This window comes from Gambusia affinis, linkage group LG12, assembly GCF_019740435.1.
Source record: "Gambusia affinis linkage group LG12, SWU_Gaff_1.0, whole genome shotgun sequence".
Classification (NCBI taxonomy): Eukaryota; Metazoa; Chordata; class Actinopteri; order Cyprinodontiformes; family Poeciliidae; genus Gambusia; species Gambusia affinis.
Window position 1 is genome coordinate 1,840,049 of NC_057879.1, and position 70,552 is coordinate 1,910,600.

Consider the following 70,552-nt stretch of genomic DNA (forward strand, 5'->3'; position numbering starts at 1 on the left):
AACTTACACTATTAAACAACTCTATACCCAAGCACAACTCATGCTGAAAAGAACTAATCAATATAAATCAGAAAGAAAATGTGATCCCAGATTTTTTTGTAGGACTGTAAATAGTCTAAGGATTAGTTTTTAAATCAAAATAGTTTCTTTAGAAAAAACAGTGGAATGCACCCTAACTGTTTATTGTAATATGTCATCAGGATTAGAAAAAAATATATACTAATTTTAGAACCAACCCTAATAAGCTAGTTGGGAAAGATTTTTGGTGATGTTTTCCCCTGCTTGGATTTGATTAAGCTCCCATTAAATAATAGACATTTATCACAGTATTTTTAATGTACATAAAATAGAACAAAAAAAATCCTCTAAAACTTACTGGTAATCTAAACCTATATAAGTTTTCATAACACACAGGACACAGAATTTAGTGCAGTTACAAATGAAAAGCAGTGCTCTCCTTCAGCAACAGATTGAAATTTAAAAACTCCAGGTCTCCATCTGCTGGTAGAAAGCTGTCAAGCATCGAGCTTTCATAGATAATTATTCCTTTGATGCCATAAGATGTTTATTTTATTCGTCACCAGAGTATATGAACTGGTCAAATGAAACCAGACCATTTGAAAGACTGATAAGAGGGTCTTTAAGACTGCAAAACCCTTGATTTGCTCCTCTTTTGTGTATTTTGCTTCCAAGACTTTTCTGGTATCACTAAAGAGTGTTTGAACATTTCTTCATATTTTCTGAAGTTATGAATGTACGGCAATAGTTCGCATTGGGCATCGGTTGCTTTGTCACTCAACTATTGTTCAGTTGTTGAACCTGGCTATCTTGAATAGATAGCCATAATGCATTAACATGCATTATGCTCAAATAAAAAGCATAATTGAAGATTTTACTGATTTTACATCCAAGACTCCCATACTGGATGCTGAGATCATGACTGGTAAGAACTGTTTGTCTTTCCCAACTGGAGCTTCTAAATGAAGGAACCATTTGATATTATTTCAGCTTAAATCTTGGAAACCTCTGAGAAAGAAATCGAAAGCAAGATTTAATCTTTCAAATAATGCTGTACAAGTTGATATGATGTTTTCTATTATCTTTTCTTTGATTTACAGCATACACCATCAAAACGCAGTCTTTTTATTTTTAATTTTTTATTTTATTTTATTTTTTAGTGTGTTGAGTATGGTGGTGCTGGAAAACAGTACTATTGGCATGCAGCCAATATGTGGGTCACATATGAATTTTGCTCAATTTGTCTTGGACTCACATTGGGTTTCTTGTATGGGATATGATAAGGTTGGCTAAATAAAAACCATATCAGTAATGTCATTTGGCTGCAGGTCTTAGACAGATTGATTATGTATATATATAAAATCTCTTAATATTATCTAATACATCTAAAACTCATAAATGTTTAAATTCCACTAAAAGGTTTTTACTTCAGACCGATACAACAAACGAATGTAACCCGTTTACAATTCCATCTCTTCCATCAATCACAATGGGCAGTGTTCAGATCCTCAACTCCAGCATCTTTAAACATTTGGCCAGACAGATTCTAAGAGGAGCAGCAAATCAAATGAGTTGGATAAGCAGAGTTTGCCAACAACTGTTGGTGTCATCCATGACGTGTTACTGTGAATTTTAACTTTTGCCATTTAACCTGTGCTACATGAAAAATAGTCCTCATACAACAATATACTTTGGTCAGAAGCTTCTTCAGATTTGCTGTAAGAATGACCACTACAGGGAATCCTTTCTGCTAGTGTGAACAGTGACTATTTGAAAGATACTTAGATGAGTTACGACAATATTTAATTTTCTTCTGGGATAATTAAAATATTTTTTCATTGATTTGAATTTAATTTGAGGCCCATTTTATAACTTATTTCATACCCATGTGGGCCCAAAAATAAAAGATGGATAGCAGTGGGCCTTCAGTCATAGAAATTGCTACAAATTATAACACTGTGACAGGTTAGTAATGATAATGTCTCAAAGTCAAACTTAGTTTTTGAAATCTATTTGAACTGTTAGGAAAAGGTAGACATTTATACTTTCTAATTCAGTTTAGTATCTTTACTTAAGTCCTAAAACTCGTAGCAACTACAATATATTAAAAGCTAATCTCATTTATATTATACTGAATATTATAGATTAGTTTTTAGTTTATTATTCATTTTATAGGGGCTCAATCACTGCGAATGGCTCTGTGGACGTTTACTTGACTACGTAAACACGTCACGGCGCAGACTTCGTATCCCAGCATGCAGCAGGAGGCCGTTGAGAGATCCAGCAGCTGGTAGTTGGAAGAGCGCCGAAGCAGGCAGGAGCCAACGGCCAGCAGAGCCTACACATTTCCTCCTCCATGTGAGATAAACTGAGCCGTTTACCTCGCAGGCTACAGAAAATATGCTGTTCGGGCGCCTGATGTGTTCCAGAAGCGAATTTTGAGTCTTCATAGTCAGCAGGCTTTCATTTTGGAGGATTCCTCCCTCCATCCTCCGGATCGCAGCGAACAGGCAATGACAACGGTCTCAGCAACCCCGCAGCAGATGAAGGACCGGCTGCTGCAGGCCATTGACAGTCAGAGCAATGTGAGGAAAGCTAAAGCTAACCTTAGCTTGTTTATCTAGTCTGTGGCTAACGCGACATAGCAGTTTACATCGTAGACGAATGATTTGTTTTTAAAAGAAAAGGCTCGGCAGTGTAGCCGATACCGACGTATCGAGTGTTTCAGACACAGGACGACACAGGGGCGTCTGAGTTGACAGCTAGCTTTCAAGCTAATTTAGCTGCAGCGCTCCCTTGATTAGACATCTCCAGTTACATACCGTTAGCATGCTAACTCTTAGCCTAGCCTTAATACTACAGCAGCTTTAGAACATACAGCGATATGAAGCAATACAATCGACTCATTGTATCAATATGTGCCAATTTCACCCAAACGTTAGTTAGAAGTTATGCTATATATCCGGTATATAGTTTAAGCTGTCAATTCTTCACTAAAGGAGGTCGAAACTAAAAATTAGCTCAAAATGCTAAAGCCTGGTTTTAGGAAATAGTCGGGTCCTTCCTTCTCAACTAAGTTGAACGCTAGCCATAGCCTGTTCCCCTAATACAGGTATGTCCACCAACGCTGTCTGACGTTAGTGAACACATATTAAATTATTTTAACGGTTATTAAGATGTTCCTCCTGTAATGGCTCAAATACTATACTTTATTATGGAGGTTTTGAAAAACGTCAGGATTTGAAGCTGTCACTTAGCCATACTTGCTTTGCAACGTCGTTCTGTCTCTGAAGCATACAGTTTAACTCATTTTCCCTCAGTCTAGCTGGTGCAGTTGCACACGACTCTTAAGAGATTTAAGTTTGTCCAAACATTGAGGGCTTTCTACCATTGACATTCTTACATTACTGGGCCTAGTATTGGGATTAATAATACTGTTGACTCCTTCTTTTCCAAGTGTTACAGCTCTTATTTAGCGACACAACATTTTCTTAGAGATACATTAAAAAGACATTTGTAGCTAATTATTGATATCTGACTTGATATTAATTAAAAATAAGACCATTCTTGACTACTTCTTAGCTTTCCTGCAATAAGCTGTCACTTATTTCTACTTGGAGCAGAGGTGGACAAATGATATTGGAGTTCACATTTTGATTGTCTTCATCAACTTACACTGACATGGTTAGCAATGTATTATTAATAACTGTAAAAATCTGAAATAGTGAATATGTTCAGGTTTTCCCTCAATTCTGAGATTTCTGAAAAGCTGCCAACATTTCCAAATCTGACATATTCAATAACAGATGAGGCTGAGAAGAAAAAAATAAAACAGAGCAGCCATGCAATATAATTCAGAGCTCAAGGCGCTTATTTGCTAATTTGACTAAATAGGTGTATATGAATTGGCATTTTTGCACCTGTAAATCTCATATAAAAACAAGTGGGATGACCATCGCCATGTGAAAAATCTTTTTTTCTTTTTTTTAAATTACTTTTTAAAAGCCTTTGCGCTTCCTGTGACTGAATCACTTAAAGTGTGGAAGTTGCCTGAAAGTGATAGCTAGTGCTTAATTTTGGTACGTTTACCGATCTGATAAGTATCCGATTTTTGAGTCGAAAGTTAAGTTGGGGATGATCACACTGAACGTGGATTCCTGTTACAGCCCATTTTGTGTCCCATCTTGACCTTTTATCTGTTCATTTTTATTTCCTCCTTCTTCTCTTTGTTTTAGTTAAATGCACTGTTTATATGTTCTCAATGCAGATACGCGATATGGCGGTTGTATTGGAAGTAATTGCTTGTCTTGAGAAGTATCCAATTACCAAAGAAGCTCTTGAGGTAAGACTTAATATTTTATCAACAAGCTATTCATGTAGTCACATCGCAGTTTAATGTATGTGGTTTTGTGTTTTGCAGGAAACTCGACTTGGCAAGTTAATCAATGATGTGAGGAAGAAGGCCAGTAATGAAGACCTTGCAAAACGAGCCAAGAAACTGTTAAGAAACTGGCAAAAACTGATCGAACCCGGGCCGACTGGGCCTGCCAGCGTCCCCGGATCCACCAATGGTAGTTCTCACCCCTGCCGGACAGAGTCCTCTCCGGCAGACCTTTCTGTCTCTGGGAAAGGCGTCCCTGAGGTGAAAACCAGAAACGATGTCCACAACACGTACTCGCCGAAGGCTGAGAAATCAAGCAGCCGTAAGCGGCGGGCAGAGCAGAGAGACAGTGGGGTATACTTGCCTGAGAAAATCTCCAGGATGTCATCATATGACAATTCAGTTTCACCGCCCACCAATGGAATCGCGGGCAGCCCAGAGACCCTACTTGACCAGGAGGTCGTCAAGTCTCCTGATAGATCCCGAATAGACAATCTTGAAAATGACAAAGTTAGCAGGATTCCAATAAATGCTGTCAAGCCTCGGCCCAGCTCTCCTGGAGCAGCGAAACCACTTAGCACTTCCTCTCTGATAAAAGTTGCTGTGATGCAGCAACAGGCTCGATTGGACGAAGGAGGAGGAGGAGGTTACCAAGCCAGAAGTCCCCGCAGTGTCACTTCCAGTCCGAGGAGTGCTAAGCAAGACTCTGTATCTAAGCGCTCTTCAGCATTCGCAGCTAAAGGAACGCCAATCCCAAGCCCATCTTCCAGAGACTCTCCCTTGCATTTTTCTCACTCTGTGTCCTCCCCAGGACCAATGTCTTACGCAGAGAAGGTGACACATTCTTTTCACAGGTCTTCAGTGCCACCGGCTGCTTCATCAGATATCCCTTCTCACTGCCCAACCCAAGACGTTTCTGCACCGCTGGAATCCCCGTCGGTCTCCCCCTCTCCACTTCTTCCTCAGCTGAACTCTGACCCACACAGATCAATGTTCGAGGGAACCACAGCCGTGTCTGACGACGCGGACGGGACAGCGGTACAGAACTCTGAACATAAAAGGAGAAAGTACAGACCAAGAGACTTCTCTGTGAACTTGGACGGTCAGAAAGTAGAGGACTCAACAAAGCCTGTGAGATTAAAAGAACGCAGGATAACGTTTGACCCGGTCACAGGCCAGATCAAACCCTTGGTGCATAAAGAACCTTCTCAATCAGAGGACGTCCCCACTCCAGACCCCGCAGAGTCCCGGCAGAGAGCCCAGAGCGTCCCACAACCCACTGCCACCACCTCGGCCCCTGGCCCTAGTCCGGCCCCCGGTGCCGGCCCAAACCCCTTCCACCAGACCAACTGGAAGGAACTGTCTCGGAACGAAATCATCCAGTCCTACTTGAACCTTCAGAGCAACGTGCTCACCTCATCTGGGGTCCAGGCCCCCAGCGCACACTTTTTCATGTCTGAGTATCTGAAAAGGGAAGAGCAGGAGAGCAAGGAGTTGAGGACGAGCCATGTCTTACAGACGGATCGCCTGACAGGGGACTTACCGGGCGTAAGTCGAGACATCACAGAGGATGACTTGGACAGGATACACACACAGAACTGGCCCGGTGTGAACGGTTGCTACGACACCAAGGGCGCCTGGTATGATTGGACAGAGTGCATATCACTGGACCCTCATGGGGATGAAAGCAAATTGAACATCCTGCCATACGTTTGCCTAGACTGAGAGCGTTTGGGAAGGCTGCTGTTTCTTTTCCACTCCTTTTTTTTTGTCTCGCCACAGAGACCAGATAGTTTGATGTTTTTTTTATTTTATTTTTTTTAATTTTGGTTTTGTCTACTGTGAGTTTGGTGAGAACCAGACCTACTAAATCCCCCTCCCCGAGGCTCATTTTGTGAAAATCTCTTGAGACTTTGGTATTAAAAGCATAATAATTGAAAGAAAAGTTAAGTTTGTAATATCAAGGGCTGTTTCTGTTTTGTTTTTTTAAGCTAAAAGAGACGAGGTCTGTATTGCAGAGTGCTGCTGCTATAGCAATGAAGGGAGGAAAGAGAGGGCGGCATTATTTTGCCCAACCTGAAACGTCACTTCTATTGGTGTGTGTCAATCGTCGGTAATGCCGTTTCGGGCTGAAATAATGTTCCTGTTTCAGTTTTCTCTCTCCTCTTTCCTGATGGAGGATTTGCAGGATCCGGTGTTTGAACGAAGATGGGAAGGTTTGGGTTTGGGTGTACTGTCCAGACCAATATGATGGTAGAGTTCATTTAGCACAGTCGGCGCTGAACGTGTCCAGACATCCAAATACTGGAACATATTTAGCAGTTACAAAGGCTTTATGTGAAATATAGAAAGTAAATTATAAATTTCTTATGTATACATCTATTTATTTTTGACCATTTCATTTATGGGATGTTCTAAACACCTTTTCAAAAAAAAATCTAGATTTTTATTTTTTATTTTTTCGGTTTAAATTGCAATGTTGTCATCATGAATCTCACCAACTTTTTTTTCTTACTTTCTTTCTTTGAGATTGGCTGAATATTTCTGGTTAGTGACATTCCAAATCAACTATCCACCAACTGTAACTCTTTCTGTCTTATAAGGGTCCTTTCAGAGCACACATTTCAAATGGTTCCAAAAGTGCTGATTACTCATTTAAAACAGGTCAGTGGGGAGGCAAAACCAATCTGGAAGGATGTGTTCAAATGCTCAGACCCATTTCGTTACCTCTGAAGACATTTGCCTTCTGAAGTTCTGTCTCATTATTTGAGTAACTAAGCCAGGTGAACGTGTAGGTCCCCATGTGACGTTCCCAAAGGTCACCTAGATATCTGCAGGTAGGATTCCTTTTGCGTCTTTGTCAGTGGAAAAGGCATCAGGTTCAAGCATTCTTGGAATTTCTCATCCGATGAGCAGCAGTATTTGATTTGAGTGCAGTTTAAAAGCACTACTCACTCCCACACTCACATGATTTCAATCAAGTCGACCTTTGTGTAGCCTCTCTGTTCATTCATTCTTTAGTTGTTTTTTTTTCTCTTCCCTACCAATGTGCCTTGGTAAAATGGTAAATCTGGATTTGCTTCCGCATTAAACATGCCTGTTGGTACTTTAATGCGCCAGAATTCAAAGTCCCATGATTGAAACGCCCCCCCTGGTACGTGCAGTGATTTCTGTTACTTTTGTACGCAGTGATCTGGGGAAAGGTGAAGCTTTCACCAAGCTGCAGGCGATGGTAAAAAAAAAACAAAAAAAAAACTGCACAACACAGCTGGCAATAAAGGACAAGTGCTACCACAGGTTAAGAGTCTGTTTTCTGAAGTTCTGACTGGGGTGTCTTTATTTGTTCAGTATTTAACATCTCTAAATTGTTTGAAAAATAAATGAGCTAAATCCTCAATTTCCTCACCTGGTTTGTGGCTCTTTTCCAGGGTGGGTCTGGCTTATAGAGCTTCCTATTATAGTGAAGTGTTTAAAGTTCTAGTTTTCAATTGGATTGGTGACCATAGGTTTCGAGAGTGAAAAAATGTTTCTTAAACCTTTTCAGTGCTGTTGGATCTTTTTTTTTTTTTTTTTGTCAGATATTTCTTTGGTAACGGAACTTTAATATTAAACCTTTCAAGAAGGACCAGGGTTTTACCAAGAAATCACACAAATAAAAGCTGTTTACAGGTCCTCAATGTGATTAAAGTGTGGGGAGTTTCTTAACAATGGATCCAAAATGTCAATGCCTTCAGGCCTCAGCCAGTTAGTATTTGAATTTTAAAAAGAGAAGCTTGTGTTCGTTACACATTACCTGTTTCAGGTGTTTATTCTGGTGATCTGTTGCAGCTAATAGAATTGAAAGCCTAATAAAACTATACTGGTGAGTATATGCAGTAAATATTTTAAGTTAGTATTTTTATATGAATGATTGTCAGTGCAGTGGTCAGCCTGTGGATCTGAGGCCCAGCAGGTTTCTGTCAGCTGGTGTTTGGCTCCAGCCTCTGTTCTCTGGGAACTGTGTATCACGGCTCTACTGCTTGACATTATCCCGGTTGCTTTGGAACCTTTTTCTGAGATGTTTTCCTTCCACTCAACCTTCAGTTAATATTCTTGCATGTGGTACTTTATAAGTAGATAGCTTTTTCAGTAATAGCCACAAATATTTTATTTTTGACTTGGTCTAATATAACTTTATTTTTTAAAAGATCATAAGTTAGAAGTCATAATGATATTAAAAATAAATGTGAAATATTTCACCGTGTAATGAATATGAGTCTGAATAATTGAAGTAATTTCAAGGCTGCTCAGCAGTGCACTTAGTAGCACTGGTGCCTTTTAGCAAGAAGGTCCTGGGTTCAAATCCGAAACCTGGGTTTTATTGAGTCTGCATGTTCTTGTGCTTGTGTGGATTCACTTTTGGTTCTCTCTGGGTACTCTGACTTCATTCCAAAGTCCAAGAACACGACTGCTAGGTTAATTGATCTCTCTAAATTGTCCTGTGTTGCCTTGGTGAATTGTGATATTCTAATGAACTCAGATGAACCTGTTCTCATCATTTCTTCCTTCTGGTAATTTTAGTTTTGAATATCAGTCGTAAACAGAATTAGATCTGGAGCCCGGTGGACCCAGCAGTCTTTTTATCTGCGTTCAATTAGGGACCAACAATGACTTCTCTGAAAAGATTTTTTGATGATGATGATAATGGTGAAAGCTGTAAAGACATCAGCTCAGTAAACTGGGTTGTTCATTTGGTTGTGCTTACGAGCATGTGGAAGAGGGTCAATTACTTGTTTAAATGTACTTTCAGTTACAGCATGCATGAAATGCACTTGCGTCCTGTCCAGGGTGACCCACCTCTCACCTGTTGATCGCTGGATAAGGGTGTAAGATAATGGATGGATGGATGAAATGTGAACCCAGCTGAGACACAAGAACCAGCAACTTATAAATATACTAACATGTTTATTAAATGCTTTTCAGTCATTTACAAAAATACTGGTGTAAACATAAAAATGATCTCATTCGGTTGTCTGCAAACAAGAAACGAGATGAAAACGATTCAGGAAGTGAATGTGTTTGAATTATTAAATGCTTCTGGACCCCTGCCCACCTGGCCAGGGGACACTAAGCAGCTGCTTAGTTCCTTTTTGCCTTTGGCCGGCTGTGCTTATCAGCCCAAATACCAGAGCAGATCCCTGTGTAAGATTATTAAAATGACGCATTTAGCAACCAACGAGTTGGTTGTTTTACTACTAATTCAGCAAAGCTGCATTTCTGTTAGAACCCAGAGAGCTGAGGTTGTTCTTTTGTTGTGCATTATTATGGACATGTACCCATTATGTCCAGAAGGGTGTGCAAAAAGTCCAGTTTGTGTCAAAAATCTGTTATGTAAGCGTTATTGCTCAGTGTAATATGAATTTAGTTGGAAGAACTAATCTGAAAGGTCAAACAATGTATTAAGACCCCAGATGTAATTAAAAAAAAAATCCTAAACAGCCATTGAAAATGAGCTCTGTGTGTCTGACCTTTCTATGACCACTGCTTGCCCTTTGAGATTCAGTTTGGTTGCTTAATCATGTCACACATTTAAACTCTTTACATACTATCTGACGCAGATATCTGGATGTGTAATGATCCTCCCTTCCTGTGAAAGAGTCAACTCTGAGCACACCTGGATGACATCATCAGGAACACAACTGTGGCCTGATCATGACAACACAGACACAGAGAAGCTCCACCTGCCACCTGCTGTGAGGTCAGAGACCAGACCAGATGCCATTGCAGCAGACAGACTGTGAGAAGCGCAAGTTTTTATTATTTATTTATTTATTTATTTATTTATTTATTTATTTATTATCAGAGTTCACAAGTCCTCTGAAATTAAGTTTGATATTACTCCCTGATAAAGCTATGTGCTATTATCTTTTGTTGGGGTCAGTCTAAGATCGTCCACCTTTTCCACGGAGTGAGGACGAAGCTGTGATGTGATTTATTTTTGTTGTATTTATCTAGTGTAAATGTACATATTTTTATTCCCAGATTAAGAAACTAGGAATAAAGTTTCTTATTTGGTGTGGTGTTAGTAGAAACTAACACCACACCAGCACTTTTGAGGTCAAAGTGCTGATGTTTTACGGACATCAGTATCCTGGCATGCCATCTGAAGCTAGACGTGATGAACCCTTCGGCATTACGTCATGCCAACAGCTTGCTATCTTCACTGCTTTAAAAAAACTTTTTTCCCCTGTGACTCAGAAAAGTGCGACAATCCGTCTCGTCCGCTGCACGTCTGGTATGCAGGGTGGGCCCTATGGATCACTCCCCCATTCAGGAATTTGGGAAGTTTCCTTCCATATAAGGACTTTTCGATATAAATCGCGACTTGAGGAAGAGAATGGGGAGGTGGAGCCAAGGATCGATTAACAAAGTTAAACCAAAGAGTACACAAAGCAGCAAGATAAATCCTTTCTTAATATTTGTGTGGAAACTGCCAACGACCCCTTCATAATTCCCACAGAAACATGTCTTAAGCCAAACTCGTGATTTGTCAACGAACTCTGAGCTTCGCAGTAGAAATTACGACTTTCTTGGGTTTTAAAAAAAATGTATTTTCTCTTTAGGAAGGTGGAAAATCCACGTGCACCATGACGAGTAGAGTTATGCTAAAATTTGCTAAAGTCAAACGTTGCTAGCAAACTGAACTTCTTAACCCTGAGGCACGTTGCTAATGAACAGGTATGGTTGTTAAGGAAAAGGTTTACGCCATCTTATTAAAATAGATTAAAAACCCTACTTACTATTTCATTCACATTTCTTTCCTTAAATAATGCTATTATTTATTAGTATTAATCATGCATCCTTATTATCCCACAGGTACTAGTACATGCATGCATGCATGCATTCATCCATCCATCTATACATACATACATACATACATGCATGCATGCATACATACATACATACATACATACATACATACATACATACATACATACATACATACATACATACATACATACATACATACATACATACATACATACATACATACATACATAAATAATAGCCCTTGAACTTTTCCGTATTTTGTCAAATTACAACCACAAGCATAAATATATTTTATTGGAACTTCATGTGAAAGACCAACGCAAAGTGGTATACAATTGTGCTGTAGAAAAACAAATTCTACATGATTCAAAACATTTTTTACAAATATTTCCTAACTACAAGACAGGAATATTGCTTAAACAGCCTTAACAAATTATATAATCTAGTGCTCATGACGTATTTAATGTAAATGATAGCTTTCTATAAAAGGAAGAAATAACCAACTTTGTTCAGGCTCCACCCAATAAAAATCCACCTCCATGTGGTGGTTCAAATTGCCCCGGTAAACCACACGCAGAAGCAGGCGGACTGAGAGCAGGGAACCATCTCTATATTTCTCTTTGACTGTTAAACCGTGGGAGCGCTCTAATTGGCGGCCGTAAAACGAGAGGAAGTAGTTTGTTCTCTTCAGGGTCTTATTGGCAGAGACAGTCGAAGATAATTAAGTGCAGTTTTGTGTTCAGACCTCGGTGTGCTCCTTTTAATTTATTTGAGAAAAGAAGTGACAACAGTTTAACAATGGCTTCCTTCAACAAAGGTCCTGCCTATGGGTTATCTGCAGAGGTGAAAAATAAGGTAAGTGCGTTGTGTGTAATAATTGAAAACTAACTCGTTACAAAGTTTTCTTTCCGTTATTTACACGTGTAGTTTTTATGGAAGGCGAGTTGCGAAGTCACCTGGCCTCCATTTTGCCACCCGCGGTCAGATTTAAAGGTGGAGGTGAAAAGGAGACAATAGCCTGGCATAAAAGTTAATTTTTTCTTTTTCACTTCTTTTCGTTGAGAAACTAAACTTTTTAAACAACTTGAAATAACTTGTGGCATTAAGATATTGAAGTTAAATTTCCTTGTGTCTCGTGTTTACGAAAGTAAGTCTTAAAACCCATGGGCGTTGCCCATCGTGGCAACCAAGTTTTGTCGTTGTGGCAAAAAGTATCCCGCTTCCAGCACTTTCTTCCCCGCGTGAAGCCAGCCGCCCTGCATTGTGACCAGCATTAGCAGATAATGTAATTCACCTATTTGTCCCTGTTATGAGTGTGCGTCATAACCCTTTGTAATGTCTGTCTCTTTTTTTCTGAGGTTGTTTCTCACTGCTCCCCTCCAGTTAGTGCGTTTCCGTACTGTTGGTAGTCATTTAACTTCTTTGCGGTCATATTTCTAACCCCTGACTCCCTCTGTGAAAATGTCTCCGTGTTTGTGAAACGCTTAACAAAATGAGCCCACTAATGTGTAACTTCAGCGGCCTTCATGAGGGAAGCACCTTGTTTATACAAGGCAGCCTGCATACCTCCTCATCAGGAAGTCTGGATTTGGCTTCACTTCGGTGAAGTTCTGTTTGACTGCTTTTAAGGAATCCGGACCATCAGATCCGGACTCAGGACGATCAGACTCTGGCGGGATTATTTTTTTTACACTAGAGACAAAGGCCATTATCAGTGCTTTTTTTTTTGGCATGACGGTCCTGCTTTAAAACTGTACTAGTTTCAAATCTGGGTTGAATTAATCAAGTAAGCTTGGTATCATCTGAAAACCTATCGCACTATATTTCTCTTGTTTTGGTTTAAATACCTGTACTCTTATTAAATGTCAACCATATAATCCAACCACAATAATTCTTATGGAAATCATACATTTATTAACAGTATGCCAAGCATAATATAGGCATGTATGTTAAATTGCTTCAAATAAAAGTGAGTGACGGCCAACATAGATGACACTAGCAGAAAATCCCCCCATATGCATGAGGCCAACCCAGTTTGGGGGTTATCCTAGGAATGCATTGTTGTACACTAAATATACTCCCTAGAGTAGGGAAGGGTGACATGGACATAGAATTTTATCACATTATTTAGTGGTACTTTTGTGATAATGTTAAACATTGTTAAAACAATTTTCTGGTAGATGTATGGTTGTGACTGCATGGCACAGCATATCACCACAAACTACTCTTAAAAAAAATTTCTCATTTGAAATAAATCTTCTGCATGACACTTGAAGAAGTGTTTTATAACATTGAACTGCACAAAGTTAAAATTCTTTTAAAGGTATTTTATTTTATTTTCCTCCCGCACTGCAAATGATGACCTGTAACTCTGGTTGTTGGTTCTGAGGACTGATCTGAAACAAAGTGGTTTAGATTGTGACAACAGTATTGATATTTAAGAAGATTGAAATAGTGTAAAGTAATCTATTCTCTACTTGGTGATTTTTATTAGATTTGAACTATAAATTTAAAATCTAATCCTTCTCACTCAACTTCAGTGTCACTTTCAGCTGATGCTGGAGATTTGGGCATGCTTTTCATCATGTTAGGCAGCACACCATGAGGAATTTAACACATGGTGTGTAATTATTTAACCCCTGGTTGTCCACATTTTTTGTTTTGTTTTAATGACTGAACCATAAGTTGCACTTCTTGTTGTGAAGACCTTTCAGTTTTTTGGTTTTTCCTGTCTCTTTCCGAAGACTATAACATACCTCCACCTCCCTCGGATATTTTTTTCCATCTGCATTCTTTGGCTGTGGCCTTGTTTGGGAGAAGGGGTCAAAGCCCCCGCCCCCATCCTTGCCTCTTGTCTTCAGCAGAAAGTATCTGGATTTCCCCCTGTCTCCTGCTGCCTCTCTCCTTGCTCACTGCAGTGGAATTTCCTTTCATAACTCAGAAATGTGAGGCATTTAAAAGATGAATTGCTGTTTTTCACAAGTTCACACATTAAAGGTAATTGGCAATGTGTTTGTTTTTTTTTTTGGGGGGGGGGTTAAAATAAAACTTGAAGTGTAAAACTTGACCTTGGTGGTGATGTTACCGTGGGCTACATTTAAAGGAAGACTACCTGATGGCTTATTTGGGATAAAAGGGATCGCACCAAAGTGGGAATCAAATTTTTCTTTGTTTGGTGTTGGAGGCAGAATGACTTTGTGGTTCTTAAGACAATTTTCTCCATCTCCATGGAACAGCAGATGAAAATGGGATATGAATGAGAAGTTTGGTCCCTTTCCCTGAAGAACTTCCGTAAACATACTGATAACTTGTTCTGTGAGAAGTTTAGTCTGTTAGTTACAGTACCGGTAACCTTTTTGCTTATTGGTGCAGAGCGTGTTCTCTCCCTGGATCAGCACGCCTAGTCCTTCTCCTTGTTGCCTCATTGAGCTTTTTTTTTTTTTTTTTTTGCTTTTTTTTACTCTAGCGCTGTGGGCTAAATTCCTAGTGCCCAGCTTGTCACTGTAAATTACATCTTCCAGATTCTTTGTGGGCAATCCAGCTTGCCACTGTTGTCTTTAATAGGTGGCTATCTGAAAGAAGGGAGTTTAATTAGAAAGTAGCTGTTCCTTAGAGTGCAGCCAGCTGGTAGCTCTTCTGTGGTGTTGTTGGGCCTGGAGAGTCTGCGTGTGCACACATATACACACACACACGCATACCACTCAACACCTTCACTGGGGGAGCAGAGGTGTTGATCTGTTTCACTCTGGGTATCCCCTGTTCCAAGCGCCTGTCACTGCAGACCCAACCACTGTTTATGTGACCACAGTTGTCTTCCTGCAGGCCAAACACTGGCTGCTGTTATTCTGCGTACTGTCTCAGTGACAAATTAAAATCTTAGAAATCAGAAACCACTCACACTCCCGCCCCATTTTTAGCAACTTGGCTCTCTGTGGTTCTCAGGAAAACAGAGCAGCTTAGCAAACAGGAAATTGGTGTGTGTTGGATTTTTCTTTTATTTATGTGACAAACCCCTCTATGACCACTACTGTGAGCAATGAGGCTGATGTCTTAAAGAGACAGAATTATGTAAAATTGACTTTTTGGAGCTTTACATTGTGTTGTATTGTTCTCTCATCAAAAAGCCACCTGGGGGGTTGCTTTGATTCTTTCATGCATGTTTCAGATGTGCTTTAATCTGCATGGCAGCTGGGCAGAAACGCCTGGTTGGACCTTGCCCCGCCTTCAAGGTGCAGCTCCCCCTTTGAGCAGCCGAGAACCCAGACCCTCTGGATGAAGCAAAGTGTAGAACAAGGAGCTGGTTTTACAGCTATTTACCCGTACAAAACTGGTATAAATGTTATTAAAGGGTTAACAGAGGAGCCATCCTGTGATGACTTCCTGTTTTAGAGATAAGTTTTTAAAGAGACAGTAACCCAACTGCAAGTGCTATCAATTACAATATAATTTTTTTTTATTTTATATATACAGCACTTTATAACTGAAGTTAACAGTTACTTTGCCATAAAATGATGCTGTAATTCCCTCAAAGTACATTGAGACATAAGTGGGTTCTTCCAACTGATGAATTTCTTAAAAATTCCACACATGAAAACTGAATAAAACAAATGCTATACCAATTTACTTTTGAGAAAATAATACAAATCTTGAACCCTGGTAGACTTATTAATACACATTGGCGTCTAATGAGTGAATCCATCAAGCCAGGAGGAGGTCATGGTGGAAATTAGGGGTGCACTCATAAATTTGGCCTGATTTTCTTCATTTTGAGAGATCGAACAATATTTACAAGAAAAACTGATCATATCTAGTCTGAAAATCTGCCACTGTCATCTTTTGCTCTGCAGTGAGAGAGGGCTGATTGAGGTTCCATCTGCACATTTGTGGTTATCAATCACCTCATTGTTGCCAACTTGGTGATCTTTTTGCTGTTTCAGTGACTTTTTAAAGAAAATCTATAAATCGGCAGGGTTTTTTTTAAAAAAAATTTGTTTACAAAGATTAGTAATTGGCCAGAAAACTGTAATCGGTGTTTCACTAGGACTGCGTTCATACTGCAGCCTGAACTGACCCAATTCTGATGTTTTTTTACGTAATGCGACCTGTATCCCATCTTTTCATGACAGTCTGAATAGCACAGGTTGCATTCTTTTCAAATGCGACCCATTTCCGATTCAAATGCGACCTAACGTTCTGGTCACATTCAGCCAAATTGAACGTCACTGATACTCAATAAATCTCACTATTCTGCGTCCTGATATGCGCAAGTGGGAAGAAAAACAACAAGCATGACGGACTATAGTGAGGATTAAGTTGTTTATATGCTTCTCTGTGTAACAACTTCAACAACAACTTCAAATGTGTAAACCCCAGTTCACAATACACAATTTAAAAATTTTCAAAACCTGAGACCACACACTATGTGACAAAAATCGTAGGTAGAATGGGTTCGATCCTGCAGTGTATGGTGTCCAGCCACACGGCAAGAGCACACTGATTTCTCTGACTAAAATTCAGATTCCAGACAAAGTCCCACCAATATCATATGTGATTTTAGAGTAAACAAACATGGCTGACAAAGTAGAAGCAATAGCGGTAGTTTGTGCGCTTATTTTAAGCATAAAAGATGTAACAAATAGAAAAGGCCTTTTGAAGGCAATGCTAGGGAGGCGAGTTATGTTTTTACCATCTGTGTGTTTAGATTGTTTAAGCTTCATCGGTGAATTAGTTATTGCTGTTTTAATGTTTACAGTTACTTTGAGAACAATGGGCACAAAATAATGGCTACATGTCTAATTAACTCATTTTAAAGCCAGGCATTAATCAATGTTTTACTAGTGACAATTACAATCTACCTGTAATGCACGTGGCTAGCGTTAGGTAAAGTCCTGACTGAATGAATAACCTTATCATTATAACCTATCTATCTATGTCATGTTAACGATGAACAGCTGAAAAGTTACCAGGTTTATCGACCGCGGTAGCAACTTTGCTGCAACTCCTCTCCTTGTCATTTCTGTGGATATTCTTTGCACGAAATGTTGAATGAACAATCATGTTGTTTCCATGTATCATCTCCGATGTCAGCTGTTTGGGAGGGGAATCCGTGCTTTCTGATTGGCGACCTCTCACATTCAACAGGCTGTGTTCTCGGTCCCGCACGAGACAACTACACATTACGTTGGCAAACACTGAGCACTTCTTCGTTTTATGGTGGTTGGCAGAACACTGACGCTATTGTGCCCTCTACTGCGCATACAGGACATTTTCAGGTGGTTGCCCGTTCACATTGCAGAACACATAAAGGTCGCATATGTTTGGCAGTGTGAACAGCCCCGGCAAAAAAAATCTCATTTGACAAAACATTGTAATTGGGTCACTTCAGGGTAGTGTGAACGCAGCGTAGTGGAAATGAATGCTTTTAATCTGCTTACAAATGCACCACTGGAAATTAATGTATTTACTGTTTGAAAATCTGGAACTATGTGATAGACATATTTGACCTATGACCTTTGTCTGGCCAGATTGCACAGAAGTATGACCCTCAGAAAGAAGAGGAGCTCAGGATCTGGATCGAGGACATCACTGGCTGCCCCATCGGACCAGACTTCCAAAAAGGCCTGAAAAATGGAGTCATCCTGTGCGAGTAAGTGGTGCTCCCAGGAGTCCACCATGCTGAGCCTGAGGAGTCTTCATTGTATGCGTTTTAACTTGCTTACTTGATTTTTAACTTGAAATTATCTTCTTTTCTCCAGCCTCATCAACAAACTGCAGCCAGGCTCTGTGAAAAAGATCAACCAATCAGCTCTGAACTGGCATCAGGTGAGTTAACTGGCCATTAATCTGTTTTTCTTCTGAACCACTGCAAGGAGTAGCTCATTCGCAGAACAGAAGGTTGTTTGTTACACAGCTACAGACATGACCATTAACAGCACTCCAAGTCATGCCTTGTCATGATGGCTTTCTGCTGATTAGTTGCAGAACTGGCTTTCTGTCTGAGCTTTTTATTAAAGTAAAGAACTCATGCAAACAGTGTAAATCTTGGATAAACATTGGATTTGGTGTGGTCCTAGCTGGAGAACCTGACCAACTTCATCAAAGCCATCACAAAATACGGCCTGAAGCCTCATGATATCTTTGAAGCCAACGACCTGTTTGAGAATGGCAACATGACACAGGTCCAGACGACGCTGCTCGCCCTTGCCAGCATGGTGAGTCCTCAACTAACCTTGACAGACACCTTTTACACCCATTATGTCTTGCAGCGGGTCCTGTTTAGTTTTAGTCCATGCTTTAGTTTAGTGCTGGATTTAAAGGTTAACATGTAGGCATCTAAATTTCAAGTCAATAAAAAGACTTGTGTGTCCAGATTAAAAGTTTTTGCTTCTTTTAAATTTTGAGTTTATGTTCCTTTAATTTTTCAGTTCTACCCAGGGAATTGCTGTGCCAAAAGTAAAAGGTGGTGGAGCAAACCCACCTGTTGGAGCTGCTTTATTGTCCAACATTCTGCCTTTTCCACAAACCAGTGAAAGGAAAGAAAGTCTCATAAAACTTTCTTTGGCTTGGGGAATTAAAATGAATACATTGTTACTTGAGCCGTCATCTCATTAACAAGAGCCTTTATTTAAACCGATTAAGGACAATGAAATGATTAAGGAAATGGTTGGCTTAATCGTGTTGTTAGTAACCAATATGATGCTGACTGTAGATACGCATTACAATGTGATGTCACATGGCAAAAAAGGCAACCCACAGGCTAACTGACAGATCATCAGCAGAGTGGGTGTTTAAATTAGCTAACAAGTTGCTGCTGTCTTCAGCTAATCACTTATTAATAATTGGTAAATTAACATCAAGCCTGAAAACACAATACTGCAACCGTCTGAATGTTTTGTTCTTTGTGTGGGAAGTGATTCACAACAATGCAATTAATGCATCAGGATTAATTGCAAAGAAATATGCAGTCAATTGCTATGGCAACAAGTCTGCGTGTCACAGCTGACACCGAAAGCAAGCAAAGAGTACAAATGACTTTGAGTTAATCTTAAATGCTGTTTTGTGTTATTTTTCACATCCTTGTGGTGCTATGGTAACCATGGTAGCACATAAAGTTGCAGTGGCCCACCTTCTGCACTGTATTTCAGTGCTATTCTTTTTTTTTTTTTTTTTTTAATCTTGTAAAATATGGAAATCTCTTGTTTGTTTGTTTTTTGCGTGACTTTTTGTGATTGCAGGATTCCGAAAAGCTGGACATATTGTATAGGCTAATTTGTAGAAGATTAATATTCATTACAAAAGCAATTGGCTCTCATGCTAAATAAAATAAAACACCAACACATATATTTAACATAAGTTACTAAATGAGTACATGTTGGTTTTTGTAACTCATGCAAGTCTTAAATCTATATCATAATGGTGTAAAATGAAACCTGCTGGAATCCCATTAGTGGTAATCAACTTGGTTAAACATAAGTACAGGATAAACCATTTTACAGTAATGTAGAATTATTTTCGGCTTTAAAAACGTTTTTATAATGGATGTTGTAGTTCAGATGCCAGCATTGTAGTAATCAGAGAATATGTCGGTAGTTTTGGGTTTCTGTTTTCTGGCTTTAATGTGTCTCATTTGGTGTTTTTTTTTTTTTTTTTTTTTTGTTTTTTTGTTTTTTTCCTTCTGCTTGAGTATGAGTGTAAGAACTCCTTGAACAGTTTTCTTTGTTCTCTGCCAGGCTAAGACCAAGGGCTGCCAGTCCCGGGTGGACATCGGCATTAAGTATGCAGACAAACAGGAGCGGATGTTTGACGAGGAAAAGCTGAAGGCTGGACAGTGTGTCATCGGCTTACAGGTGTGCATTAGTTAGTAGAACCTCCCCTTATTTAGAGTTGCTGTTTCCCATGACTGAATGCATATTGGTATGCAGCGACTGTTACTGTTGTTGGAAAACAACCTGCATCTGGGTCCAGATTTTCTCTTCAGATTTTTGTAGAAAATGTTTGAGCTGACATGCCCTCTTCTCTTGCTGCACAGTGTGAAACTAGAATAGCTCCTGACTTCATAAACGGCCTGTTTCAGTAGCTGCTTTGCTCATTGTTCTGGTTATGCTTTTGTTTATTGCCTCATTGCTAAGGAACTTGTCACTTGGACATAAATGCCACCTCAGTACTGCAAAAACTTGATCTACAACTTACTGTTTTTAGCATGCTTGGGTGCGGTGTTGCAACAACAGCTGACTGAAACTTGGAATCATGCATTAATGGATTAGTGGATAAACAAGCCTCACATTTCTCCACACTTCAAATACTGCCATAATCCAGCCCATCCTGTCTGCTTTAGCTCCTGTCTTTTGCCCTTCCCGTCTGCAGATGGGGACCAACAAGTGTGCCAGCCAGGCTGGGATGAATGCGTATGGCACCAGGAGGCATTTATATGACCCCAAGGTTCAGATCCAGCCCCCCATGGACAACACCACCATCAGCCTGCAGATGGGAACCAACAAGGGAGCAAGTCAGGTACTGCCTCATTATGCCACTGCTCTTAGGCCTCAGGGGAAGTCAGCATAGAGAAGAGCGGGCGGTATTACCTAAAAATATGATATATGGTTATATTCCTCATTTTTGGCTTTTTTTTTTTTTTTCGAATTGGATTTGGCCAAACAAACATGTAACTTCAAAACATTTATTTTTTACATTTTCCTTAAACAGTCACCAGAATGAAAAATATATTTGTATATAAATGTATGCAAAATTACAATACATTGTCACAGAAAACATAAAATTCCTAACAATATAAATATAAACTAATTTTGCCCAACAAAAAAAACTGTAAATAAAATACTTAAGTACTCAAATGAAACCAACTGCTTGTGTACTATATTTAACTTTAGTTTTATGAGATGTTCTTGTTGAACTCTCAAAATTAAGTCTTGTTTTCAATATTAAAGGAATTCTTCCTCTTAAAAATGCTCATCACCAATATGTCGCATAAAAACCTGCAAGAAGTAAAAGCTTATGCTCACTTCCTATTGGTCAGGCACTTGAGTCACTTTCATTTCTTTGTCTATTTTTACATCTCCATTGAAGCAGCAACTGTCAGTGTTCTGGTTTTTATATTGCTGCAGCCTGGATGGAAAATGATTGTCATGTTTTTCCTCTAGGCTGGGATGACCGCTCCTGGGACCAGGCGGGCCATCTATGACCAGAAACTGGGCACAGATAAGTGCGACAACAGCACCATGTCCCTGCAGATGGGGTACAGCCAGGGAGCCAATCAGAGCGGCCAGAACTTTGGTCTGGGACGGCAGATCTATGACTCCAAGTACTGCCCCAAAGCTGGAGAAGTCCCCAATGATCAGAACGGCGCTGGCAGCGGACGAGAATACTTCCCCGACTACCATGACGAAGGTTACCAGGGTTACCAGGAAGAGGAGCAGGTGTACCATGATGATGGAACAGATTATTAAAAAGAGGGAGGTGATGTTAGACAGCAAGGAGGCAGGCAGATGGGTTTTTTTTATATCCACAGGATGTTGAGCTACTTTTTAGGTCCCATCCTTTTTTAGCATTGTATGAATTTGCCGTTGGCTCTAATTGATACACATATCATGATGAACTGTATTTTTGTGATTCATCTTTTTTTATACTTAAAAATATATAGTGATTCCACCTGAAACCAGTGGTTTGACTTGGTTTATTGTTTAGCACCAGAACGCTTTGTGCCAAGGTTACAAAGTTGGAATTTGTTGTCCCAAAAGTTTATTTTTGTTTCGTTTTCTTTTCGTTGTTTTTGTTGCATGAAGGGAGAACCCCTGGCTTTCTACATGAAACTAACTGGGTAGTTTTTGAGAATCCTAAAATATGTAATTTGTGGGAAAAATCCCTCTTATATCTGTAGTTTCTATAATGGCTGCATCATGTTGACATCCATTCCTGTGAATACGACTGTACATTTCTGTATTATACTGTCAGTATGTTTAGTCCAGTATTGGTCATTGACTTTAGTGAAATCACTTTTTCAGATGAGGGATAAAATACAGATCTTGTTGGAACAGTTTTTTTTTTTTTTTTTTTACCTATTCTTACAAATGTCTTCCTTTCTTATCTTTAGTGCAGGAAATTGTTGCTTTGTTTGCATAACCGGTCCAACTGGACAAATGTTTGTTTTTTCTTTGGACCAGAGGCTGCATGAGTTTCCAACATTCCAAGCAAGAATACTGGATTTATTGTTTTTCAGTGACTGTTTAAGTGAATATTTCATGAACAATGGTTGACATGTGAACAATCCTAACATTATGTTTGATCATTTATTATGCTATTTATGCCGAGTCTGAACAATGTTTGCAATATTGTTGCCCACAGAGGAGAACTAAACATGTGAAAGTGGTTTAATAAAATGTATACATTAGTTGTGGTCTTGTTTTTTTTCTTAATTTCTGACCTCAGGTTTTTACCCAATAGCAGGAAAAACTGGAATGTCTTGTTGCAGCATAGCCTCCTAACCCTCTACTTGAAGATGCTTCAGTTTTTTATTTTGGCACGTCTTGTGTAGAGTATTTCTCTTGAAGCTAGTTAAACTTCTTCATACCAGAGTGATCTGCTATCGGTTCAGTTCATCTAACACTTACTGCAGGATAGCTGAACAAAAAGGTACATGATTGTGAAAAAGCATCCTCCTTAATTCCTTTGTCACTCTGGGCTGTTTCAGATTGCTACATTTTAGATAACTGGAGTAAATGCCAGGGTTGAAGCAATTGATAGTTGAAATAATTAATTTAGTGATTTGAGTATATGGACTCAATAAAAAGTTCTCTGAAAGAACACACTGAGCTGTAATTAAGCCTAAGCAAATGTTTGAGTGTCTGTGTGAGGATAGACGAAATAATTTTCTGATTTAAGAAATTCAAAATATAGCGCAGTAATTAATGTTCTGGGACATTCATTTCAGAGGCTTCGAGTCTCCATTGATCTAGAGTATGTCATAAACAAATGGAAAAAACATGGAGCAGAAGGTGAACCAGGCTACAAGGATTAGCTTAAAAGCATATAAACTCCAAGAGATCACCAAACACATCTACAACTCTGCAGGCCTCACTTGACTGCTTGACTTGCTGTTGTCCAAAATCCTTTGGACTACATCATTTTGATAAGATCCATGAATTGTGTAGGATGCCAACACTGAAACCTCCTGACGGCTTTTGATCCAAGGGACCAAGCTTCTTCACTGTTCTCTCCTATAGTTCAGCTACTAGCCAAACGCTCCTCAGCAGCAACTTCTCCCAATCATCCAATCACAACCTGCTGGTCATCTGGGTTTTTTCAGCAGGATGGAGTGCCGTGTCACAGAGTTATGTTAAGGATATTTGTATAGCACATTTCAGCAACGAGGAAGTTCAAAGTTCTTTACATCATAAATTTAATTTAATTGAATTAGTTTATTTGGTAGGGACAGACATACAGCGACATAGACAAACTGGAAGAAAACAGCAGTCCCATGTTTACCTCATAAGAAAAACATCATACAGTCACTTTTTCTCAAATGTCATCAAAATCATCAAATAAAGTTCAAATAAGTTGCTCAATGTTCCAGTTACTATGATTGAAAAGCAACTCTAAACAGGTGGGGTTTTAGCCTTGATATAATGGAACTCTGTGTTTCAGCTGTTTTGCAGTTTTTCTGGAAGTTTGTTCCAGACGTGTGCCACATAGAAGCTGAATGCTGCTTCTCTATGTCTGGTATGCTCTGCGTCCCCAGAACCAGAAGATGTAAGAGGTCTGGAAGGTTGATACAACATCAGCAGATCTTTAATGCTTTGTGTTACTAAGCTGTTCAGTGATTATTAACTACCAGCAGTATTTTAAAGACTTCAAAACTGTGTGGTCTGCTCTGTCTTCCTGGTTTTAGTCAGAACACCAGCAGCAGCGTTTTGGATCAGCTGAGGCAGGAGGATGGATTTTTTTTAGAACAGACCTGTAAAGACATTGCTAAAGTAATCAGTGCAACCAAAGATAAACTAAAGAGTGATAAAATAGCTCAAAGATCAGATTACCACATTTTGGACCCATGGACATTATACTTCTCACTGAGAATCTGTAGTCAGTTCTTATGAAGAGGGGCCACCATAAGTCAGAATTTGGCCAAAAACATAATATGTGAAGTGAATTGAAGAAGAAGTTATGAAAAAAAATTTAAATAAAAGGAAAATCTTCAAAAATCAAAATACAAACCACATATATACCAGCAAAACCTTCAGCCATAATCAGACTAATCTTTCCTGGTAATGCCAGCCTCTGAAACTGCAGAGTCATTTCAGGACTGTAACTACAGTGGACATTTGAAGTGATACAAGAGGCGGACAACTGAAAATACAGTCAGCCTTCAGTTCTGCTCTGCTGTATGCCCCACTTCCCCCTCCTGTGGTGACCTATGTCTCGCTTTTAATGGCACTTCATATCCCACCACACCACTCTCTCTGTTGCATGTCAACAAAGAGAGTAGCATTTCAAGGCCATGCCCTAAACAGTTTAGTTTAACTATCTGTCGGAATATTTGATCTGCTTAGATCAGTGACTATATATCTAAACAAACCTGTATAATGATAGAAAAAATAATGTGGTCACTCTTTGAGGACAGTGAGCTGCGGCAAAATCTTTTACAGGAATAAAGAAGTTGAATTTAAATGAAACCTAGGAAAACATCCAAGTCCATCCTCTATTTCTGGTTTCATTTAAGCAGACACCTGAAATTTCAACATGGAGTTTCCTTATTGCATTGCAATGAACGTCATAATAAATTCATTAATATCTATCTATTCAGTTCAGTTTATTTCTACAGTATCTATCTATCTATCTATCTATCTATCTATCTATCTATCTATCTATCTATCTATCTATCTATCTATCTATCTATCTATCTATCTATCTATCTATCTATCTATCTATCTATCTATCTATCTATCTATCTATCTGTCTGTCTGTCTGTCTGTCTGTCTGTCTATCTGTCTGTCTGTCTGTCTGTCTGTCTGTCTGTCTGTCTGTCTGTCTGTCTGTCTGTCTGTAGAAGTAGAATACACTTCTACTAAAATTCACTTAGTAGAAGTGAATTTTGCATTTCATTAGGAATTCCAGGGAGAGGAGAAGACAGGTACAGAATTCAGCTTGCTTGATGTGTTTCCACAGTCACTGATAATTTGTGGAGAAATGTCATCTGCTACTCTTGGTCAACTCTTTCTTATCAAATCCAAAGTCAGCACCACTGATATTAATTTTCTGTCACCTGTGCACATCATGATATTACTTTTTGTGTGCAACCACCACTGATAATTCAATCCGGGGTAGGACTCTACCAGATTTCAACATCTACAGACTAAATTTGTTGTTCAGTCTTTTTTACTAAACAACTCAGGCTCAAGCTTCAGATAGAAAACATCTTTTAGCACCAGTTTTCAAGTTTTGCCACTAGTTTTCAAATGGATTTATTTCTGGACTTTGACTTGGATGTTTCATTGCATCTCTGGCTGAATGTTTGAGCTCTTTGTCCATGGTGAACATGAAGTCCCAGCCTCGTACTTGAAGAGAAACAGTGTCTGTATTCAGAATGCTGTCAATCGGTACCAGTTTATATCAGAGAAAAGAGGGGCAAAAACTGGAAAAACCTTCACAGTGGAAATAGTTGTTTTTATGGTCGAAATGCTCCACCTGCTGGTCACAGAGGACAAAATCGCCGGAAAACACTTCTTACATTAAATCCCGCGATATCACACCAAACGAGACTTGTGGACGTTCTTTTCCCTTGGATCATCAGGCAAGATGGTAGGTATTCGTGCTAGAGCTGTGCTTGTTAAACTGAAATCCTTTTCCATCTGAGCTTTTACGTAGATGGTTGGGGAACCTGGTTGCACCGTGTAACCTGGGAAGATTTTAGTTCACGTTGTAGTTGAAATTTGATTCTTAAAATGTCAGATAAAGTTGCGTATAAGGGCTTTGTTTTAGCCTAGCCCGGCTTTGCTCGCCTAAGCCGATAGACAAGCGCACTTTGTGGATGTAATTTAAAGTAAATAGTATTGTAAATGGTCTAAGCGGATTTTGAAGTTGACCATTTAGTGTTTCATGATGAATAATTATATATTTGTAAGATATTAATGCCCGTCCAGTGGTGAATGCTAATCTGTTTAGCCACACTCACTGGAGTAATGCTCGTCTGTTTCAGGCGGACACAGAGATTAAGAAGAAGCGTACCTTCAGGAAGTTCACCTACAGAGGTGTGGACCTTGACCAACTGCTGGACATGTCTTAGTAAGTGACGCTGTGTTGACGGGCCTGTCATAATCTGTTTTAACAAACACCACATGTTAAAAGTGTTCCGTGAAGAGTTGATGTGTAAAGTGTCTTTTCCTGTAATCAAGGTGGAACCAAAGTCAAGCTCCTTGTTTGTGCTTAATCTAAATTAAAGATCAGGGATTTGGTCCAACATTTGTCAAATTGAAATGGAGAGCTGGTCATTTGGTTTGATGGACAACTATAAAATATATATCTTTTCTCCAAAATGTTTTGCACGTAATCCCACAGCAGTTTAATTTTCAGTTTGTTTTCCTTGGTTCCTGTCATGTCCTGTTATTGTCTGATGTGTTCCTGGACCTATGGAACCGACCTGCAGTCAGGCTTGTTCATGTGAATTTAAGCAGAAAGGTGTCTAGAAGTTGCAGGAGACTGCCCCCCTGAGGTCAGAAGGTTGTGACCCCAGCCCTACAAGTTCTAGATCCATACCTTAACTGTAAGACTTTAAAAAAAAGCTACCTGTTATCTCTCCATCTTCCAGGTTAAATAAACCAGACATGTAGAATCTAGTCTCCTTCTTATGGCTCTGTGCTTCATCTGATTCACTTTAAACACCAAACCGGACCAATATGTTGTCAGCATGACCTTCAGTATGTCATCAGTACTTTGAGATTCTATCAAACTCGACTCTACTTTGGACCGATTAATCGGTCGACATCAGATTTTGCTGGGATGGAAAAATAATGGTCGCTTATCACACCGATCGCTTTGACCTGTGATGTTTCAACTGGGGAAGTTGGACCTTCCTTTTGTAAAAACAATTTTCTTGATCATCCTATTGAAATATTTGAAAAAATTTGTAGCTATGGTCCAGAGTCAGGAATCGAAGGCCCGACTAAGGATGTACGATCCACTCTTTTCACTTGTGATACCAATATCTGAGGTGTAGTATTGGCTGATATTGATTCAATACAGAAAATCAGTGCTAACTGACTTAAACTTTTTTTTTTTTTGACAAAAGTGTTGAACTACAAATGTATATAATTCTGCACCAGTACAACACACTTTCATACACCAACTGCTTTACACGCTCAGTCGAATATGTAAAAACACCTTTAATTTGCTCTGTCAGTGCAATTTGGAGCGGAACAACCACTGTAAAAATAAGTCACTCAGAGCACAAAGCATAGAATTGGAATAAATAGATCTTCTCTTATGGATCAGGCACATTGTCACTGATACAGATATTGATATTGTGTGGGCTCTTCTGTGCATATGAGCGTCCTGCATTTCAGTGTGTACTTGCTGAAGCGTCTTACTCCAGCTGTGTATGTTGTTTGTACAGTGAGCAGCTGATGCAGCTGTACTGCGCCCGACAGAGGAGGAGGCTAAACCGGGGCCTGCGCCGCAAGCACCAGTCCCTCCTCAAGCGCCTGCGCAAGGCTAAGAAGGAGGCTCCTCCGATGGAGAAACCGGAGGTGGTGAAGACCCACCTGAGGGACATGGTGATACTGCCTGAGATGGTGGGCTCCATGGTGGGGGTGTACAATGGCAAGACCTTCAACCAGGTGGAGATCAAGGTGAGGGAGGCTCCATGAATCAGGCGGACACACTGGGTTCTATTGACAGTTGGATGAAAAAAGGGGCAGATTTTTTTTTCCCCCCATCACTTAGTTTGTATGATATTAGAAATATGTCTGAAAATGCAAATAGTGACTTTTTAAATAAGAAACATACAAGTTCTTGTCTGAAATGCAATAACAGCATTCCTTTAGTATCTGCAACTAATAAAATGTTTAACTTAAGTAATATGGGAAAAACTTGGCTTATTACTACGTAGGGCTGATGTAGTAATTTTAATTAATTAATTAATTAATACTTGGATAGCGAAGAAGCTTAATAGATTTCATTTTCACAGAATTTGATTGAGGTGATGTTAAAGCCAGTTTGCATATTTTCAGACATCTATATGTAAAATGCATATGTTCCTGTGCAGATATGGCCAAATTACTGCTGCTGTTCATTCAGCAAATGACTTTGTTTGAGTCTGTATATTCCAGTTAATTGATCAATTACTATATTAGTTGATGATTATTCGTTGTTTCAGCTCTAACTCAGTTAAGCACTGAGTGTTTCAATAGGTGTGATGGCTGATAGTTGAGCATATCATATTTACAATCTTCGCTTGAATATTCACTGAAAAGTGAAACTTCTCTTTCCTGTGTTTGAATCTGTTGTGTGCTTTAATGTGAAAGCCTCCAGTCTGACTGGACTTCCTGTCTCTCCACAGCCTGAGATGTGTGGTCATTACCTGGGAGAATTCTCCATCACCTACAAGCCGGTCAAGCACGGTCGCCCTGGTATTGGAGCCACACATTCTTCTCGTTTCATCCCTCTGAAGTAGAATGGCTGTATTGTTTGTATAAATAAAACCAAAACTGAGCTGGGCTTCTCCACACAACTGTAGTGTCTGGTTGTATTTTTTCATTCTTTCTGGGGTTTTGTAGGCTCTTACCAAGTGTCAGGCCTTAAATCTTAAATAAGGCCACATTTTCCTGAGTTTTTGAATGGCCTCTTATGTCATATTTCATTAATTGCTCCTTTCATTGACTATATTTAGGACAATTTTGATGCCATTCACTGTATACATTAGAAATATGGCTGACAAAACGGCTAAGCTCTGTTAAAAGGAATTTAAAGACAAAAACCAAACGGCCATTATGAAATCAATGGCTTCAAATCCCACGCAAGAATATTGGGATTTGGTAAAACACATTCCATGGAATAAGTTTACTTCATTTTGCTTTAATTCTTCACCAGGGGAAATATATATGCTGCCAGCTAAGTGTAGTTATTCTTTAGGATTGACGTCAAAGAGTTGCAGGACACCGTCCCTCGAGGACCTGGAGTGCCCACCCCTGACAGGTCTGAAATTAATTTTAGAATGGTGTTTGAAAGGGCTTCCTACTAGATTGCGCAGAGATGGAGCGGCCGAAGCTCCCAAGTCTTCCACGCAGTCGTCCAGGGTTCGATTATCAACTCTGGTACACTTGGTGCATTACTTCTCTACGTATTTCCAGTCTGATCAGCTTCAAATAAAGGCCATTACTATCAGAAAGATAATGGAACCATTCAGAGGATTCAATGCTGAATCCTGTGAGTGCGATACATTTAGAATAATAGATATGATTCTATTCTAAGAAAAAGGCCAGTTTCACTTGTAACTCATGTGTTACCGACATCCCGTAGTGTTTATGGGATAATCTGAGTAAAACGGGGTTGATGAAGATTTACGCTCAAATTTAGGAGTCAGCATTCCTCGGATTAGAACGTTAAGAGTTTCATCTAACTGAACACTCACAACGAGGTTCAATTTGAGCGGTGCGCCTGGGAAAAAGTACCGATGTGTACTCTACCGGGAGCAACGTTCCTCCTTCCCGATCTGTGAACCAGCTGCATCTTGTGTGGCTGTTTCGGCCATGGATTCAACCTTTAGCAGTCGCGAAACCTGTTTGACACTGAGCTAATAGCGTGCAATAACCGCTTTAAGGAGCTGTAGCCAAACTGGTAAGTGCTGGGGGTAAATCTGACCTTGTACCCAAAGGAAGCTTGACTGGAATGGGTTTTCTCCGAAAGCGCTACCGCTACTTTGCGGCTACCAGCTCTGGTAGCTAGCTAGTTAGCTTGAGAACGAAAGTGACAGAGGAGGAGAGTCCTGTCAAAACGGAGCGAAGGAGGAAAACTGATTAATTCCTGTTTTTCACAGCTGTGGCTGTCAGTGGTTACTGTGAAATGTAATATCGGTTTTATAAAAATAAAACCGAACAGCTAACTATGTATTGCCGGTGTTATTCAAGATTTGCAATCTGAGAACAAAGCTCCATTGTAGCTAGCTAACCAACAACAGACCCCGGTGTGGTTCTGTTCCAGCCGGGGTTTGCTGCACATTGATCCCAGATGTTAGCACATGTAAGACGGAGTGATCTCTGATATGAATAAATGTTTCGTTTTAAAAATGCATTTTTTTTAAATTATTTTTTGAAAAATCAACGTTAGAGACGCACTGCCTCTCATAAGGCTACACAATTAAGAGTTCTTAAAACTATTCATGTTCTTTCTGTCAAATCTGGAGTCAAATGTTTGAAGTCAGAGGAGTTGTAGACCAGACTGACTTTGGTGACATTGGTGCAGATTGTCTCCACTGCGAATCAGTGTTTCTTGAGGAAGGGAACACTTCATAGCAGTCAGTCAACTGTAATTACCAACAGCAAGGTAAAACAGGAGCATTAGTGGGTCGGAGCCTCAGTTTTTCCCCACAGTTTGTGCGTCAGCCTGGTCTGACTCGCATCTGAGTGAACTAGCTGATTTCAGCTTATGAACTCAGTGCTTTATCTCCGTACAACAGCTGGATTTGTCATGCATGTTCTGTTAACAGGTTACACATTTGGGATCTGAGGTGCTGATCGGTGAATGCATAGAGGAAAAAAGGTAAAGCGTTGTGACAAGAAAGAGGGCATCTGGAAAAGGTGGAATATTTGTAAATCTCCTCAGGCTTCAGTGAACATTTAGTTTGTTTTCCCAATGCTCACTGGTTTCTGCTATTGTTGCTGCAGTTGTTGGACTGTGAGCATGATGGCTGTTGACGGCCTGTGGGACAGCACAGAGGTGGTGGAAATGGGCGACGTGCCATCTCAGTTCTTTGTGGAGAAACACTCTTGGGAGGGCCTGCGTGATATCATCCACTGTAGCAGGAAATACTCGGGAATGATCGCCAACAAGGCCCCTCATGACTTCCAGTTTGTGCAGAAGACAGATGACAACGGGCCCCACTCCCACCGGCTATACTACCTTGGTAAGTCTAACAACCCGGGATCAGCTTTGAATTTGTGTTTCATAACATTTCTGTGTCTGTGTTTTTTCTCTTTATTGAATATTTTTGTTTTTCTGGTCACAATGTAATGTGGAAAAACAGTCACTGTGTATTGTTTTATATTTTTACTTCAGTAGAGGAATTGCATTGAGGCTTTTCTTCTACTTGTTTCCAGGAATGCCTTACGGAAGCAGAGAGAACTCATTACTCTACTCAGAAATCCCCAAGAAAGTCCGGAAGGAGGCACTCTTAGTGTTGTCATGGAAACAGATGCTGGATCACTTTCAGGTGACTTTTACATAAGGTTGAACAGTCTGCTCGTAAAGTCTTAATTTTGCATTATATTTGCCCTTTTTCTCCCTACATATTCATAAATAGCCAAATTTACATAAATGACCTTGCTTATCCTCAGTTCCTTCACATCCTCACATATTCAGCCAACACATTAAAAATTGGAGATATAATAATAATTCACTAACGCATACACCCCCACAAAAACGTTCTCATCTCTTAAATCTGAGAGTTAAGAATGATCATATCTTTGATTTTCCATTAGCCAAGATTTAGTAATGTGAACAAACTTTTTAAGTTCAGGTGTAGTGTTGTATGACAAAGTTTTCTGACCAAACTAGGTTCTACAGTTTTGTTCCGGCCTTCCTCTAGTGACTCTGTAACTGTTTTACCTTTGTATAAATGAACATAATGGATCATTAGCTAACTTTATTGGTAAATATAAAAAATAATTTAAGAAAACATAAATTAGAAAAGCTTTCAAAAGTTTTGAAAGACCTCAGTAAAAACCGGAAATGTTGGAATAAACCAGCAAAAATCTGGGGCATCATGCATAAAAGAGTGCGCAGTTTTCACACTAAAACTTTGCGTACAGAAAAATTTAGAAAAGAGCGGCGCACAAAAAAATTCTGATGTATAAAGCCGTGCGCACGCACGTGGCTACGCACCTTTCCTTTATACATCAAAATTTGTGGGAAATGGAGCGCAGCTGCTGGTCCACCCTGTCGCCTCCATAAATACATATGTAAATTAGCATAATACCCGACAGTCTGCCACCACGTGAAGCAATAACCATGGCAATGTCTTTGTTTGTAGCAGTATAAGTATTTATAATAATAATAATTACATATATATTATTTAAAAGGTGCTTTCAGGGAACATAAGGTAACCTCACAAAAATAAAAGTAATACATTTTAGAGAAAGAAAAAAATCCAAATAATAAAGAGATCGTACAAATGCCTGCTTGAACAGCAGAGCGTTCAGCCGGGATTTAAAGACAGACGGGGAGTCATTTGAGTGGGTAAAATAGACGTTTATTATAAATAGTGGAATCATGTGCATAAGTTGTACATTTACAGAACAGAGATGCTTTCTGTCCAGAAAGGCGCATTCACAAAGCCGGCGGCTCCACTGAAGGATGACTGCAGCTGGACCGGTACTGCATGGCTCCTTCTATAAGTTCTGCTCAGAGCTCCAGGATAATCAGTGTGGATTAATTTAAATACTAATAAACCATCATCAACATTTCCCAGCAGATCAATATGATCAATCAGTCCCTCTGAATCCTTCCATTGGCAATGTTCTCCATTAGAGCCGAAGTGCTCCACACTTAGTGACTCACCTTTACTCACCTTTATGCAGGTGATGTAGACATATGATTGTCTACGCACCTCCATCACCTTAAAAATAATCAAACCTGTTTTGAGTTAATCTGCTGATCCAACCATGTTTTAATTGAGAATGAAATTACCCCATAGATGCATTTCCCACAGAACACTGCATTACATCTTTATGAGACAAAAACTGAGGAAATGTATTTTTTACATTCTAGTGAAGTTTTCACATCCTTTTATTTTTGCTTTCTTTATTTTGTGTGTGTGTTAGGTTATTGTCTGAGGATAAATGCGGTTCAGTTTCATTGTTTAGTTTAAACAATAAAATATTAAAATCATGAAAAGAAACCTCAAAAACATCTGGTTCGATGCTTCTTGGTCTAAATAACACTAAATGTAGTCAGATTTTAGTGTATTTGGGGGGATTTTGACGCTTTGTAGTTTGATATTGTCCATAGAAAACGTTTGCGTGGCTGCCGCACATTTTGACGGTAGCGACAATGTGTACAAATTTACCTAAACTTTGACGCGAAGTTAACTTTTATACATGCCGACTTGTGCGTAAAATATGGCGCCGCACATATTTTGTGCGCACACACGCTTTATGCATGAGGCCCCTGATCTGCTCCTCTCCACTAATTAGAAAGAAACTAAAACTGACAAGCTTCCCAAAGAGGGAAAAGTTACAAGCAAGCAAGTAAGTTATCAACTAAGAATGGATTCCAAAATGTGCTGCTACTTCTAAGCTGAATATTATGGGATGTGATGCTGCAGGTCTCAGCTGTTTGCTCTACTACATAAAGCGTCTTGGTAAGAAGCAGCTAGCAGTATTTCAGAAGGATGGTTGGGTTCTGTTTCTCCTAATTATTGAAGGTGACTCATCTGGTGGTGTCATTTTGTTTATGACTCAGTGGTTGTGTGTGTAAATGTCAGTGACTGCGTAGTCTGCCTGCTGTGTGTTTTAGGGCTCAGATGATAATAGTTGTTTCTATCTCCTTTTCTTCATCCTGTGAGACAGTAGTCACACCAGACAGAATGATAGCTGTAATATAATTGGCTGGTTATATTTTGCATACGTATGAAGCAAACTTTCAAAGAAACAATTCAGTAGCGAACTGAAAAGGAGCTTACTTTTAGCTTTCTCCTGTGTCTCCTAGGCGACTCCGCACCAGGGGGCTTACTCTCGAGAGGAGGAGCTGCTGAGAGAGCGGAAGCGTCTGGGAGCGTTTGGGATCACGTCGTATGACTACCACGATAAGATGGGCCTGTTCCTGTTCCAGGCCAGCAACAGTCTCTTCTACTGTCAAGATGGAGGCAACAACAGCTTCATCGTGAGTACATTGCTTCCATTTAACTTAAAGAATTTTTTTTTTACATCTGCATCATACAGCCACAAACTTTCATGTTTTTGTATTTAAGTTTTAAGCAATGGAGCTCAGGGAAATGATACGTGGTTTTAAATATCCAGTAGAAAGAAAAATCCAAAAACCTCCTAAATGAAATGTAGACTACCTTCAAGACTTAATAATAAACACAAATAACAAGAGAAAATAAAGAATGCAGTTGTCAAATGATGGCTTAGTTTATTAAAAGGGAATGCAGACCAGCCTGCACATGTGTAATGAAGATATTTCCCCCTGAGCCCAACAATTGGTTGTTCCACCCTGTGCAGTGACAGAAAAGGGTTTCCAACAGCTGCATCTATTAAATCAGTGTTTTTCAAGCTGAAGGCCACCAGAGGGTGCTACGGGGGCTCAGAAAGTTGGAAGATGAGAAAAGAAACTGGAATCCAGTACATCTGGTAATGTGTTGTGACATCAACATAAGATTAATAAAGTCATAATATAGTATCTGATAAGAAAATGTTCTACCACAGAAAACCCCAGCATCCTCAATGTTATGATGACTTCCTGAAGGCGGAGTTTCAGAGAGATAAGGCGTTGTTAAAGATAGAGGCCCAATTTCAAGGTGTTAAATTATGAAGTCAAATTTCTCTTAAGTCATGTTTGACATGTATAGCATTTTTTTAACAACTGAAGTTAACATAGCTACTAGTTTGTGCTATAAATGGTATTATGTGTCTGGTAAATACATAATATTGTCCCTTTTAGGCCCATCCTTATATTGCGGCATCCATTATTAATTTTCCAGTGTCCCTCTGTGTGATGCATGCATTCTTCTTCAGGTCACTTTGGGTTGGGTTTTGACATCATTTAGTAGTTTGAATGACCTTGCAAAAAATAAAAGAATCAGTAAAACCTTGGACTTGAGCATCAGGACCTGCTGTGTGAACGCAGTCTAGGTTCTCTGTGTCTGCAGCATGGCTCTGACCAGTGAGTCATCAGTACGACAGAAGGAATGTAAATACTGTTGGTAATTGTATTACATAAGTCATCCACTGTGAACAGGCCTTTTGGCTCAGACTGCATATCTGTTTCAGCAGTCTGCCCCAGTAAAACCAGTGGAGATAAAGAGCCAATGCTCAGGCACCCGAATGGACCCCAAGATCTGCCCCGGACACCCAGATTTTATAGCCTTCATTAACAACAACGACCTGTGGATAGCCAACATCAAGACGGGAGAGGAGCGCAGGCTGACATACTGCCACAAAGGTTTGGGACTTTTCTGTCTGATCGTTGGCTTCATGTGCTTGAAGTGACAATCACAAAGATGAGAGACACAACATGCACCTGCTGTTCTCTGTTTATTTGTTTGTAAGGAAGAAAGATGCACAGTTTTTAACTCAACTTGTGCCAAAGAAAGAAACAATAGCGTGATGAAATGGAGATTATCTTAGCTTTATTTACCTTAGAACTAAAAGTTACTTTTCAACAGAGCAATTTTTACTGAACTGGATGCACTCCCCTTTGTAATTCCTACGTCGTCTCCCAGGTTTGGACAATGTCAAAGAGGACCCCAGGTCTGCAGGTGTAGCAACGTTCGTTATCCAGGAGGAGTTTGACCGTTTCACTGGTTACTGGTGGAGTCCATCTGCAGCAGCAGGTCAGCACTGAACTCTCAGCCAGTCTGCGAATCTGTATCAGATTCTCTTCACAGTGGCTTCTGCTTTATTTGTTCCTGTAGATCCTGATGGAGGGAAAATGTTGCACCTTCTGTATGAGGAGGTGGATGAGACCGAAGTAGAAATTATTCATGTTCCGTCTCCGGCCCTGGAGGAGAGGAAAGCAGATGCGTACCGATATCCTCGCACAGGTCAATTTATGTGTTTGTGTGTGTTGTTTTTTTTCGCTTTTATGTTTTTATTTGAAGTCATTTAATGTTCAAATATTAAACGTGTGTCTATCCATGTGCATAGGTAGTAAAAATCCCCAGGCAACTCTTAAACTGGCAGAGATCAGGACGGACCATCAAGGGAAAGTGGGTTACTTTTCATCTGCTTTTGTTGGAATTCATCTGATTGCATATTTAATTTTACACATATGTGTCTGTGTGTGTGTGTGTGTGTGTGTGTGTGTGTGTGTGGATGGGTGTGCTTCAGATTATTAGCACACAAGATAAAGAGCTGGTCGTCCCATTTAGCACCTTGTTTCCTGGAACGGAATACATTGCCAGAGCAGGATGGACAGTAGACGGAAAATAGTAAGTGAAATTGAAAAGGTTTTGGTGTGTTGATATCTATATGATGCCAAGAAAGGAAGTAAAGTGTTTGTGTGTGATGAGTCCCATTCCAATATACCGTGCTTTGCAAAACCATTTACAGTTAGCTCTCTCTATAGCAGCGCTAACAGAAACTGTGGCTGATTTTCAGATCAGCCACAGTTTCACCGATCTGGGTAGTTCAGATTGATGGGTAATATCGGTTTCACATGTATCGGTCTATCACCAGTAATCCAAAATTAAGGAAATCATGGCCGATTTATTGGTGCACCCCTAATGAGGAATTTACTTTATATTGATATTAAATATTATTGATATTAAAGATCTGCTGTTGTATTAACCTTCCAGACCTCTCAGGTCTTCTGGTTCTGGTCTGCTCTGCATCCCCAGAACCAGAACCAAACGAGGAGAAGCGGCATTTAGCATCTATGCACCACAAATTTGGATCAAACTTCCACAAAATTGTAAAACAGCTGAAACACTGATGTCCTTTAAATCTCGACTAAAATCCCACCTGTTTAGGATTGCATTTGAAACGTAGTCAATTATAAATTTAATAATGGAACTTGACTTAATGTCATGTTTTGATTGTTGATTCTATGTTGCAATTGCACACAAGTCTGTGAGGCACGGCGTAGTCCCAGAGCGAAATTCCGTGAAAGTGCTGTACAGAGCCTCTTGTCAGAAGCGAATGATTGAGGGTCATTGTGCGTAACACAAACCCTGTAAATTCTAAACATTAACAGGTACCATACAATTGCACAAAAATCCATTAGGGACGGCGGAGTCCCTGCTCAAAATTCTGTGAAAGAGGTGTACGGAGCCTCGTGCTGGAAGCCCTTTGAAAGGCTGCTTACATTGTTTTAAACTGTGATTGTGAGTGTGAATGAGAATAAAAATAGCAATAGGTATAACACAGGAGTGAAACCGGTAAACCTTTTATGGATGCAAACTTGACTAAAAAACCAGCCTGTTTAGGATTGTATTTAAAACATAATCAATTACAAATTTATTGATGGAACTTGACTTATTGTCGTGTTTTGATTGTTGATTCTGTGTTTCTGTGTTTGATTTGAAGTAAAGCACTTTGAAATGCCTTACTGCTGAAATGTGCTATACAAATAAAATTTGATTGATTGATTAGCTTTAAGATGCTCTCTTTAAAGCTGCAATATGTAACTTTTCTTTTTTTTTATCCATCCATTTTCTTACACCCTTATCCCATTGGGGGTACTGGTGCCTATCTCCAGCTGTCAACTGTCACTATAATTTTACAGATTATTTACAATTTTGTTCTATACCGTGACAACATAGTGACAGTTTCAACAAATACTTAACAAAAAAATTTCTAAAAGTTACATCTTGCAGTCTTAAGAGTTTCTCCCAGGATAAAAACTGTGCTGTGTTTGGTGCCAGCGGATGGGCAGTGCTGCTGGACCGCAGTCAGAGGAAGCTGCAGCTTGTTCTGCTGCCTCCAGCGCTCTTCATCCCCATCACAGAAGACTCCACCCTGAGGCAGGACAGTCTGGAGGCTGTGCCCAGCTGCACTCAGCCATACATTATCTATGAGGAGGCCACTGACGTCTGGATAAATGTGAAAACATTTTTCTACGCTGCTCAATTGACATATGATTGGAGTCGTTTCATAGTTTTACACAGTTTTGTCTTTATTTTTGCAGGTTCATGATATATTCTATCCTTTTATTCAAACAACAGAAGATGAGTTTACTTTCATTTGGGTAAATGAGTCTAAAACAGGCTTCAGCCACCTCTATAAAATCACCTCACTGTTACAGCCAGGCTACCACCACTGGACAGAGGAATATCATCATGTGGAGGGTGAGAAAAAATTTTCTGCATTACTCAAAAATAGATCAGCAAAAAGTAGTCAGTGTTTGCTCTTCAGTTATGTCAACAGATTCTTTTTTCTTTTTTTTTTCTTTTTTTTCACAGGAAATTTTAAATGTGCAATCAAGGAGGAGGTTACGTTGACCAGCGGAGAATGGGAAGTCCTGTCCAGACACGGTTCAAAGGTAAACACTTCAGGGAAAGCTGTGTAGATGCTTCTGGGAGCCTGACTTCCTGATTTTAACATATAATGAGAAACGGTAACACTTTATTTGAAGGGGTGTGCATAAGACTGACATGACACTGTCATAAACATGACATAACAGTCATGAACATGAGGGAGTCTGAATGTTTATGACTGAAGGTCCTTTGGTAAATGACACTTTTAATGTAAGGTTGCATTAAAAGTGTAGACTTTGCATTAAAAGTCTCATTATTTACCGAATGACCTTCGTGACAAAAGACAAACATTCATAAAGACTTCTTTGTGTTCATAACAGGTGTTATTTATGACAGTGTCATATCAATCTTGTATGTTAAAATTAGGAAGTCAGACTAAAAAACATTCGGTCCTCAGCATGTCTTATATTAGTAAATACAACCTCAAATAAACAACAACACATGCACCATGCCATTGTGGTGCATAAAATGCCAAATTCAGTCAAGTTCATTTGTGTTGTACATTTCAGCACTTTGAACTGCAACAAGGCAGTTCAAAGTGCTTTTTATCAGAAAAACACAAAAATCAACAATTGAAACATTATACATTTCAAAGTGCTTTCACTACATGTCAAAATGTTGGTTAGTGTTTCATTTATTATGGTTCAAAAGTAATTCTAAACATGTGGGTTTAGAGATAAGAATCTAATATTTGTGGGGTTCTTCTAGAGGATTATATGTTTTATAAGTGCCTCCCATTCGCTGTCTCATCATTCCCTTTACTCTTTCAAGCTTCCTGCTTTCTCTCCCCGTTCTCTTATTAGATTTGGGTGAATGAAGGAACCAAGCTGGTATATTTCCAGGGCACCAGGGACACGCCGTTGGAGCACCACCTGTATGTGGTCAGCTATGAGTCTCCAGGCGATGTGGTCAGACTAACCAAGCCTGGATTCTCTCACTGCTGCTCTGTTAGTCAGGTACTCTTTCACTTCTGTCTTTACTTCCACTCTGAGATATTTGCTCATGCCAGTGCTCTGGCTTCCACTCCATACCGATCAGCCTTCTCATTACTAATGTCACTGCCTCTCTGACGTTTCTCTCTCCCCTTTCAGAACTTTGACTTTTTCGTGAGCCACTACAGTAACGTGAGCACACCTCCATGTGTTCACTTGTACAAGCTGACCAGCTTAGAAGATGACCCCCTGCGAGTGGTTCCAGAGTTCTGGGCCAGCTTGATGGAGCCACCAGGTACAGAATAGCAGCATAGCTAAAGCAAACCAGATCTGTTCACCAGCTTCCAAGCATTCATTGTTGCAGAAGCAAGCATCCAATGAGCAAAGAATGTATAAACTTCAAAATTATGTCACTAGATTAGATTTTGATATCAGCATGGATTGCTAGTGTTACCCAAACTTGAGTGAAATTTTTATGTTAAAAGAAATGCCGCTGTTATTAAGAATGTCCTAATTGGGATGCTCTTCCCTGCTTTGCGTTGTTCATGGTCTTCCAGGTTGCCCTGGAGATTACAACCCTCCGGAGATTTTTGACTTTCCAGGGAAGTCGGGCTTCCAGCTGTATGGTATGGTGTACAAACCTCACAACCTGCAGTCCGGCAGGAAACACCCAACTGTTCTGTTCGTGTACGGTGGCCCTCAGGTTTGTAGGCGCGATCACTTTAAGACGACTAAGAAAATGGGGAATTCTTGTCCAGAATTTCTGTGATTGGGTGTGTTCAGGTGCAGCTGGTTAACAACTCTTTCAAGGGGATGAAGTACCTCCGTCTCAACACGCTGGCTTCACTTGGCTATGCTGTGGTCGTCATTGATGGGAGGGGTTCCTGTCAGAGGGGCCTGGAATTTGAGGGAGCTTTGAAAAACAAAATGGTAGACAAAGATACTGACAGCAAGCTTGAATATAAATGCAACTGTTTGAACTGAAAACAAAGCTGCACTAAACAACTCAACTTGAACTGTCCAGGGTCAGGTGGAGATAGAGGACCAGGTGGAGGGTTTGCAGTATGTGGCTGATAAGTTTAACTTTGTGGACCTGAGTCGTGTTGCCATTCATGGCTGGTCGTATGGCGGCTTCCTCTCTCTGATGGGCCTCATCCAGCGACCCAACATCTTCAAGGTTAGCAGGTCTTGTTCCTGAAAGAGTTTCTGTTTTGATGTTAGCACTGTTTTGTCTGTCTCTTAGTGCTAATTGTTGAAACCACATTTTAGTTTTCATACCCACTGCAATTTTTTACATTTTGTCATGTTACAACCACAAACTTTAATGTATTTATTGTGATTTTATATTGTATTCTATACACACCACTGCTGTAACAAATAATTATTTTATTAATCAGGTATTCTATCAATTAATATAACAGCCAGATAAAATCTTGGCTCTTTCTGCTGATGTTTATTTTATTTTTTTAAATTTAGCCATTTAAATCTATTATATACAACATTAGAAATGGATAGATAATTCAATTCCTTTTCTTAAAGGAACAGTATTATGTGTTTTCCAGTTATATAGTATATTTTTATAGCACAATCAAGTAATTATGTCATGTCAAGCATGACTTAAAGGAAATTAGATTTTGTACCTGGGGCGCTGCGGTGGCTCTCAACCCACATACGGAGGTCTCAGTCCCAACCTGGGTTCGAGTCCCAGCCCCAGCTCCATGACCTTTGCTGCATGTCTTCCCCCTCTCCATCAATCTGATTCCTGTCTGACCACTATCAAATAAAAAATAAAAGCAATTTCAGCTGATGATAATAAATAATAATCAGACTTTGAAATTTAACGCCTTGAATTTGGCTTCCTTCTCTTTAAGAAGCTCCTGCTCTGTCCGATACCTCCCTTTAGGAAGTCATCACATCAACATTCCTCTATTAAACGTTTTCAGATGTTCAGTGGAGCACTAGACTGAGAAATAGTTAATAAAATAAACTCAACAGATGCACAGTTCCACCTGGTGTTTGCTAGTTGTAGATTCAAAGAAGAAAAAAAGATTTATCTTAAATGTAAATTTTTTATTTTTTTTTAATACTTTTTGACTTTCAGTTCTGAGTGTGTTCTTTCTGCAAATGGCCTGTTTTGAATCAGTGTACTCCAGGTAGTGTTGACTGGGTTACTAAATTAGCTGATGATTAACTTCCATGTTTGTATTGAAGCTGCTCTCTCCAACTACATGGTGTCGGTGTTGAGCAGTAAATGATCATCAGCTTGAATTGGAGAATTGCCAGTAGTTCTTTTCTAAGCTTGTTATTTTCAAAGCTGTAAGATGAGTTTGTAAATGTGGATTAAAAGCTATGAGTCCAGTTTCTCTTCCTAAAGATGTTGCTCTGTTAACACACATAGCTGATTTCAAGACGTTTTCCTAACTAAGCAAGCATCTGAAGGTAGATTCCTTTACATTTTGCTGCAGTTGGCTATCGCTGGCGCCCCGGTGACCGTATGGATGGCCTACGACACGGGCTACACGGAGCGCTACATGGATGTGCCTGAGAACAACCAGCAGGGCTATGAGGAGGGCTCAGTGGCTCTGCATGTGGACAAGCTGCCTAGCGAGTCAGTACACAGCACACACCGTCTGCCTGCCCCGACTTAACACAAAGATGTTCTACATGATTGTTCCTGACTGCAGGATGCTTGTTTTGAAATGTGATTTATGCTTTTAAAATGCATGCAGAAAAGACAGTTTGAACATTTACCTTCTCCTAGACTTCTGTCTGCACTCCAGATTATTTTAGAGTTAAAAGAGCTGAAAATATCAAACGAAGCTATTAGCAGCTTGAAGTGCAAGATTTTGAAATTATTTTTACTGAATTATTTCACCAGTTAGCGACAGCAGAAATCTGTCATGTTAGAGACAAACCAGGATAGAACAGGATTTTTTTTACTTGGAGCTTGAAGGAGTGTGATCTGACAGATATGTTGGAGAACTGCTTTCGGATTTAAAAGTCATAGTGAACTATTTTGAAACGTCTGTGTGAGTCCTTTAGGACTCAACATCCAGCGCGCCCTGTGGAACCTGCTCATCTTAACCTGCTCTTCCTCACAGGCCTAACCGTTTGCTGATCCTCCATGGCTTTTTAGATGAGAATGTGCACTTTTTCCACACCAACTTCCTGGTGTCCCAGATAATCCGAGCTGGGAAGCCCTACCAGCTTCAGGTTGGTGTCATGTGTTGATTCAGATCAGTGTGGCTGACAGCAAATGAAAATTCAGAATAATGTTTGTCAGTATTTACAACCTCAGTTGTCCAAATTCTGTATGACATCACACGTAGATATGAACAAAAACAATATAAACAAAAACCAAGTTGTTTTGTTGCAATACAAAAAGAGAGATTTTTGTTATGTGAAACAACTTTAGATCATGTATCATTGGCTGATTTCTAAACTCGTCCTGCTTTCCCACATGATTGGTGTTAGAGGTCAGAGGTCATCTCTCTGCATTGTTTTGTCTTTTCTTCATTCCTTAACAAAATTAACACTGCATGAGACTGATGAGAGAGGATTTCAAAGGTCCACTATTATTTTTCCTTAAACAAGCAAGGATACATCTGTGGCCTATACAAAACATGTTCATTACATTTTATACATAAAATCATTGTCAGATATTGAGATTTCACCCAATCAGTTCTGCCTGTGTTGAACCCATTAAGAAATGTGATGTCTTAGTGCTACATCACCATTATGCAAATGAGCTGCTGCTGGCCATGCCCTAATAACTGCAGGCCACCGAACTGTAATACTTTTGGGTCAGAAATCCTTTTTTTCTGTTTGTGTCATATTTAGGGCTGTAAATGCAAACACATGTGATTTATCTGAATATTTTAACATGTTAATGTTACATAACACAGATCAATCAAACTATCTATTACAACCTAAAAGCCTCTCTCCCACTGAGGGTTACCTCTTTCACAGCAATGCATTATGGGACAGACGCACTACTGTATGAGCGACAAACAGCAAAGTTTTCTGTGACAGCAGTCAGCAACAAAAGTTGAAAATTTTTCAAGTTGCTTGTGTTGCATCACCAGCCTGCATGTTCACATCTACATGCAGTAACTCTACATTTCTCATGCAGGAGTTTTGGTGGTCATTCAGGTGGATGAGAACCAGGGACTGTTGCCTCTTTACACAAGTTCCATAGAGAATGATTAGAGAGGAATGTTTGTAAATGAACATTTAAAACAACATGACTTCCTTTAAACATTCATGAATATGAACATGTTTTGGTTTGAGATGATAAAACATTTTTTGAAAACGTGCATAAAGCAGCAGTTTGATGTGGGCTTTAGGGGCAGTTGCCCAGGGCGCCATCAGGAAGTGGTGGAGCACCCAGGAACTAGAGATAAAATATATCTGTCAGGCTGAACATGTTTTCTACTGCTTGTATCCATGTGTGGTAAAGTAAGTTTCCATTTGTTGCTGTTGAATACTGACAGACCACATTACCTGCTTTCTGCTACAAAAAAGAAATCTGATAATTTTTTGTATTTTAATTGTTTGGAGAGTGGCAGGAGGAGGGGCTTAACCAGGGCATCATTCCTGTAAGAAGCACAACTGTGTGCATATTTATATTTCAGGCTTATAAAGTTAAATATAGTGATTAATCTGATTACATTTTTAAAATACTCATAATATTCAAACTTTTTGATAAACTGAACTTGGGCTTCACTGTATTTATTTCTTGCATTTGTTTAACAAATGCGGCTATGCTTTGCTGCATCTGTGTTGCTGAGATGAAATTCTCTCTGATGTGTTCTCGTCGCTCTGCTTCATTATTGCAGGTCTACCCCAACGAGCGGCACAGCATTCGCTGCCCTGAGTCTGGGGAGCACTACGAGATCATGCTGCTGCACTTTCTACAACAATACCTCTAAAGCCAGACTGTGGGCCTCCGGATCACCCCATCTTTATTCTCTGTGTCCTCCTGTTGCCAGTTTGTCACCCAGGAGCAGCAGCCATGTTTCTCACGTCGTTTCACTCTCCAGCTCTACTGTTTTTCTCCCCCGTCCTACTGTGCCAGTAGGACTGAGCGTCTAGTCCATCCTGGAAGCAGAACAACAATCAGCAGTTTGCGTCACACTAAGTCACGTTTCCCAGCCCAACGTGGTTTTCTTTTCCCGCCCTCCAAACTGCTCAGCAGTAGGAAGTGGGACACAAATGGAATCTTTACACGTATTTACTGGCATGAACTCTCACACTGCACATACACACATCCCGCTTCCTTTTCCATACACACACACACACACACGCACACACACACACGCACACACACATTTTGACTAAGGAACATGCAGTCTGAATAACACCAGAGAAAGGAAGAAGATCGATACTCTTCCTGTATCCACCTGTTTTAACTATTTGTTGTTTAGAATAAAATATTTTTATGAATTTTTATTCCTTTTTTTTTTCTAACTGCCAACTGATGGAAGCTACCCGTTGATACCTTTGTCTCCTCTCACATTATGTTGCTAAAGATGTCTGCTTGCCTTCTCTCTATATAATTTATATTTGCCAAAAGTACCTCTTGACTCTTGATCATGCTGGTATTTCTTTTCTTTTTTTTTTTTACTGCAATAAAGACAACAGGAGGGGGAGCAGCGGAGTCTTACAGCAGCTTTGTACCACCTGAAATCCAGTTTGTACATGACAATGAATAAATGAATGAATGGGTCACATTCTTTCTGGTTGTGTGCTCTAGTTCAGCCTGGTTCAGACAGCAGCTGGGCAGGAAGTGACGTGCAAGTTCTTTGGAAACCAGTTGCTGGGTTTTACCGTGTGTATCAGCACATAGGAAAAATCATGTAAACTACCAGATACTACAGTTATTTAAAATCTAATGGTGAGATTGTACAGCTTCATCATTAGGCATAGACTAAAAGAAAACAGGACAAATAAGTTCACCCATGTTTTAGTGGTTTTTAGAACGACCTTTAGGAGTATTTAGAGCTCTGAGATTTATGAGGAGAAATGTTCACACATTTCTTTTGGCAACATTGCATCTGCTCAGTGAGCTTTGAGGTCCCACTGCAGAATTGATCTAAGATCTGGAGTTGGGATCATTTAGGGACTGATGTGGTTTTTATTTATTTATTTTTTAGCCCTTTTGTTTTAATTATCTTGGTGTGACTGGGATCCTGCTGAGGATGACAATTAACAAATGTTATTGAAAAGATGATTTTTTATTTCAGAAACTTTCACCAAGTCAAATACATTATATAAATTAACTCTTGACTAAGGAACATAAACTCTTTAAAATGCAGTTTTGAATTTTTTTTTATAACATTTTTTATAAAATTTTGTATTTTCAATACAAATCTTAACAGTTGAAATTTTACAATAAATCATACAATATCTTTACTAAGTACAAAAAAAAGACCTCCCTTATTAAATTGTAAATTCCCAGCATAAACCAAATATTTGAAATAAATTAACTTTCTCAATCTGCTCTGAAGAATTATTACTTACAGACCTGTGATTCATCACTTAGACAGCACCTGTCTGGCAGTAGGAAGTAGGCTAAAGAAACATTGTGTCCCTCCATGAAGAAATTCATGAACAGATGAGAAACAAAGTCACAGACATTTTATCAGACTGGAAAAGGTTACACAGGCTTTTGGACTCTGTTCACCACTGAATATCATCACAAACAGAGAAAACATGGAACTGTAACCAACCTAACCAGAAGTGGCCTTCCTCATCCTAGAGACAACACTGACAACTCATCCAGCAAAACAAAGCTGTAGTTGGATTCCAATTTCAGCTTCCGATTTGGGAAATGGCTAAAGGACGATTCCACCTAATTTTTTTCTACTACAAATTGATTTTTCACTAAAAATATAGGGTGTGTCTGGGAGAAAAAGCCCAAACAAAACCAGGGAGGTTCATGTTAAGCTAACTGCTAGTTATCAGAATTCAGGACAGAACTGAAGCATCTATCCTAAGATCATGACATCGAAATCTCCAAAGAGTTCTGCTAACTACCATTGTTTTGTTGTAAATGGATTTTGAAGTGATCCGTTAGGCCCTCCAACCTTAAGATGGAGGCCTGATCTGTCTTCATTTTAAGGTTGGCTGGACGCTGGCTTCTCCGGATGAGCAGTGACACAGGTTGATCTTGTGACCTGGAGGATCACAGCGGATGAAGCAAATTAACTAAGCAGGGCAAAGAAGTGCAAAGTGTAGCGCTGAAAATTAAAGCTGACACCTTAAAGCTTTAGTTTGCTTCCAGGTAAAATAACATGTAGCCTTAACATCCAAGACACCTTCCAGGTGAGGCTGAGTGACATGCAAACATATGTTGAAGAAAAAAAAAAATTAAACAGCGTAAAATGAGAGAAAATTTAATCCTGCCAGTACTTTGACAAAATTGCTAATTATTTTGATGTCAAATTAAAAACAATCCAAAACAGGAGAATGAAACAGTCAGTCATTCATATTTGTGGTCATCATAATATAAACTATTGAGTGTAGAATAAATCAGGAAGTGTTTGTTTTCTTTATGCCTGGTCTTCCAGTGGTTAGCAGGACTGTGGTCATTTTTTTCGTTGGGTGTGTGTATATGTATATATGGGTGGGTGCGTGTGTGCATGTGTGTGTGGCCTATTTGTATTGGATAGACTGTAAGGCCCTTGTGAGGACCCACTAGTCTTTATGCCAGACCCCATAAGAAGTAGTGCTGTTTTGGGTTTGACGGTTTAGGACTGAGGTGTGAATTGAGTTCGGGTTTAGTTTAGGGTAAGTGTCAGAGTTAGGCTGTAGAAAGAAATGAATGAGAAATGAAAAGAAGTCAATGAAACATTCCTGGGAAGCCAGACAAACCTACTGTGTGTGTGTATGTAGGTGTATAGATATATAATGTGTGCGCTTGTGCATTTTTGTGTGTGTTTGGATCTATAATGAACAGGTTAATAGCCAATGCCTCCATGTTGTTTCCCAAAAAATTGACTTTATAATTTTTACAATGCTTTAATTTTTTTCATATTCTTAAAAAAATCGCAAAAATATTTATAGAATTCACCTGATTTAATTTGGGCCCACAAGTTTTATGTGAAGTAAAATTTTTGCAAAACACGCATTCATTAAAAGCAAAATTAATTCAAATCGGGATGATTTCCCCAGTAAACGCTTTCTAAAATCTGGCCCAGCAGTTAAATAAAATTCACAAATCTGGAGATTTGTTTAACTTGAACTTTTAAACATTGATGTCTGTTAAACGTTTTGTGGCTCCCAAGGACTTTCAACTTGATGATTTTGGCCCATGTGCCAAAACGTTTGGACACCACTGAGTTAGCTAGATGAAGAACAACCCAAAACCACCAGATTATGTCTATCATACATTGTGAGATGCTGGAGCACCCCTAAGACTGGGCATCGTGAATATCATCATAGTGTTGACAGAGATGAATATTGAATGAATACCCAAAACAAATATTTGTTTAAATCAGTTTTATTGGCTCAATGTGGCCAAAATGGTCATTTTTCTTCTACCCCCTCTTAAGTTCCCCCCCCAAAATACCTCAATATAAATTACAAACAGAAAGCAGCACATAATAGATACATGGATTTTAAATAAGAAAAATATATTTAAAACATCAAACTTTGAAGTCAACTGGCAAAGATCAGAAACAGATACTTTACTAAAAAACAGACATTTTTCAAATATGTACAAAACAATGCCACTTATTGAAGAACTAGTCAATATGACTAAATATCAAACCCTCCAGAGGAAAAAAAAATCAGTGAAGAAGACTTTCAGTCGATTCTGACTATAGAACATATAGTATGTGTTAAGAAAGGCAGGAAAGATGAGTAATATTGATGCTAACGTAGCGTAAAGCTAGTTGACAACAGTTCACCCCGTTATCAAACTCCAGCCTCATCATGCTGAAATCTGCTGTTTATGTTTTAGATGGTTATTTGGTCCACAGCTTGTGGTTTTAAGAGTTTGCTGACTCATCATGTCACTAGTGTAAATTAGGGTGACCAGACGTCCTCTTTTTCCCGGACATGTCCTACTTTTCAGACCAAAAAAAATGTCCGGGGGGAATTTCAAAATCGTCCGGGATTTTGGTCAACTGCCTCAAAACACATTACATAGTGTTACCTCCCCCCGTTGGCGCATGTTTGTCCGCCGATTCTACCCCCCCCCCCGGCGCATGTTGCACTTTTGCTAATTACCAAACCTCAGCAAGAAGCCACATCATCCCCAGTGAGGCGTCTGAGCTTGTTGGAAACTGCGTGATGACTCCCAGCCCAGTCCACAAGCCGAGACTTGCTCACATCTACAGGATGAAACCTCATCGGGAAAACATATTAGAGAAATTTTCCACTGCACATTTGGCTTTGGCTGTAGCCTCATGTAGCAGTAAGGAATCTGTCTTTTCACACAACAGACCACAGAAAACTCTTTTCATCTGACTTTGTCCTTCTGTTTTCAGGACTGGGGCTCTGGTGTCAGGTTTCCCCCTCACAAAGAAAAAACGAGTTGGGCGCGTCTAACACAAAAACCAGCAATGAATAAAGAATGAACAGTCAAGACTCTGCTTCTTTGTCTCTTTCAACTCTTTAAGACTTGTTGATGGCGGCGGGAGCAATCATCATTATGCTTGACTTTAGAGGATAGTAGCGCCCCCTCCAGGTCTTCCAGAAGATGGCTTGCTTCCTTTGGTGTCTCTGTTTGGGAGGAGGGCTCTGGAAATATCTCCCATTTAGGTTGGAGCGACCGCAGTTGCTGAACCACCACCCACCTTCAAAAACAGAATCAGTTTGATTAACATGCTTCAGTCTTGCCAGTGTCAGTGTGACAGGACAGTGTGCCAGTACTTACCAGAGAGGTGTTTGGCACAGTTAATGTCACCTTTACGGTCATTGTCTTGGTCCCGGGTTGAGAACGGCAGAGCGAGAGCTGAGTCGGTGGTCAGGGAGCTCTCCAGCGCATCGGTGGTGCCAGGTTCCTGAATCAGGAGTGAGTAGTTGGTTTCTCTTCCACCAAGCTCAAACGGGAAGCAGACAGATGCCGAGTCATCCCCCCAGTCTGAGAATTTGATGTTGAGGGTATAGCTGCCATCTTTGGCGATGGCATGGATGTTTTCCAAGCCCAACCAGAACTCTCCTGAACAGGAACAGAAAACAAAACTTAATCCAAAACAATCCAAAGCTCACGATCCTAACATCTGTCGTTGTCATAACTTCCCACATCTTTCAATGACTTCATTCTTAGTGCCAGGAGCTAATGAAGGCCTACAGAGGAACTGAAAGGCAACCGTCCTGACCCTGCACTGACCAGCTAACACCGGATAGGGAAAGTGGATAAAACCCCCGAGTATTTACCATTCAGGCTGCCAAAGCCTTTTTCGTAAGCCTGCCACAGTTGGTCAAAGTCCACGGAGCCATCTTGGCGTCTTTGGATGACTGTCCATCCACCATCTGGGCAGAGACACGTAGAGAAGTTGATCAAACAAATGTTACATCGGCCAGGAGACAGACTTAGCACTCAGAGGAAGTTCTGCTGCGCTCACCAGCTGTCATCTCACAGAAGACGTCAAAGGGCTCAGAGTCAGTTGGCTGGATGGGGTAGACCCCGCTGGTGGTCTCTCCTCTCAGGAACAGTTCATGACAGTCTGTAGCCATTTCTGGAACAGCAGAGAGGGAGAAATCCAACATTGAGCATGCTTAAACATGGAGGGATGTTGGTGAAACGTATCTTGTGGGCTGTCTGGTATACTCTTTCTCCGGTTATGTGAAAGATTCCAACAGAATGTAAAACTGAACTGTTTGACAGGTTCAATATTGCCTTGTTGTTTAGTCTTAGGCTTATCACCTCAGAGGGTGACCTGTGCAGGATGTCTTGACCTAACACATGATCATGCTGTTAAAGTTTCTCCGAGAATGCTGACAATGCTCAACACATTTAGCTGTTGAAGGCTCCACTCCCCCTGAGAAACCACAGAAAATCGGCATAAACCGAAAGTTTTTTTTAAGTCATCTGATTTTCAGAACTTGAACAAGTCACAAAATTAGCCCTACTCCCTGTTAGAATGAATTTGATTATTTTACTCTGCCTAGCTTTTAGAAATAGGTCAGTCTGTTTCAAAGAAACCCTCAGCTGAAGGAGAGCAGAGTGTTTGCAAATAAGACTAATCGTTCCAAGTGAGCAAAGCACAGCTTATCGCACCAAGTCTGGAGATACAAACTTACACCTGATAAAGCCATTAAAAACAAGAGTGTGTCTCTGTCGTAAACATGACCTTTCTTCCAGTTCCCAAGCAGAATTCCCCTCTTTTACAGCTGCCTGGCCTTGCAAGCTATAGGGTTACACACCATTCATCCTTTACATTCCTCATCCTCCCCCTTCCCCATGTCTACGACCTGTCACACCTCTGTCACGTGCACAGTAGCTAGGTGGTGACGTAGATGTGCATGGCTGCTGCATGCATGGGGAGTGATCAGATGGTCGGGTTTGGGGGGATGGGGATGTTTCCTTAAGGGAGAAAGGCATCTAGAAACGGGAGTGGGGGAAGTCTGGAGCTGCAAGCTGTCATTTGCCTAAGGAGACAACATCTTGCCAATATTCAAGTGGCACCAGGTAGGAAAATGTAGTACATATTAATACATTCTAATAAAGGTAAATTTATTAGAGTAGAGGACCTCTGACCTCTACTCCAAAGGAACAAACTCTGGGGGCTGCTGCCTGACTGTGGGTCAGGGGGATCTCCTGAACTTTGGCACATTTCCAAAGGAAGAGACAGAGTTTTCTTTCTGTTCAGGGTGTGGGGCGTGTAGTGAGTGAGGGGGTGTGGATATAGGGGAAAGGTTGCTCGCTCATGAGGAACGTCCAAACATTTGTTTTTGAGCCTGATGCCATAAAAAGTGGGAGGAGTCATGAGTCTTCTATGCAAGGTTCACAGATAAATTTAGACAGCCTTTCTCTGTTTTCCTCCTCTTTCCTTGGCTCAGAGGGAAGTGTTATCAGTGAAAACAGAGTGTTGGAGATGGAGGCAGTCTCCCAGGCTCTGAGTAATCCACTAAAGCTGCTTGACCCTGACAGGATACTCTCTGAGACGCTGAACTTTCTCCCAGCTGGAACTCTGCCAGGAAAACTTGTCCTTTTTTCCCTCATTCACAAAGCACTGCTGATGTCAGAGTGTTACGGCATTCCTGGGATCTGTGGTGGACCTCAGATCACCTTTCACCTAGTTCACATCTAGAAACAGTTCGGAGTTCAGTTTTGACTTTACGTCAAATTTTACAGCTCTCTAATAGCTTGAATTTCAGTTTTCACTTCATTTGTGTTTTAAATGCACTTTTTTCTTATACGTCTCTGAAGACTAAGCTGAACGTCTGTTTTAGGCCCAAGGCAAGTGACTTTTTTTCACCATGTGTCTAAATCAGAGCGTTGAAAACATGCAGAGGCCTACAATTTTTAATAGATTAAAAAATTCCCATTTAAAAAAAAGATTTTATCTACTTAACAATAAATTAAACATGTAAATTTTAATGAAATGAAATCAAAAAGAAGAAATTACAAGATATAAATGTTCCACTGACAAGCTCATCCTACAAACAAAAAATTATAAAAAGAATATTTTTATATCAGATCTGTTTGCTTGAGAGAGGAATGTGTGTCGTTAATCTGACCACACAGAATGATCCCAATGGTCACACCCTGCCCACCATCAGCCCCCAGATCACCTAATATCACCATTACATTATTTATTTTAAGCAATTATATATTTTACACCTAACCTAACCATTATCATGGATGGAAATCTCAGCTTCTGCCTTGTGGATATCTAGAAACCAGCTTGGCCATTTTCAGCAGCCCCGTAGAGTCTGGATGAAGGCAGATATTCTCACAGGCTGGAGAGTTAAATGAGCTCCTCTGACTAAACTCAACATCCATTCTTTCTAGAAACTGGTTTTCCCATCTGCTCAAGTTGTCTATAAAAAAGTTAACCTGTATAAAGTTCTGTAGGAGATTTCTTTGTGTTGAAAGGGAAGTGTTGTTCTCCCCTGTCACCACATGCTTGTTCTAAATGGCTGAGCTTTTTAAGATAGCTAACTTTTTACCAAATGGCATTGGAAGTACATCTGATTGATTTAGATCTATATTAGACTGGAGTTTGAAGCTGCCTCGATAAATTGCATAGATTTGATAATACATTTCTCTTACATGACCGTGAGATGACAGAGGTGAGGTGAAATGTCGTAAAAATAATTAATCAGAACAGGAAAAAAAAATTGGAAATGCCAAAATGTTTTTAAAAAGTCAGATGATTTGTGTGACTTTATAGAATAATTCAAGATGAAAAGATTGTGTTCAGTATAATGTTAAAGGAAGCCCACCTCCCGTGTTGTGTTGATTGCGAGTCAGAAAGTCCACTTGTTGCCATTTCCTGGCTCGCGATTAGACTGACTTTAATTGTTAGTGATTTAAGCTTCTTTCTGTCCTCACCTAGCAGATGGTTCGCCACGTTTTGTTGTCAGATTTTCTTCAGCCCACTTAAGTCTGTGTGAAGGGAGGGGATTTGTTTTACTTACCGAGCGGCGAGTCGCGCTGCTCCTCTGCGTCGCTGTGCGCGGAGCCCTCGGTGCTGCCGCTGCTGCTGCTGCCCCGGGGTGAGGGCCTCAGGCCGGGCTGCTGGATCTGAACAAAACAGGAAGCCCCAAAAAACATGAACGAATTGTGCCCGGCTTTCAGAGAATGAAACCGGCCAGGCTGTGAACGCGGCTTACCTGGCTCTGCAGCGTCCTGATGCGAACGTTCTGCTTGTCCAGTTTCTCCTGCTGGAGCCTGATGCGCTCCACCAGATCATCAATACGTCTGTTCTGAGAGTCCAGCATGAGCTGAGGAAAGAAGCAGCATTAATAAGACCCAGGTGGATGGTTCTGGTTTCAAATGGAGCCCTGGTTATGCAACTGCCTTTCGCAGCCAGCTGGTTCTGAGTCAGCCCGTTTCCCCGTCAGGCTCTCCAGGGTCCCAGCAGCCAGCAGCCCCTGACTCTACCATCTGATGCTTCAGGTCTCTTTGTCTAGCAGCCTTGAAGTCTCTCTGCACGTGCTGCACGCAGCTCCCCACCCACTGCTCCCTCTGGGCTTTTTCATTCTAAAAGTGCACACTTTAATGCACACTTGAGTCTACAAGCAGGAAGCATTGAACACAAAGGAAGCCTGCTGGGTCCACCCTCCCATGACCCTACCTCACCAGACGGTCTACAGTCTCACCTGGATGCTGCGTGCATCGCTGCTGTTCCTGCTGCTGGGTCCCTGTAGCATGCCGTCCACCCTCTCCTCCAGCCGGCTCATCCTCTCGGTCATGGTCCTCCTCTCCTGCTGCATCTCCTCTACCTTCTCCCTCAGTTCAGCCGTGACATTGAGGAGCTGGCCCTCTCTGTCCTCCAGGTCTCGAGCTTGGGCCCTCAGGCTCTCCCCCTCCACCTGCTGCCTCTGGCTCTCTTTGCCCAGCTCGGCAGTGGTGCGGTTGAAGGCTTTCAGCTTGGTGAAGATGTCCCTCATCTGGCCTTTGGTTTTGTCTACGTGCTCCTTCAGGTTCTGGCCTAGCTGCAGCAGGCCGTGGGCCAGGATGTTAACGTCGTCCCTCGCCGCGTACTGCACATGCTTCTCCTTGGCAGCAGCAGAGCTTGGTGAGGCCCCCTTCCTCTCAAAGGGGAAAGCAGAGGCCATGAGCACCACCAGGCAAAGTATCAGGGCTGCAAGCGTTGTCTTCATCGCTGCTGAAGCCTCCACCCCTCAAACCAAGTCCTGCCAAGTCTTGTGGAGTTGAACTAGAGAGCTGAGGCTCCTGGATGAACAGACACAGCTCTGCTGTTTTATACTTTCCTAGCCCTGCGGTGTAAGCCGTGCTGCTGTCTGCCATTGGCCAGCTGGGCAGAGGGAGGAGTGCAGCTGCTCTCAGGTTTCTGTTCCTCCTCCATCTCCATATTAACCATTGATGTCAGAGGCTGTGTAAGGAAGAAGATGATATAAAAAAAGATCACTTCTATCAGCTGATGTCAAACCGTTGTCCTTCCCCCTGTGAGAAGAGCCGCCTCACCACAGCTTGGGATGAAATCTGTGACATTTCTGATCCCTTCATCAGTGCAGGGACTCTCTGAAACAAGCTGTTAGCCATATCAGGAGCCAGACACTGAGCCATCCAGATCAAATCCTGTTGGAGTAGATGTTGGCATAGTTAATCAAAAGCTTTACAAATGTCAGAACAAAGAGCAGATGAGCTGGAGGAGAAGCGCACATCGCAACTGAAACTGGTCAGGAATATTCCTGAGGAAGGTTTAAAACTCAAAGTGGGAGGGAACGTTGCTCTCTTAAACACAGACATTTAGAATAGCTAATCTTATCAGCGTTTTCTGCCATCTTATCGTTATTTCAAATAACACCAGCATGCTGGCAGCAGGATGAAGTTGGTTTGAAACAGTGAAGAATGAAAAACCTCCAGGGGACAGAAGCACAACTGCAGCATATTTCTACTCGGGTATAGGTAAAAAGAAGCCATGTAAGAAATTACTCAAATATATCCTGTAGGTAATGTACATATATTGAAACATTAGAAGTACTTCCAGTGACAATTTCTAGTATTTACTGGATCTTAATAATAGGGAAATAATATGAAGGGGGAATGTATTTGCGCAAAATTGTTCTGCTTTATTCTTTTAAGAACATGCTGGGTTAGAAAAGATGGCAGCATTTAGGAAAACTCAGATGAGAATCTCAAGTATTTTCTTACTGCTAATAAAAGATGCTGCAGTCAGTTTAAACTAAACTGTTTAATAGTTTTCTCTTCCTAATACAAGGTGATTTTCAGAAACCAAAAATTTTTGATGAGGCTCCTTTGTCAGATTAAAATAATCTTTTGAAACTGGACAACCAGCCATTAAGCAATCAGATATTAAACATACATTTCAATGAGGATACATGTATGTATTAACATGTTTTTAATAGGTCTGATGTAATATTCTAATTTTAAATGGTATCATTAACCGCACTTGGAAAATCATCATAGATAAGGGCTTTCAAACACCCATCTTTGTGTATTTAAATCACATAATGTGTTTCACTTTGTGATGAAGTTCCTGAAATAAACGAGACTTTTCAGTTCCAGAATGGGTTTTAACAACAAGGCTAGAAAAAGGATTTTCAGTGCTGTTTTTCTATATCGACTGAAATCTGTATTTCAGGTCAATACCAACCCCCCACACCCCAAAATAAATAAAAAATCTAAAGTTAGTCGCAAAATTCTGATTGAAAATGAAGCTTTTTTGCAGCTGGAACCAGTCTGACTGATTTTGGGCTGGAAATACTACAACAATATTAAAGTGCTCTGGATTCATACTGTGAGGGTTTTCTTATCATCCCCCTCTGATGACGTGAGGAAGGGTGCAGGGTGCCTACGTTCAGGCAGACTGTGAGAATTAGGGGAAAGTTCACAGCAGACAGAGCGACCATGCTCCAGCAAAGCCAGGCGGTGTCTGGCAGTCTCCTCCTGGCAGCCAGCGGTCCAGTCTGTGTGATCAGACCACAAAGAGAGCTGTTAACCTTCTTCTGCCTGCAGCCCAGACTAAGTGGGTGAAAGGTGAGCACTGTGGTCTGGGCTTGTACTCCAGCTGCTCCCAGACAAAGGATTTCCTCATTAAATAAATTGGTGATTTGACTTCAGTTAGCTGATTAATGTTATTATAAAACACAGGACAGATTATTTTGGCAAATACAAATGTTTTCTTGTATAGATAGTCAGTCTTTATTGCCTTCTAATAACTGTAACTGTAATCTCCACATAACCTAAATAAAAACACTCTTTTCCTTCAATAGTTTATATTCATGTGTATTCATGAATGTGTATACACATATGAATCAAACAATTAGAACATTCCCACCACTTGTGTCTGTTTGCTGCTTTGGAACATTCAGATGTGAGCATCAGAAATGACATCAGAAAAAGAATGTTGCTTCCTATCAGTCTGGTAAAGGTTATCTGTCTCTTTCTGAGCAATTAGAAATACAACAAGGAAAGGAAAACTTTGAAAAGAGATATGCAAATAAACCACTGGGTTCCAGGAAAACAAAGCCAGCTTTGTCATAAAAAACGAGACAACACAGCATCTGGTGTAACGCAATCAAGACACCTCGGCAACTCAGCTGGCTCAGAGCAGCACTTCAGCTGGTGGAGTGGTGGGGTGGTGGGGTGGTGGGGTGGTGGGGTGGTGGGGTGGTGGGGTGGTGAGGGCGTGATGATCTGGGCCCTCATGTTTACATCAGTGATTTAGACATCTCAGGTTCAACCTTGAACCAAAATGTATAAAAGAGGAAAATTATCTGTCTGCTTTTCAGGTATATACACTAACAGTGGTCGGCCTTTTCAAAAGACTAGACCGGCGTGCGCTTGTGTGTGTGAGATCTTCCTGGTAGTTGATACACAGAGCACACAGCCACACCTCACCACAGATGCTGATCCAATTTCCCAAAATGTCTTCTCCCAACTCTGTGTTTCCTGCAGGCGACCTTTCACCCAGATTCAAACACAGAACATCTGCAGCAGCAGCCTCACACTCAGTGAAGGAGTAGCGATCTGATTTTCTGGTTCCCATGGAAGCAGCACTGATCTGATCCCCTCCTGTTTTTGACTGTTTCACCTGGTTCTGGGGGAAGTCACACTTCTGACTGCTTCCACAGTACTGATTAAATAAGAGGTGAGAATGAAGGATGATAATTTTTTCTGATCCCATTTTGACATTGTAGCATCATCATTTTGAGAAGAATTTCAAAATAATGACCTGAATCAGTGTTTTAAAACATTGAAACAGCCAGATTTCATGCTCTGTGTTTCCATGAAATAATTAGGAAGAATCCAGGAGCTGCAACCTTTTTCTTCTATTTAGCTGAAAGTGAAGGCAGCTCATTTCTCTAACTGGATGACGACAAACCAGAGTCACAGTTTACTGGACACACCAAACTAAACAGTTCATGAAAAAACTATTTGTGCCTTCTGAACCTTGTCACATTGTGTCACTTTGCTACCACAAATGTGAGGTGTAAAATGATAAGTGATTTATCTGAAAAGTGTGGCAGGTTTTTTTATTCAGTCTGCTTTACTCTGAGATCTGCAAATAAATTTAGCCAATTGCCTTTAGAAGACATAGAGTAAAAGACAATCTCTTGAGATAACAACCAGTAGTAATTCACTTCAGAAATCTGGCTTTATGGAGAAAGCCATTGTTGTGAAAAAGGAAGAAATCTGGGCTAATGTAGGAAGACATGGTTATGGCAGCATCATACTGAAGATGTTTTCCTCCCCAGATGCATGTTAGCGACAGATGGATGGAGGCAAATTTAGAGCTACCTGTTACAGGCTGCAAAAGACTTAAAGAGGGGCATTATGTTAAACCGACTTCTTGACATCAAGACAAATTTGTTATATGAAAAACAGTTCATATTTGTCTAATTAAGATGTAACAGAAATTGAGAGGATGATAAAATCCCATTCGTCACTTACTCTATCTTGACTTTACACAAGTACCATTTACCATGTACCATTTTAACACAAGTTAGGACAGTATTACTGTAAGATCAGTATAAGCTAACACATCCTTTCTATTAACTTTACCAAAAGGAAAATGGCTAGTCTGGTCTTAAAGGGGATATCATGGAAAATCAACATTTTTCATCTTTATAAGCTATAACACTATCCCCTCATCAAAAACTTACCTACCGTGTTGCTTTGATTATTTCATGCACGTTACAGGAATCCTTGACTCTCCCGTGTCAAGGGAGAGTCAAGGATTCCTGGTGCCTAAATGCTTACTCACACAAAGTTCTGCCTATTTCCACAAAGCACCTCCTCAGAGCTGCAGTCTCCAGCCTCACAGAGTAGCCCTTCCCCACTCTGCTCCTTCAGACTAGTGGCAGCAGCAATAAGCAAACACCTGGTGGAACTGCACATCTGTGAGTGTTGGACTAGGTCTCAGTCTGACGCTCTAAGGACTGTTGAAAATAGCATCATGGAGGGGAGTTGTTGTGATGACGCTGAAGGGCATGTCAGAAAGAGATAAGGGATTCTTAAAGAGACAGAAGCCCAATTTCAAGGCATCAGATGTTGTCTATGATGTTACTATTTTCATAACAACTGAAGGTAGCATCAAAGGATTTTAATTTTTCATAATGTCCTAGTCAAATTCCTGACCTAAATCCAATTGAGAATCAGTGGAAAGACTCAGTAATTGAAGCTTTTCACTCAGTCGCTCTGAAATGAAGTTGGCTGTTTTTCACAACAAATGTAACAAGCAAAAATAAAAAGTGTTCTGATCCATACACACTCTTACATAGTCCACTTCCATCTCTACAGCAGGCAGCAGCATCCACCAGAGGTACACAGCTAGGGCTGCCACCTAGTGGTCAGTTAGGATAGCCTCAGCACTGACCTGAGCTCATGTATTGATGAGCTCAGATCATTGATGAGATGTATTGATGTCATCAGCTGAAGCCTGCATAGCTCTTGAGGTAAAGTGATTGTGTGATGTTGTTAGCCTCCGGGTAACCATGGAGATGAGCTGTGACTCAGCTGGCTGCTGGTTTAGCTGGTCATGCGCAGAACAAGTCTGAGGCAGAGAGAGCAAGCCGAGGCACGAGCTTCCATCTCTTCTTCCGTTTTAACACTTTGCTCAAACTGATAAGGTTACAAAAAACACAACTAATTATGACATAAGTCTGGTTATGTAACAAAGTTATTACTGCCTGTGTGTTACAAAGCCTTCTGCATGCAGCTGACAATAGACAGGATTCTAAATCGTGGATAAGTTCCTATTTTCCCCCCAGACCTTTCATCAGCACTTGCACATGCTCAGTCATGTGCTGCAAAACACAAATAAATGTAACCACATCCCATTCAGTGGCTGTTTGTGTCTCTGGGATTTTTCAGCTATCAGCAGCATGCAGAACAGCAGCACTGCAGGCCTGTAAGAACATAGCGGCCCTGCATGTCTGATGACTGCACAGAGAACAAACCGCTGCTGCTTTGTGCCCAGAAATCCAGAGTTACACAACTGCTGTAAAACAACACAGTGCTGGCTTCTTGAGTTAGCTGGTTATGCAAGCTGCAGGGATAGCGACGGCGCTATGGAAAAGCATCCAGCAGCATATCTCAGCTCTGCTAATTTAATTGGATCTTTTCTGTGGTTTCCGTGGTGGACGGAAACATTCTGGTTTATTTAAAAAGTTGAAACTTGTTTGTAAGTATTTTTTTCTTCCTGCAATATCAGAGTTTGTTGAGTTTTGCCACATTTTTAACCTCAAGGACTTTCTATAAACTGGCTACTTCTGAGATTTCAAACTGAAGTTCATTCCTCTTCTTTTGTCTTTGGGGTAAACTAGTTTCTGCAAGTTTTTCCCTCCCAGTCTTTAAATTTTTCTCCGGAACCAGTAAAAATCCTATGTAGTAAATTTAGAAGCATAATTTGTCTAACCTCGAAAACATTTGTCCCAGTCCTTTCAGGGAGAACAAAACAGATAATTTCTCCACACAGCACCAGTTTTGAGCAGAAATACTTTCTTTCACTTATAAATTGAGTTAGAAGTTTTGTTATTAACAAAAAAGAACTTTAATCCCACATCTGGTTCACTTCCAACATATTTTCTCATTTCTTTTTGGATCAGGAATAATCTGTAAAACTCTGTTCTGTAAATCTTTGCAGAACCATTAGGTCAGCTTTCATGGTAAACTCCTCACTACTGTCTGTGCACTTTTGTGTAAGAATGCCATTTAATTGTTAAATAATTTGTGAAGTTTTAGGAACTCTGATGTGTTTGGATGCCGATCCAGCCTTATCTGGTGGTTTGTTCCTCTCTGTGTGTGTGACATTTTATGTGTGTGTGATGTGTGTGACTGTTCATTCATCACATGCTTTTCATTTGCAATGAGTGTATTAGGTCTGGTCATGGGCACTTGAGGTTAGCTGAATTAAGACAAACAAATTATGGGACTTTTGAAGACTACATCAAATTAATCAGTTTTGGTTTTATAGACAGAGAGGAGAGGCAAAAGCAAATTATGTGGATTAGCATAGCTGCTAACAACTACAATAATAGTTGTTAGCAAGCGAGGGAGTCATCCAGTACATGTTACTGGTTCATGCTAACAGCCCAGATACTGAGCTATTAGCATGTTAGCATGTCATGATAGCAATGAGGCTGTCATACAGCAACAGTCTTCAGTCAGAGGCCTCTTCTGACACATTGCATGACTGACTGCTATTAGAGATCCTTCCTGCCCTTAACATCTATATCAACATCAACTATATGAAGATAGTTGGATGATGAGATAAGACAATATTTAATTTATGCCTTTAGAAATAAATTCAGTTTTTTTTATATTTGAACTGAACTGAACTGTTAAACTGTGGTACAGTGCAGAATGTGTGATGCTGTGGGCCTGTGACTGTTTCAAAGGTTGTTAGAGTCAGTTTCATCATAGGAAAGAAAAGAAGGAAGAAATGTAGCAATTTCAGAGAACATTCCAGCAAAGATTTTTGTGAAGTACTTCTCAAAATGGGAAACTTCCTTTAACACTGTTCCCATGACAGCAGGGGAACAAAAACCCTGCTGTGACATACATTATAGACAGGAAAACCAGAAAATAACCCAGATAAAAAATCTGGAAAAGATTAACAAAGACTCCCACGCCAAACTCAGAAGCTCTAAATAAATCAAATACATATTTCTATTATCTGGGGGATGAAAACAAACAAGGCAGCTGTGGGTTCCAGATGAGTTCTCCAGATGATCTAACCACCGAGCCAGAGGAGCTGTCTCTTTAAGATCCCCCAGAGTGGCAGAACTGTGAAGTTCCCACATATTTAACCTGATTTACATCAACTAATCTGCATCATTTAAAACGCTCAAGAATCCACTTCAGATTTAGATTAAGGTCAGGACTTCAGCTCAGTGGGCTGAAGTTTCTCAGCACAATGTGGCTGATTCATTACTCAGTTATTTTTATTAAACAGAAGGGAAGAAAACAGCAGGTGGAAGACACTCTGACTAAGGACTGGTCCTGCTCCGGGACGGATGTAGATGTTGGCAGACTGCTACAGCGCTGAGCAGCTGCAAGTGGAGAATGTGAGAGGAAAGCCGGTCTTCCAGAAACCCCACTAAGATGAGTGAACAGAAGAGTTCTGGAAGAACATTTTGTTACAGAACGCTTTCATTACAGCGGGTGTCTTGACCTAAAACTATTCTTCAGAGGAGCTGCTGGCTGTGAAACGCTGATGTCTCAGCAAAAAGGATGCTCTTATGTCTAGAGAGACAGTGTGCCATCAATATGTTTGGAAAGTCCTCAGCAGTTAGAAAGCGCTGAGTTACGTACCGACCGCACCCAGTTCTGATGAAATGGAAAAAAAATTGGAGATGTTGAACTCCACACGCCTACCCAGAGTTCTGCAGCTAGAACTCCTTCACAGTCCTAACATTTCACAAAGCAAAACGAAACAGATCAACTGTAGCTTACCAACGCCCTAAAGCTACAGTAAGACAGAAGCTCAAATAAATCCAAAGACGGTGAATAGTTGATTCCTACAGTTTTCATATCATGTGAACAGGATGTACGTGCTGCTGGTCAAATGCCCAGATTGAGGTCTGAGTCCATCATTCTACAGTGAAAGATATTTGATATGAATGGAAAACACATGTGAAAGTTTGCAACCTTCCCAGGAGTCAATGTCCCAACGTGTTCACCCTTAAGTCTGCACTGCTCTGAGAGCTGACCCCGAAATCCCAGAGCTCCGTCAGGCTCTACAAGCCTCACTGGGCCTGTTAAAATGAACGCTCAGGAGAGAAGAATAGCAATAATAATAATAATAAAAAAAACTCAACAAGCATGGTTTGTTTTAAAGGTCTGACAACAGAAGCGTAGGTCCCAGAACACAGATGAGGCACAAAGTAGAGAGGCTCACTCTTAATTAGTGCAGTGTACAACAGAGAAAACTAAAGCCAGTCTTAGAACACAAACAGCTCCTCCCAGCTGTAGAGCACAGTAGTGTAGGTGTCATGATTTGGGCTTATTTTGTAGGTTTTATCTGTTACTAAATATTCTACTCAACAGGGTTATAGAAAACCTTGTTAAGAATTTTCATTCTTAAAGTTTAACTAACATCTCTATGAAAGCATAACCCCACTCCCAGACAAATATCGAAAAACTAAACCAAAGTGGGCGGAGGAGCATGGAGGAGGAAAAACACTGCGGAGAACATAAGATTTTGTCACTATTTGTAATGAGTCTTCCTTAACCCTCTAACATTTCTCTAACAAGTGACCGGCAACAAATCTATCAATTTTTTTCTGTGTTATTACAGATTTTTATAGCGACAACACTTGAAAGCATAGTTCTCTCTGCAGTGGCTGAGCGAGCAGCCATTGCTGCTTTAGCTCCTCTCATTTCCTGAGCTCTGCAGTCCGAGGAGTGGAGACTCATTCCAGTCGGTCCACAAACCAAAGGAATCAAACATGTGCACAGCTGAAGAATCGCTATTGATCAACGATCGCCATCAGAGGGCAGATCTGAGTGAGATGGTTTTAAACCCGAATTGCAACCTTGACTCAGATATTGACCAAACTCTACCTCTTGCCTCTTACTCTAAACTTTGCTGAATTAAATAAATGTGTACACACATGTAAAAATTTCCACAGAAATGTAAAGACAGCACCCTAAAAGAACTACTTTAAAAATTTGTGTACAAAAAAGTTGATTTGCCTTGTATATTATTTAAGACCTGAATCAGTTTGATTAGTGTAGCTGCCATACGTAAGACAATCACATATAAACAAGTATGACAGCCAAAGGTAACGCTGTTTCTGCACCAAATGTCACACTGTATTCTTGATCCCAGCCCATCTGCTTGGTCCTCTCATTAACACTCTGTGACCTCTAATTCCCTCTCTGAGCCGCTGTAATCTCAAATCCGTATGCCTAATTGAATTTAGGCTTTGGACAGCAGCAGTAGAACAGGACTGCCATGGAGGCAGCAGGCTGTTTTGGACCTCTGACTAACAAACAACTCTATAATTAATCTGTCATCAACAGTCATGTTAGCTTAAATTTTCTGATTGTGTTTTGTTTAATTCAATTTGTTCTATCTCTATTGAAATGATCTTTTTTCTTTCTGTCTGAGTTGATTTCAGAGCACACACTTATACTGTAAAAAATAAATTACTGTGAGGACTGATTAGTGAAGGGATGCAAACCAAGACATAAACCATCTGTCAGTGCATTGACAATGGTTGATAAGATGTCTTGGAATTATTTAAACACTTACTTACTTACTTGTGCATATTTGATTTAAATGTGTGAAAAGCAGGTACTAACGTTATTTAGTGCCACTAACCAAACTGATGTTCTGAACAGAAACAGAAAAATGTTTCCACCTGCAACCAGTCAGCTGGACGGAGCGGCCGGGATCTTCCTCTGACAAAAGAAAAAGCATGTTTGAATTAAAAGAACTTTTTCTCAAAAGTTTCAAATTATTCTACACTGTGTAGGTATTAGGAGTATCTAAGCCTCCTAATAGGCTTAAATACTGTTAGGAGTATTTAATAGTATACTTCATGTTTATCCAGGCTGGATAAACATATCCAGCCTGGATAAACATGAAGGTTTAATGGATTTTAATATGGATAATATTAATTTTATCCATATATTAATATAGAGCTGGGTAATGAGGGAGGGTCTACTTTCTACACCAAGAGGTGCATAATAATTAGGCAGCTTCTTTCTTTTTGGATAAATGGACCAAACAGAGATTTAAGTTACTCTGAAAAGTCAGAAATGACCAAATGTCTCACAGCGATGCATAATTCTTCCTATTGCTGAGATATCAGAGCATGATGCAGAATTGTCAAACTTTATGCTACAAATAGTCAACAGAGTCGCAAGAAACATGTTGAGAAAAAAAACATGTTTTACTTCCTGCTTTTGGATAAAGTGGAAGACAATCTAGCTAGATGGAAATCTCCTATTTTTCAAAATATTCTTCTTTAGACACTACTGTATTTTGAATTCTAATCTAATTAATTGTATAGTAATGTTGCTTTTTGTTACAGTAAGACTTAAATGTTACAAGAATTTTTCTAGCTTCAATAGAATGTGTTAGAAATTAGATTTGTTTTTCATCCCCTGTCCTTGCGGGGGCTTCTCCAGTGGTTGTTGGGTGAGAGGTCAGGGTCACCCTGGGAGGGTCACCTGTCCATCACAGGACAACACACAGACACACAACCATACACACACTTACTCACTCCTATGGAAAATCTAAAGAGACCACTGAACCCAATAGTCAGCTGACTGTGCAGCCAATTCACCATGACCTTGTCTGTCTCAGTGAATCCTAGGTGTGTGTTTTAGATTCTGTGTGTGTCTTCTAATTCCTACCTCAACAACCTGCCAAGAATCTAGCCCCGGGTTTCACCAGCCAGTCTCATTTTCAGACTGTGCACCTGTTGTTGTGAGAGGAGAAACAAGTTCCACTCTTGGCAGGGGATGGGCGCTGGAAAAATAAATCCATGGCTTGTTTTTCTGGCCTTCGCACAATGCAGTCTCCCTCCTTTGCACTTTAGCTTACATTAAAGCAAACGAAGACCACTGTGCCTGATCTTTATCTGTTCCAGAGATTAATTAACTCCAGAATGTGCTGCACATCAGGTTTTTTTCCATTCACTTTTACCAGCTGTTGTTGCTCTAAAATGTGAAAATGTGATGAATTCTCTTGCAATAGGGCCAATGTCATCTTGTGTAGTTGATGATAGAACATAACGGTAGTCTGCCAAGAGACAGAGTTTACTAGAGTTTAGTAACCAGATGTGTTGAGAAGAAGGATGGGGTGGAGGAATGAATTACTGACCATGAGAAAAAAGATGGAATGAGGACAGAAAAAGACGGACAGGAAATGACTCCTAGTTACCTCTGGGCTGATTGTCTTTTTTTTAAATGTCTTCTGGGCCCGTTTTATAAAATCAGAGGGCCACCATCCAAATCTTTGGGCTCAGAGTTCATAAATCAGAGGATCTGCAGCCTCCCTTCTATGCACCCTGCTGCGCACCCTGGGACAGACAAAGGTCCAGCTCTGCTTGCTCTACATGTATTATTTCACAAATCCATCTTACATTAATAGAAAATCTTATAAAATGACGCACCACTGACTTTTAGTCATCATTTTGTCAAATGGTGGAATTTTAAATGCAGCCTAAATTAGATCTTGTAGTTCTTAATTAGCAAAATCAAGTAGAGAGAAAGGAAAAGTGTTTATTTGAAAATATTTGACATTTCAGATATTCTGAAATCTAAAACACTAAATACACCAACTCTTTCTCTTACTGTTGGACAATAAACTACAGATAAAAGAACCTATTAATATGCAAAATGAAAAAAAACTGACTTTTGCTCTCACTTTGTTTTCTTTTCATTTAAGTCAGAAGTTTATATGCACTTAAGTTCACACACACACACGCCCACACACACACACGCCCACACACACACACGCACACACACACACCCACACACGTTAGTTTATGTTTAAAGAACTGGAGGAAATTTTAAATGAAGCTAGCTTTGTAAAGTGACCATATAATCATGACAAATTATGATTTTTTAGGAAGTTTCATTTGGAGCTTGTTAGAGTCAGAAAATCTTCCATCTACAGAACTTTTTCACTGACAATTCTTTGACATTGACCTACTGTAAGTAAATCATTTCTGAAGCAGGACAGGTAACAGGCTGAGTATGGATCACTACTCATGTGCTTCTAGCTTTTGTATTTATAATTTTTCATATTTCTCATTTAAAGCAGCAATATATTGCCGTTTCAGTAGTGAATAACCTTATGCAAAATGATACTTTGCTACATTTCTTTTGTCTACAACAGTAAAATAATTTCAATGATTCAACCTATGTTATTCAGGAAGAAGACAGCCTAGATTAACATTTTCATTAATTTCATAGTAACGTCATATATGAGTAAATGCCTGACCTGAAGTTGAAAACCTTTGGAAGATGTTGGCTGAAGCAGCAGCATCATTATCCACACCTAGAGAATCACTGTACTAACAGGGGCTGAAACAACAAAGAGTGATCTGAAATCTGATCAAACTAAAACTGACATATTTGATTATAATGACAGTCGTTACAATTAAAATAAACACAGAATATTGTAAGCCTGGGAACATCACTCAACTCTAAAACATAGGCAGGCAGCATCATGCTGAGGGGTGTTTGTTGCAGAAGGGAGTGGTGCACTTCACAAAATACACGAAGTCATGAAGAAAGAGCATTATGTAATAAAAAAATACTAAATAAAAATACTGGTTGACCTAACCTTTAAATCCACAAATAAGATATTATGAAGAAGATGAGAGACACTAGACCCAACGATGCAGATGACCTGGAGGTAGCTGTCAAAACCACCTGGGCTTTGCTCAGGACTGATAGGCAGATGGAAACATCAACCTTCCTAAAGATTATAAACTCTGACATTGAAGATGATCTGTTTATCAAAGCTTCTGCTCAAAGTTAGAAAATGAGACATTCACCAACATCACCACTTCTCTGGACATGTTTCAGACCAACTGTCTGTGCTGTTGTCCCTTCAGACTCCAAGGTTTTTACTTGCTGCACCTCCATTTCAATGTTTTCTCTATGCTTTTCTTCCACAGTGCTGCAGAATGTCAGAGCAAAGCCAGAGACAGACAGACAAACAGGCAGGCAGGCAGGCGGACAGACAGACAGGCAGACAGAAAGCAGGCAGGCAGGTAGACAGACAGACAAGCAGACAGGCAGATGTCCGCCGCTGGTGTTTTCTCCACACTGAGTTCGTCCTTGTAGACAGACTTAGAGTGGCCTTGGCTGGATCTGTCTCTGCTCTCCAGATCTGTGTGTTACAGAGTGGGAACCCGGTGCTGAGCTGGTAAACACACACCACCGACTGCTCTGAATGCATGTGTGTGTGTGAGCTGTTTGTGGCTCAGACAGATGATGACCAGGTTTTTGAAGCTGAAGGAGACCTTGGTGACACTGATCTGTTTTCATGTGCACCAGCTGTAAAGTCCTCTGAATAATTTTTTTTTAACCTCACTCTTGTTTTTGTAGTTTTTAAATAAACCACCTAGTTTGTCCTAAAAGGAAAATGAATCCAGACAACAAAGAGGCTTTAGATGAGCTGTGTCATTGTACATGCCTTCATCTTAAAGCTAAACACCATTTATTCAGATTTGTTGTGTTTTTCTGACTTTATAAAACGATGAAAGGAATGTTGGTTGTCCATCACCTGTGCTCCTAATTCACATTTCTGAGTGCAGCCAGCCTGTGCCAGCATGTTTGTACTCTTGAACCTGAATGCTGAAAAGTCTCCAGGAGTTAACTTGTAGTCTGGTGTCAGTTTTCCTCTCTGGTTGCTCAGTCTGGTTGCAGCCACAGGAATCCTGGAAAGCTGCACAGGCCTTAAAAGGCTACTTGTAAAAGTGTGCAGCAGCAACTGAATGGTTTATATATAGAGGAAAACGTTGTGCAAACACAAACATGTGTTGTTTTGTACAAGATGTAATACAGGAATAGAAAACCAACAGACACAGCAGCAGCTCCACCTAGATTTTTTTTCTAGGTGGGGGTGAAGGGTGGCACACTAAAATTTCAACTAACTACACTGCAAAACAAATATGCTCATTAATAATAATAAATTATTGAATAATAGACATTTTGAACATTGCATTCTTAGAATGAACAGTAGGTCAAAACTTTAATAACAAAACTGTTAAATGTGATGTTGCATCTGTAAGAAGACAACAGACGTTGTGTATTGCCTTCTGAAAATCCAAATGAAATCTTTAACCTTAAATGATTTAAATTAGAAATCAAAACCAGAAAGATGTAAAAGAAATTGGTAAAACTACCATCTGAATGCTGAAATAATATTTTAATATCCAGATGCTATTTTCTCCTTGAGTCTCTAAATGTTAATATGAAATGATCTCTTAATTTGCTTTAAGAGGTCATTTCCCAAACTTTAGGAGGCCTAATGTAAATGGTCTAAACTGAAAGAGAGCAGGTTAGGCTTCTTTTTGAAAGATGATGCAGACTCTGGTCATCTGCAGAAATAATCAGAGGCAATAACGACAAATGCGTGAATGAGTGTGATATTGTGTGTTACCGGACACAGTAAAAGGCTCTCTTTATTCTTTTATTTAAAAAAAATAAAGTCAGCAGTCGTTTCAGAGATAGTCGAGAATCTAAGTGGAGCTGGTGGACCACTTTGTATCGTGGTGTGGAAACAATCACCTCATCTTAAATGTGAACAAAACAAAGGAGATGATTGCAGATTTTGAGATAGTTGGGTTAAACACTGCTTCATCATGGTAGATAAAGTGGAGGTGGTAGAGGAATATCAATTCTTCGATGGTCAAAATGCTGCAGATTTTCTGAGTGTGTTTTTGGGTGTCATCACTTCTGCCGTCATTTGTTGGAGCAGCAGCATCAGAACCAGAGGACATAAAAAGGCTCAGCAACCTGATAAAGAAGGCTGGTTCTGTTCTGATTTTGTTCTGGGGACGACTGTGGAAGCCCTGGAGACAATAGTGCAATGAGAGATTCCTCAAAAGCAAGACATTAGATAACCCTGAACATCTTCTGTCATACAAATGTTTGCAGTCAGAGGCCTCAGACTGCTACAAGAGATCCTGAAGCTGTCAGCATCTGCAACTATGAAGAAACTTGAACCAAGTTATATTAGTTGTCCTACTTGGATTAAGAAAGTGTTTAACAGACAAATGGTTAAAATGTAAATTCCTGATCAATAGTTTGCATCCGTCTCTGAAATTCACCTTAGCACCGTAAAGCAGTTTGGTAACATGGGAAACTAAAGTGGACAAAAATCAGACCTCAGTATTTAATGCCCAATTCTAATCATAAAATTGTGACCACAATTTATTAAATACTCTAAAGCTGCAATAATCAGAACAGAACCAGCCTTTTATAGAAAATATTTGTTGAAGCCGTCACCATGTCATGACAGTATGAAATGAAACAAATATATGAAAAAAATTAACCTGTCTTCTCCCGGTGGTAATTAGAAACAACCAATCAGAGCCCAGAGGTGGGTCTGAGCTCCGTCAGATCTTGCTGTGATTGCTCAGGCTGGTTAGCGCAGCCACTGAGGATAGCAGATAGACTTTTCCTGTAATGTTTATGTTGATTGTTTTTGGTGAGAAGCAGTTTATTTCGTCAGATGGCAAAAATAGCAGAGGTGTGGATAAAATGTATTTTTTTATTAGCTTGCCTCATGGTGAGTTTTACTAAATGTACAAAACATATTCTTTATGAAAGTTACAAACTGCATCTTTAATATAAATTAGCACCAAATAGAGGAACTGTCATGTCTGACTTAAATATAATTTTATATTGGATTCACTTGAATAAAAAACAAAAACAAACAAAGAAAAACCAAGGCTTTCCACAATACATTTTTTCAATTTGTTTTTACTCTAAAATTTAAACCTGAACTTAAAAGGGCATCGCTTTTGGAACATTAGAATAAAACTATTTGCAGTGGAAGAGTTGTGCTGCCCCCTGCTGGAAAAACACTGCATGTTACAATATCGCAGATCTCAGGAAACAACCTGAAGACACAGTAGAACTGAAAGACTGGCTACTTTCCACTTGTGACTAGCTGCTGAGAGTATTAAAGCTGTGCTGCCAACAGGGAGGCAGACGGTAGAGCCGTTAATGCCAAGTATTTTCCTGGAGATAATTTGAACTAAAACGTTTGTGTTTTCAAACAATCAGTTCGTTCATCTTTGTAAAGTTACTACAGCTGCAGTATCTAGAACACACGTAAAATTCCTCCTGTACTCTCAGTCATGTTTAATGTGGGAATGTTCTTCATCAGATGTGCTTTAGTTACTGTT

The 70,552-nt window shown here is 40.1% G+C and overlaps 5 protein-coding genes across 8 annotated transcripts; 4 read left to right on the top strand and 1 right to left on the bottom strand.

The window, feature by feature from the left end:
• The first annotated feature begins 2,248 nt into the window (after positions 1-2,248).
• crsp7 (cofactor required for Sp1 transcriptional activation, subunit 7) lies at positions 2,249-7,796 on the top strand. The gene is made up of 3 exons (XM_044132972.1): positions 2,249-2,603; positions 4,286-4,360; positions 4,439-7,796. Exons 1-3 carry the CDS (start codon positions 2,532-2,534, stop codon positions 6,122-6,124), a joined length of 1,833 nt encoding a protein of 610 aa, XP_043988907.1. The 5' UTR covers positions 2,249-2,531; the 3' UTR covers positions 6,125-7,796.
• Positions 7,797-11,725: 3,929 nt separating this feature from the next.
• cnn2 (calponin 2) lies at positions 11,726-22,610 on the top strand. Its single transcript, XM_044132973.1, has 7 exons — positions 11,726-12,064; positions 17,734-17,855; positions 17,965-18,031; positions 18,283-18,420; positions 19,939-20,055; positions 20,573-20,719; positions 21,364-22,610. The coding sequence occupies exons 1-7, from the start codon at positions 12,008-12,010 to the stop codon at positions 21,667-21,669; spliced, it is 954 nt and encodes a 317-aa protein (XP_043988908.1). The 5' UTR covers positions 11,726-12,007; the 3' UTR covers positions 21,670-22,610.
• Positions 22,611-25,931: 3,321 nt separating this feature from the next.
• rps15 (ribosomal protein S15) lies at positions 25,932-28,940 on the top strand. The gene is made up of 4 exons (XM_044132974.1): positions 25,932-26,014; positions 26,412-26,497; positions 27,825-28,059; positions 28,770-28,940. Exons 1-4 carry the CDS (start codon positions 26,012-26,014, stop codon positions 28,881-28,883), a joined length of 438 nt encoding a protein of 145 aa, XP_043988909.1. The 5' UTR covers positions 25,932-26,011; the 3' UTR covers positions 28,884-28,940.
• An 871-nt stretch (positions 28,941-29,811) lies between these two features.
• On the top strand, positions 29,812-45,004 carry dpp9 (dipeptidyl-peptidase 9). 4 transcript variants are annotated; one of them, XM_044132978.1, is made up of 21 exons: positions 29,812-30,046; positions 30,915-30,967; positions 31,093-31,331; positions 31,525-31,637; positions 34,133-34,306; positions 35,416-35,587; positions 35,868-35,978; positions 36,060-36,188; positions 36,292-36,353; positions 36,475-36,575; positions 38,010-38,187; positions 38,273-38,432; positions 38,547-38,626; positions 39,425-39,577; positions 39,713-39,848; positions 40,111-40,256; positions 40,337-40,483; positions 40,578-40,730; positions 42,019-42,161; positions 42,655-42,766; positions 44,392-45,004. In XM_044132978.1, exons 3-21 carry the CDS (start codon positions 31,109-31,111, stop codon positions 44,482-44,484), a joined length of 2,586 nt encoding a protein of 861 aa, XP_043988913.1. In that variant the 5' UTR covers positions 29,812-30,046; positions 30,915-30,967; positions 31,093-31,108; the 3' UTR covers positions 44,485-45,004. The 4 variants fall into 4 exon arrangements, with proteins under 4 accessions (XP_043988913.1, XP_043988910.1, XP_043988912.1 ...); XM_044132975.1 differs by having other exon boundaries at positions 29,813-30,046; positions 30,915-31,005; XM_044132977.1 differs by having other exon boundaries at positions 29,814-30,046; positions 30,915-31,005; positions 35,419-35,587.
• Positions 45,005-48,040: 3,036 nt separating this feature from the next.
• On the bottom strand, positions 48,041-54,451 carry angptl4 (angiopoietin-like 4). The gene is made up of 7 exons (XM_044132979.1): positions 53,834-54,451; positions 53,345-53,455; positions 53,150-53,255; positions 50,128-50,241; positions 49,940-50,035; positions 49,437-49,721; positions 48,041-49,356 (listed from the first exon to the last, which is right to left on the bottom strand). Exons 1-7 carry the CDS (start codon positions 54,335-54,337, stop codon positions 49,175-49,177), a joined length of 1,398 nt encoding a protein of 465 aa, XP_043988914.1. The 5' UTR covers positions 54,338-54,451; the 3' UTR covers positions 48,041-49,174.
• Positions 54,452-70,552: the final 16,101 nt, after the last annotated feature.

Bases quoted from the DNA above. Each gene is read 5' to 3' on its own strand.
- dpp9 (XM_044132975.1), top strand. From the start codon at position 30,950: ATGCATAGAGGAAAAAAGGTAAAGCGTTGTGACAAGAAAGAGGGCATC. The intron at 31,638-34,132 runs GTGACTTTTACA...TGTGTCTCCTAG, and splicing joins AGATGCTGGATCACTTTCAG to GCGACTCCGCACCAGGGGGC. The intron at 42,767-44,391 runs GTTGGTGTCATG...TCATTATTGCAG, and splicing joins GGAAGCCCTACCAGCTTCAG to GTCTACCCCAACGAGCGGCA.
- cnn2 (XM_044132973.1), top strand. From the start codon at position 12,008: ATGGCTTCCTTCAACAAAGGTCCTGCCTATGGGTTATCTGCAGAGGTG. The intron at 12,065-17,733 runs GTAAGTGCGTTG...TTGTCTGGCCAG, and splicing joins CTGCAGAGGTGAAAAATAAG to ATTGCACAGAAGTATGACCC. The intron at 18,032-18,282 runs GTGAGTTAACTG...GTGTGGTCCTAG, and splicing joins CAGCTCTGAACTGGCATCAG to CTGGAGAACCTGACCAACTT.
- crsp7 (XM_044132972.1), top strand. From the start codon at position 2,532: ATGACAACGGTCTCAGCAACCCCGCAGCAGATGAAGGACCGGCTGCTG. The intron at 2,604-4,285 runs GTGAGGAAAGCT...TTCTCAATGCAG, and splicing joins CCATTGACAGTCAGAGCAAT to ATACGCGATATGGCGGTTGT. The intron at 4,361-4,438 runs GTAAGACTTAAT...TGTGTTTTGCAG, and splicing joins TTACCAAAGAAGCTCTTGAG to GAAACTCGACTTGGCAAGTT.
- rps15 (XM_044132974.1), top strand. The intron at 26,498-27,824 runs GTAAGTGACGCT...TTGTTTGTACAG, and splicing joins CAACTGCTGGACATGTCTTA to TGAGCAGCTGATGCAGCTGT. The intron at 28,060-28,769 runs GTGAGGGAGGCT...GTCTCTCCACAG, and splicing joins TCAACCAGGTGGAGATCAAG to CCTGAGATGTGTGGTCATTA.
- angptl4 (XM_044132979.1), bottom strand. From the start codon at position 54,337: ATGAAGACAACGCTTGCAGCCCTGATACTTTGCCTGGTGGTGCTCATG. The intron at 50,036-50,127 runs GTGAGCGCAGCA...GTCTCTGCCCAG, and splicing joins CTTCTGTGAGATGACAGCTG to ATGGTGGATGGACAGTCATC. The intron at 49,722-49,939 runs GTAAATACTCGG...GTTCCTGTTCAG, and splicing joins AGGCTTTGGCAGCCTGAATG to GAGAGTTCTGGTTGGGCTTG.